At 38.8% G+C, this 72089-nt stretch overlaps 2 protein-coding genes across 2 annotated transcripts; one reads left to right on the top strand and one right to left on the bottom strand.

Moving 5' to 3' along the window:
• Positions 1–13901: 13901 nt before the first annotated feature.
• LOC130471949 (uncharacterized) lies at positions 13902–14303 on the bottom strand. The gene has a single exon (XM_056842310.1). The coding sequence runs from the start codon at positions 14301–14303 to the stop codon at positions 13902–13904; it is 402 nt and encodes a 133-aa protein (XP_056698288.1).
• Positions 14304–31610: 17307 nt separating this feature from the next.
• LOC110793389 (uncharacterized) lies at positions 31611–58737 on the top strand. The gene is made up of 4 exons (XM_021998261.2): positions 31611–32065; positions 43678–43842; positions 57635–58119; positions 58235–58737. Exons 1-4 carry the CDS (start codon positions 31798–31800, stop codon positions 58604–58606), a joined length of 1290 nt encoding a protein of 429 aa, XP_021853953.1. The 5' UTR covers positions 31611–31797; the 3' UTR covers positions 58607–58737.
• Positions 58738–72089: the final 13352 nt, after the last annotated feature.

Genomic DNA, 72089 nt, shown 5'->3' on the forward strand with positions numbered 1-72089 from the left:
TTCCTAAGCCTATAAATATAGGTGCTCACTCTTAAAAGCGCTCCCTATTATTCATTAAACCTAAAAGTAAAACCCTAACCCTAAATTCTTCTTTCTTTCGTCGAACTTATGTTTGGCCGTTTTTCTCCTACTTCCGTTCGTTTTCAGAAAAAGGTATCTTCTTCAAAGTTGTAGATCTCGAAAAGATATTGAACTTTGCCTCAAGAATCGATCGATTCCGAGTTATATATTAGACGTTATGAGCGTTCTAAAATCCTGCTGCAGTATTTCAATTTTCACTTTTCTCTCCTCTCTCTTTTGCTCGTGCACACACAGCCTCTTGCTGCTTGTGCCTCGTACTTTCGTGCACGCAACCCTCACCCCTCTCCTTGTTGCTTGCTGCCCTCGTGCCTTCGTGCACGCAGCCACTCGCCTCACACACTCTTGCTCCCTCTCGCAGCCTGTGCACTCGTCGTGCCCTGCTGCTGCTATGATATTGTTGTTGTTGTGTGCGCTGCTCTCGCCCAGCCACACGCCCAGCCCTCGCCCCTCTTGGGCGCGGCTCGCGCCCCAGCCGCGCCCCTCGTCCCTCTCGTGCCGCACTGCTGCCTTGCTCTTGTTCCTTCGTCCGCGCGCGCGCACACACGAAGTGTGTGTGTGTGTGTGTGTTCTTGCCTGTGCATTCAATTCTTTCGCCCAATCACAATTAATTCGTGGTTGTTCCGTGCTGTAGGCCGGATTGGTATAATTCTCTTCTTCCTTTCCTATTCTATTTCGATTTCGTATTTAACTTATATTATTATTATTGGTTTTGACTAATTAAAATGCTGGGATCGGTTATGAACACCGAATTTTGAGGATTTGTATGTTTGAATTATTGAATAATGTTTTGAATTGAAATATTATAATTTTCAGATTTGAAGTATATATTAAAGCTTCAATTTTTATTAGTTTTAATGGTATTAATTACAAACTATGATTGGAGTTTTAATCTAAGCCTTCTGGGCGATTGATTAGCATAATTAGATGATGAATTTAATTATGATAATCAATTATATTTTTCAGAATATTGTAAAGACTTAAAACGTCGACTTTTAATGGTTTTATACATGAAAATAAATTAATTTCATGCTAGGGTTTTAAACGATGGATTGAGACTATTATTTTATTAATGAACGATTAAGTTCTAATTAATTCAAGTGTTTTAAAACTAAACAAAGTTGCTGGAAATTTAGTAAACATGGATAATAATTAAGTTTCTCCATTGTGTTTATAGGAGTTGATTTCTAGTAAGTTGTGATTCACACAGTGGTCCCCGTACTTAGGTATTCCAGGTACGTACAAGTCTAGGGCGACCACATTATTTGTCAAGGGACATTACATGATTGTTATTGATGTGAATTATATTATGTGAACTTGGTGGATTCATATTTGTTTTGGTGAACGATCATGTGGATTATTATATTGGAATTATTGATTTATTGGTTGAACAAGCATGTTGGGACTATTGTGAGTATGGATTTCATTGTTAATCATGTTGTTCAATATTTATGCATGTATGGTTTGTTTCACATGCAAGGGATGGATTATTTATTTGTATGCTATTGTACGGGATGTCTAGCATACTTTGAACCAATTATTCGTACTTCGTTGTACTATTTATTTTACCACATGTGAAGGGTTAGCTCACGTAAGCCACCGCACATGTAGGGTTCAGTTGGGAATATTTTGTATCAAATGACTTAGGATTTGTCGTGCAAGGACACAACCCTCATGTTAATGGGCATGATGTGGAATCTCACTTTCGTAAGGAGGAACATGGTAGTAATTTCACAAGTGTCTTGCTTTGTTGATCACACGTCCTAAGGCATTAAAATAAGATTATTTTGGTTGTCATTTATTAATTGTATGTGCATACGTTGTTGAGTCTTGAGTTCACCTTTAATAAAATATTAATAAACGTAAAGTGCAACCAGAACAAGCATCAAAACTCTTGGAACGTATATACCTTGAGTATGAACAATGGGGGGAGTCTTGCCGGAAAGCTCGTACTCCTACTAATGATACAAGAAGTTTTTTCATTCATATTATGCGCAGGAATTCCGTCGGTATGGCCCGACACTCGGTATGGCCCGATTTTATTATTTATTATTTGGTGTATGGTTGGCTCCCATCACCTTTACTTTATGGAATATTCTTTTGGCCCGTTCGAAGCTTATTCTAATTAAATTGTGAGTCAAGAGTCGAGTCTTGTATTCATGATTGGTTGTTAATTATTATATGGCTTTTGTACGATGATTAGTACTTAGTGAGTGATGCATGTTTTAGTTTCCTTTCACTCTATTCTTGTAAGTACTCAGCTTTTGCTGACTACGTGTTTTGTGTGTTTTGGTCATGGCCTTTGCCTTAATGACCCTATGATGATCTATCATTTGCACTTGCGTTTGATGGGGAGTAGAATAATATAGCAGGTTGGTTGATCGGAATCATGTGGCTTGGGATGATCGAGAGAGTTGCATGTTTTCGTATTTTGAACTATTTAATTATACTTTAATTATGTTTGAAATGTTTGAACTATTAACACTTTGGTTTTTTGGGCCGTTATGGTTCCAAATTGTAGGAGGCCTCAATATTTCATTTATTATGTTTTTAAAAGTTAGTTGACATTAATTTCCGCAGCGTAATTCTGGTAATAGCCTTAACCGTTATCACGGTGGCAGTAATACTTTAGTAATTCCTTTATTTTAAGTTGGAAAATGGATTAATAAAAGTAAGGAATTATTAGGGTGTTACAAAGTGGTATACTAAAGCTTAGTTTCATTCCTTCTTTGTAGTAAGCAATACTACAAATTGGTAAATGGAGACTAATGCTTCTTTGTAGTAATTCATACTACAAAGTGGTATTTGCGGAACTTTAGGATTTTTAAATATTATTTTCCTAAAGTCAAAACGTATTATTTTGAGTACTCAATAATTTAAAGGTCAAATACCAATTATTTTGTGTCGTTGAAATGAGTTGAAAAGTTTGGATTATTATTTAATTTAATTAATTTTTCCGAATTCTTTTTTTTATTCGAAATTTTCGAATTAAATTCGAATTATTTTTATTATCTTCGGATTTTCTCTTATTTAAATATCCGAATTTATTTTATTTATTTATTTATTTATTCGAATCTTTTTCGAATTTATATATTTTTTTTATTTAATTTTCGGATTCTTTTTTTAAAACTTTTCCGAAATTAATTTATTTAATTAATTAATAATTCTTATTAATTTTCGATTTTAATTTTAATAATTTCAACTAAGTTAGGAGTTATTTCTTAATTAATTTCGAAAATTAATATTATTTCCAAGTGAGGAATGGGTAGATTAAGAAGGGCTTATTAGTTTAAGTATGCATTTTATATGATAATGTGATTTATTAATTGCCATGTTGTGAGGGGGTCGGAAAAGCACGAGGCTAATGCGTGACCTCGTCCCTCGTGGGTGTGACGTTTCTTTTTGTCAAATCAAGTATAATTGGATTTCCTGTGAGTTTACACCCAATTGACTAATATAGGAGTCGCCATTCAGTTTTTAACGACAATGAGAAAAACTGACAAAACCCGGTTATCGTGACATAAAGGGAGTGCAATTATGTTTGACCACGACGGCCATAGGTTCCCTTGTGATCCCTGGTGTGGGGATCTCTCAACATACACCCGCAAGGTAGAGATTGAGGGTTCGGGGGACTGTAACTACCGAGAGGAGTACTCGCTCGTCGATAACTCCAGAGGCAGGATATCCTTACTAGCTCAGCATAAATAATTAAGGGGACATGTGTTAACTATTAAACTAATCTGAGTTGATTTTAACAATATGCAACACATAATTCTAGATCGATCGCGATTATCTGATTTAGATTGTTTTAAGGGACCTAGCATGATAATCCAATTTCCCAAAATATTATCTTTATTAGGCGTGATAGAACAATCAGATTTAATTAGTTTAACAGTTTATAAAAGGGCGAGGAAAGCAATTAAATCATGCGAAGGGACACATTACGACGCACCCTTGAGAGGTGCGTCACGGTTCTCAGAAAACTAACCACTTTGACTTTGCTATTTCTCCTTTTATTTAACGAATCTCAAGTTACGCGACAGGATACGTTATGTTCGATTTTTGGATCGATTGCGACAGAACGCGTGATCAATTTCGCAGCGTGAGGCTTAGGCTTAGGGGTTGGAGTCAATACTCAGAATATGAATTGTGTGTTGTGTTCACGTCGAATTTGGGGCTGTATTTATAGGGAAGAGTTCGTGGAAAGATAGAATTGTAGAGCTCTAATCCAAGAATAATTAGGAAAGAACACGTCCCAGGTATTTTCAGCGCCCAGGGCTGGGCGTTAAAGATTTCGGCGCCCAGCTCTGGGCGTTGAAAATGGGATCCAGGAAATTTCAGCGCCCAGGGCTGGGCGTTGAAAATGATTTTTGGACCGAGTTCTTTGTCAGATTTGGACTCTTAGAATCCGGAGTGTTTGAGACTTATCCGAGTCTTTTAGTGCGTATTAACTTTATGACGGAATGCGTCTGGGCCCGTTACGAATCTAGGTTCGTTAGGATTTTAATTAATACGTAACTCTTATTTTCGAATTATACTAGGAATAGGATTCCTCTTGCAAATTCTATCTCTTTTAGGATTTATGTTGGAGTGCAACACCTAATTCTGACAGGTTTCTATCTTTTATGACTTGCCACTTTTAACAACTACCTATTATGGCAGTTACTATTTTTAGCAGGTTTCTATAAATAGCAGGTTCGGGTGAAAAGGGTAATCGAGATTCGTTATTTTATAGGAGATGCGTTGCCAAGTGGAGATTTATGTTCTCATCATCGAACCTTCCCTTTCGGGAATGGGGACAAAGTAGGTGTCTATAGTTAGTCCCCACTTTGACTGAGTCTCGGGATGAGACGATGGTCAAAGTACTGGACGGAGTGCGTCACACAAGCCATAGTGTATGTGACTTGTTTTGCGAGGGCCTCACGAGCCCCCGAGTGATAACATTTGACTTAAGGGTCATCACTTGAAGTGTCGACATATCCCTCACGTGTCATTGGGATTTGTCAACGGATAGTATAGAAACTCCCTCACTTTGTCATTGGAAGTATCTAAAGATGCGTAGAAACTCCCTCACTTTGTCATTGGAAGTAGCTACAGATGTTTTCGAAATCAAAGCTATAAAGTGTAATCGGGCCTGGCCAAGCCCAATCACGAGGTAAAATGTTTTTAAAGATTCTCATTTTCAGGGTTAGCTAAACGAGAAAACCCCCTTGTTTTTATAGGACGTAAAACGAAGGAAAATCCAGCACATCGTTCTTTTTTGGAAAAACGGAAAACCAATCCTTTAATTTTTGGAAAAAGGAAAACTACTCACATCGCTCTTTTTTGGAAAAACGGAAAACCAATCCTTTAATTTTTGGAAAAAAGGAAAACTACTCACATCATTGTTTTTTGGAAAAACGGAAAACCAATCCTTTAATTTTTGGAAAAAATGAAAACTACTCACATCGTTCTTTTTTGGAAAAACGGAAAACCAATCCTTTAATTTTTGGAAAAAGGGAAAACCAGAAAAAGTTATCGCTGCAGCGACTAAGGACCTGCGCGGTTAGTGGCGCAGACCCCGCCGGCTAAAGATGGCGAGCCTGTCCGCTAAGGGTGGACGCCTCGTCCGAAAGAAGTGGACGAATCTATTTTGAAGTTTGTTTGCTTTTTTTTTGAAAATAAGGATCTACGCGGTTTGTGACGTAGACCCCGCCGGCTAAAGACGGCGAGCCTATTTTGAATTTGAAGATTTTATTTTTCGAAAACTGAGGACCTGCGCGGTTAGTGACGCAGACCCCGCCCGCTGAAGGTGGGCGAGCCTGTTTTTGTTTTTTTTGAAGAATTTATTTTCTTTCGAGGGATGCTCGGATTTAGTTGCAACCTGAATGTGGGTTGACAACATGCTTAGACGGACCATTGTCTCGTGGTCATCATCTTTCATGGTTTTGAGCTAGTCTTTACGGCTCAATTTTGCCACTACCTGGGTCCTTGATTAGGGGACTATGTATAAGTATCAACGGCGACCTTTGTCTTGAGGTCGTAAACCGGTTTTATTTTTTGAGACATCCAAACACGGGACTTCGTACAGCGTAGTCTGGGAATATTGTTTTAAGTTTGCATAATATATATTTTCTTTCGAGCCCCCAAGCACTCGGGGTTGACGGTCATTTCTTTCCAAGAGAGGTACGTATTTTATAACGTCCTTTAATCATGTTTGGGGTCGTGCTCGTATGTGAGAGCGACCTTTATAGTGGTATGCTATTTTGACGAAGTCGTGGAGTGCAACTTCATTTTCCGGGCGACAAAGTTTATTTTCCAATAATATCCGGTTTAGCTTGGCCCGGATTAATCTTTTGACAAACAGACATTTTTTGGGAAACCAACGACTTAACAATATTTTTTGGTGTTTCGAAGAATGACCTTGATATTTATTTTGCTCATATTTGTTTTTAAAAGTGTACACATATATTCCTTGAGACGAGTCTAAGTTTCGACCAAGTTTCAACATTCATTTTCACTATTTGGGGGCTAACGGTGCTTTTGGGCTTGATCTTGATTGCAATAGGGCCTTGTGTCTACCAACACGGTTTTAAGTCCTTTCCTGTTCCGCGTTTTGTGAGATCCGGGCCTTGGGCTGCGTTTTCAGCGCCCAAGGCTAGGCGTTAATCATTTCGGCGCCCAGTCATGGGCGCTGAAAGTCTTTTCCTGGCGATTTTTGGTTTTCGGATTTCTTAACGCGTTTCCGAATGGGATCAGGATGTCACTTGATGTCTTCAGCTATATATAGGGGCTAGATACGTCCCTCTTTTCCATCACTCTCAATCTTCTTCTCTCTCGTAGTTGCTTAGTTTTAATTCCTCCTTGCTTTTGTCATGTCGATTCCTCCCTTCTCACTCCAACGAGCTGTTAGGCGTTGGCTAAGAGCCCTTACTCCTACAGAAAAGGCTTTGTTGAAAGAATACCACTTAGAGACACTTTTAGGCTTACAACAAATTAATATTGATTATAACTTTCTATATGCAGCCCTAGGCTTTTGGGATTCCGATCATCATGTTTTTGTCTTTCGGGGCAACGAAATATGTCCTTTGCCAGATGAATTTGCTGCGATCCTTGGTTATCCTACTAATGCTACTCCTGCCACCCCTGGCACCATTGAAGAGGGTAAAATAACCATAGGGGCTTTCCTAGGACTAGATGCTAACATGCTTGCTGAGATTGTTGTAGGTGATGAGGTTAATTTGGCAAAGCTTGTAAAACATCACTTTAGGCCTAGTAAAAATATGACCGAACAGAAATTGAACATTCGAGCCCTTGTATTTTGCTTGTTGAATCATTATTTGCTGTTGAATAACAATGGTGAGTTCGGTGACATAAGGTTGATCCCCTTGATTAGCCAGACGGAAAGTTGCTATACTATTATGCCGTTGGTTGTCGCCGAGACTTTGCTGAGTGCGGATGAGTTGAAGAAGAATGCCAAATCTGAATATTTTAAGGGAAGCCCCCTATTGCTGCAGGTAATCGACCTTTTCTTTGCGCACATATATGTTTTTTTTTGCGTATTTTGTACTCGTCCTGCCTGGAGCTGAGTTTCAGCGCCCTTGGCTGGGCGTTAGAATTTTCGGCGCCTGGTCCTGGGCGTTGAAACTGCGTCCCAGGTTCCGTTTTTTTTTTTTTTTTTTTTATTTGATCGTACCCGTTTTTTGCAGATTTGGCTCATGGAACGACTTAGGCTTTTAGAAACTCCTGCCGATCCTAAACATTATCGCCCTATAGCCTTGGGTAACCGAAAGTATTTGCACCTAGGCCAGGACGAGGCCGAGTGGGCTTCCTTTTTTACTCATGGTATCTGTTCTATTAAGTGGGTGGTACCGTGGTGGGGTTTGACTACTATGACGGGGGGTTCTGATGTGTCGGTTTATGTTTCTTTGTTAGGGCTATCTCGGCCCATTTATATCTTTCCTTACCGAGTCATGCGTCAATACGGCTTAAGGCAGACTATCCCCTTTTCTGATATGGTGCCACCTAAAGTAGCGGCCTTTTCACAAGCACGGGTTCAAGCATGGGCTAAGTATTATGATGGTCTCCCGCGTTGGGCCGTGGCTACAAATGGCCTTGTAGGTCTTTCTGAAAACTACAAGTTGTGGATGAGTTCCGATGATAAAGTTGTGAGGACCGAGGCTCGAAATGGGGAGCCGGATGAGCTTTTAATACCTCGTATTCGGGTTAGATATGAGGGCCGTGATTCTGCCAATCCTCGCACCCATGGTATTAAGACTGTGAAAGCTCGTCCTGATCGAAAGCGAAAGGAAGTTCCTCCCCATTCCAGTTCTAGGCCTAAGAAGATGCCTAACATGAAGGGGCCTGCCGTTGCTAAAAGAAATGCAAGCTCTCGCGGAGATCGTCGCCGGAACAATGTATGGGTTAGGAAGGCTCAGCCGCTAGTAGAAACAGTGACTAATCCAGTTGATGTCGATAATCCTTCCCCCACCATTGTCTGTGCCCTTGAGGCTGAGCGGGCTATAGCTGTTCAAACTGAGAATGTTTCTGAAGCCTTGGCGTCTTTGGAAGTTAGTGTCCAGGAGCCGGTTCTTATGGAGATTGATATAGGGGCAGCGCAGAAAACTGTGGGGGTGGACCCTGCGAACATTGCCCTCTACAAGACTTTATTTGATGATCCGGAAGAACTAGAGTAGTGTAGTTTTTGTTAGGGTGTAGGTGCCCTTTATTTATTTCAGTTGTGTTTGTTTTGTCCTTCTTAGCACTTTTGTTTTCCTTCTTATCATTTTTTAATAAAGGCGTATTTTATTTTTACTTTCTTTTTTGCTTCTCCCTTTTTTTTTTTTTTTTTTTATATATGTCTAACACTTTTGCACAATGTATATATGTTTTTTTACTTGATTGGACCGAATCCATAAATAGGATTGCCTACGTATCTTTGTTAAATATTTTTTAACTTAGAATCAGGTCGCGCGTAGTTCTGGCTAGAATAAATTCTAGGATGCCGAATTTTAATAGATATGCCCTGAGGTGGAAACATATTATTTAATTGGTAAAATGAGTGAAGTACTATCATTATTTTAGTCTGCTGTTTTTTTTTTTGCCGTAAGCCGCGTATCTGTACATAAAAATTGAATTCCATGTGTTTTTTTGTACGGCTATTTTTTCGGTACGCATGTTTGAATATGTGTTGTACCCCCCAAGTGTTCGTTATTTTTCCGTTATGTGCGGATAAAATGACGAGCACTTATGAAAAGTTTAGGCAGGCAGAGAGTTTCAACGCCCAGGATGGGGCGTCAAAGATTTCGGCGCCCAGCCCTGGGCGCTGAAAAATGATTTATGGGCGGTCGTTTTTGACGCTTTGCTTCACATGTTCTTGCATTTATTTCTTTTCTCTTTGTTTTGTGCTTTGCTTTTTACTCGTATTAAAATCAATTTTGAGGCTGTTTCGGAGGCTTTTTTGACTGTTAGCGTGAGACGCATTTTTGTCCGGATTAATTTTTTCTATTCGTGACTCGAAACGGTTTTGAGAATGGGGTTAGTGTGTGGAAGATGTGAAGATCTTTGTATAGGCTTTTGAGTGGTCTGAGGCGTGGGCTGGGAATGACGGTGTTCTATTTTATGGATGTATTTTTTTTTTGAGCAACATTTTGAATTTGATTTCCTTTTTTGATTTCTTTGGGTTGCATGGGTTAGACCCTTATGTTGTGGCAATATGATAGTATGGCTTTCTTTGGGATTTTTTTTAATGAGTTTCGATGTCACGATTTCAAGACCGAGTGCGCCTTGTTATTTGGGCCTAGAGTGGGCCGCCCCTTTGTTTTTGTATTTGCAAGTACGTTTGGTGCTCATTTAGTGTTAGAATAAAAGTTTTTTAGGAGAAATCTTACACCTTTATTAATTTGGAAAGTAAGGAAAACACACTGAAATAAAATTAACCTATATTCTAAGGGGTCTTAGGACCATCTAAAGCCTTTATTTTTTTCTATCAATCTAAAGAACTACTAGGCGCTTTTTACTAAGGTGCTCTATATGGCTCAAGCCTGGGGTTTAGTCTCGTAAAACTTTGGTCCTTCGCCGGTACTCATCTTGAATTCTATTCCTTTTGTGTTGACCCACTGACATGTCTTCACCCATCCGTTCTTGGCCTCTTCTAGTGTTGACACAGGAGAGATTAACCGGGTTGGATCGAAACCTTCATCTTGTAAAGCTAGGGTAGTCATCACAGTCTCGTCCTCCATAGGCCTCGATTCGTTGAACAATGTCCATAGAGCCTGGTTGTCCAATATTTCAGTTGTTTTGGTCTTGGTGAGGTGGGGTGCCTCATCCAAGGTGTGGCAGTCATGGAGAATTTCAAATCCGGGTTTTAGCAAGCCATCCTGAACGAAGGGTTCAGGGAAATCACAGCATGTGTGTTCTTCTCCTTCCCGAACGAACATTCCGTTAAGGGTTCTTTGATACGGGGGAAGGAGGGTGGTTTGTTTGGCCTTGTTAAGGCGTAGCCCAGACAAGCGGTCAGCAATATCTTCCTCCGTTGGTTCATAGCCTAGGCCAAAGGGAGTAGATTTGTTGGGTAAAGGATGGAACGTGCATTCCTTCTTCCTTATGCCCAATGGGGTTCCTGGAAAATAACCTTGTGCTAACAGCATTCTAGGGATGACTCGGGATGCGTGCGGGTCTAGGAATGCTGGATCATAGTCTTCGATGAACTGGATTGCTTCATCCATTTGAAACCCATAAAGGTCGTCTGCAGTTTCGACCGTTCCAACCATAGTATAACTGATGTCGAGAGGAGGGGCGCGGATTTCCAGAATCACTCCGTTATGGTTAAGTTTAACCATTTGGTGCAGGGTAGAAGCCACACCTCCTAAGTCATGGAGCCAAGGTCGCCCCAAGAGGAGGTTGAAAGTGGGCTTGATGTCGATTATTTGAAACTCTGTGGTGCATGCCACAGGCCCGGTTTGTATTGTAAGGTTGATTTTTCCCAATACAGGCCTTCGAGAGTTATCATAAGCTCGTACCCCTTGCGTGGAGGTTTGGAAGTCATCGTTTCCTAGCCCCAAGAAATGGGCGGTTCGCAATGGGCAAACGTTAACTGCCGAACCATTATCTACGAGCGCTAGGGGGATGTTTTGTCCCTTGCATCCAACCACTAGATAGAGGGCTTTATTGTGGGCACCCCCCTCTTTGGGCAGGTCTTTGTCAGTAAAAACTATGGCCTTTTCTCCAGCATCTCTCGTGACGTGGTTAACCAATGAGTCAGGCATGATATCCGTAGGCACTGAGATGAGGTCAAGTGAGCGAATAAGTTTTTCGCGATGCTCCTTCGAAGTACACATGAGATCCCAGATGGTAATCTCGGCCTTAGTTCTTTTTAGTTGCTTCAAGAGAGGATTTTCAATGAATTCTGCGACGGTGGTGTGCCGTCCAGTCTCAGGAGTTTGTCTGACTGGGATATCGTCCATGGGAGGTGGGCGAATATCCGGTTGGTATATCCTTCCGGATCGGGTGAGATTGTCGACTTCGGGTTCCTGAGGGGTGGTGTCAATGAGAGCATACCCGGGCCAAGTTTCAGTAAAGAGGTCCTGGCCCGATACTTGAGATAGGTAGATATCTTCAGCATCATCATCCCACACACTGCACACTTCTCTCTCAATTCGATCCATAGGGACCACAGCGAGTGGTGCTCCTTGGGGTGTAATGTACACCATAGGGTCGAAGTTCTCATTTTTTGGTTGGTCGAGAGAGATGTGACAAGAGCCGAGTGGGCTCTTGTTGTTGTTGGGTTTGCCAACGTTAGGGAGAGGTATCACTTCATCCTCTATCATGTCCTGGATCGTGTTTTTTAGATTCCAGCAGTTTTCAGTGTCATGCCCATTTCCTTGATGGAATTTGCAGTAAGTACCTTCGACCCAATATTTGCTCTTTACAGGAGGGCCATGGGTGGGGCCTATAGGCCTCAACTTTCCTTGATTGGTTAGTCTTTCAAGGGCTTGTACCAAAGTTGACCCGAGTGTGGCAAACTTTCGATCTCGGACCCATCTTCCATGGCTTCTTCGGGCGGGAGTCTCTTCTACGGCATGGACTTCTTGGGCTTGGGATGTGTTGCCCCTGTTGTAGGCGTTGCTTTTGTATGCGGGCTTACTTTGTATTGTTTTTGCGAGGTCATCCTCGATCTTTATTCCCACATCATAAACTCTTTTGAAAGTGTCAAGTCCCAGGTACCTAAGGTGTTGTCTGTAAGCCGGGTCCAGGTTGTCAATGAATTTTTGGACCAATTCTGTTTCGAGAGGCCTATTGATTAGTTGGGCCGCCTGGTCCCTCCACCTAGCAAAGTAGGTTGTGAAACCTTCATTTTTCTTTTGGAAGAGAACTTCCAGCTCGCGCATGGTGACTTGAAAATCCATGTTCGACGAGTATTGCTTGATGAAGACATTGACAAAGTCTTCCCAAGTGGGGAAGAGCTTAGGGTCCTGGTGGTAGTACCATTTGAGCGGCACAGGTTCCAAGGACAAAGGAAAGGCAGGTAAATACATGGATTTGTCCACGCCTTTCAAGTTCATGGCATTCACAAAGCTCAATAGATGATCACGGGGATTGTCCGTGGCTTTAAACTTTGGTAAGTCAGATGAACTAAAATTTTCTGGTAGTTTGCAGGAAAAGGTTCAGGATCGAGGAAGAAGTACTTGCTCCCCATGGTTTGCTGTAGGACCATTTTTTCAATCCTCTTCTCGTTATCGAGGTCATTTTTGGCTTGCGCAGCCGCTAAGGCTTCGTTTTCCATTTTCAGTTGGCTCATAAGTTGGGTCATTTGGACCATCTAGTCTCGCAATTCTTCGATGGACATGTTTGAGGGTGCGAATCGAGGTTGGGGAAACGGAGATCCTTGAAATGAGGGATGACGGACGGAGCTTGGAGTCACTAAACCTAGTGTTGGTGATGTATGTTCGAGACGCACTAACCTTTGATTTCCAGATCGGCACCAAGTGGCAGGACCAGTCCTATGCATGAGATAAGCTAAAGTTTAGGCCCCAAAGTTTCAAGCATTACTTAGTCTAGACTTTTGACTCCCTCTATTGTTTTTTTCGCTCTTTCTTTTGTTGGTACACTTTTTGGTTTTTTTATTCTTTTGGTCATTCTTTGGATTTTCGAAACACTTGCCCGTGTGACATTCATAGTTATTAGCATGTTCGGTTTTGATGCCGAGCATTGTCGTCATAGGAGGCCTAACAACGACACAAAGAGTTATTTTATTTTTTATAAGTCGCTTTTAGAATCGAGTGCTTTTTCATACGCCCTCGTAGCAATTTTTTTCACGAAAAGTTTTTTTTTGCTACGTATTTTCTTCATGCGTGGGCACCGAGGCTGCTGTGCCTGACCAAGAGGCTAGGCAGCAACTTCAGCGCCCAGCGTAGGGCGTGAGAAATTTTGGCGCCCAGCCAGGGGCGTTGAAAATGCGTCCCTGGCTGGTTCTCATTTTCTGTTTGTGTCTACTTTTTGTTTATGCGACTTCGATTTTGCGTGCTTGCCTAATAACGTCCTTTACGCGTTGTGCAGCGTTTGTGGGATTCGTTACAGGCCATCCCGAGCGTCGCTTATTTTTGTGGCGATCGTTCGGGTTTGCAGAACACGTATTTTGGTATAACTCTTTGGCCAATTGGTTTATGAATGTTTGGGCAATTTTTAAGGTCGTTGGTTTTCTAACGTTTTTTTTTTTTTTTTGCTAAGAAAGTAAGGATAATATTAATTTCCACAAAACAGAATACAACCTAGGCTAACTCAAGGGGAACAAACCAACTAGGTTGGACCATTCCTCACAAGAGCAAGCACAAAACAACTAAGTTTCATAGATTCTGAAACCACAAACTATCCTTCCTACTTACATTCTTTGGCATTAAAGCCATCACTCTACTCTTAACAATCTGCTTTAAGAGAGTCATTACATCCAATACAGTAGGGAAAGCTTTATCCCAGAAACTACTATTTCTACTCCTCCAAATCAGATAGATCAAAGCAACCATGCTAGCATACATAACACTTTTCCTAAATTTGGAACTGTTGCAGTTAGACAGTTGTCTAACCCCTCTCTGTAAGGTATTAAGGGAGCTTTGGATCCCCAACCAACTCTTCAAATCAGTGACACGTCTGCTACTGTAAGGACACTTGAAAAACAAGTGTTCATGGTCTTCAGGAGCTTGACCACAGAGGAGACAATCTGAAGTTGAGCTGACTCCAATTCTTGCCATTTTTGCTGTTGTTTGCAGTCTGTGCTGAATTGCCAACCAAGAAATGAATCTATGTTTTGGCACAGTAAGCCTATTCCAGACCATCTTATCCTAGTGAACCATAGGCTTGGAATCAATGAGCTTATTATACACCATTTTCACAGAATATTTAGGCATATTGCAGAACTCAGTAGCAGTAAACACTTGCTTAATCTGTTCCTTAGTATCACAGATTTTCTTCCAGTACCAACTAGAAGAACTAGTGGGGACAAAATCCCACCAATCCCCATCCTTAACATAAACTGAGTTGATCCATTTTATCCAGATATTATCTTGTTTATTGGCTACAGCCCAAACATACTTCCCCAGGTTAGCCACATTCCACACCTCCACATTCCTAAAACCAAGACCACCTTGATTCTTATCATAGCAAGTCTGCTCCCAAGCTATGTAACTTGGCTTAGAGCTATAGGCCTGTCCACTCCATAAGAAGGATCTACAAATTTTGGTAATCTCTTTTAGAACACTCTTGGGCAGAATATAAATCTGGGACCAGTACATATGGATACTAAGCAAAACAGCATTGATCAACTGCATCCTAGCTGTATAAGAGAGATTCCTAGAACTCCACACTTTGATTCTAGCAGTCATTTTATCCACCAACATCTCACATTGAGCTGCTGTAATTTTCTTTGAACAAATTGGAACTCCCAAATACCTAAAAGGTAAAGTACTTCTAGTGAAACCAGAAGCAGCAATCACTCTAGCTACATCAGATTCAGTCATACCATGACAGTAAACAGAGGATTTTTGAATGTTAGCAGACAAACCAGAGGTTGTGGAGAATAATTTGAAAGCTTGCAACAGAAGATAAATGGAAGGAAAGTCACCTTTGCTACACAGGATCAGATCATCAGCAAAACACAAGTGAGTGAGCTTTATATCTCTGCACCTTGGGTGAAACTGAAACTGAGGGAGAGTACTCATTTTCTGAAGAATTCTTGATAAATATTCCATGCAGATGACAAATAACAAGGGTGACATGGGATCACCTTGTCTCAATCCTCTTTTGGATTTGAAAAAACCTTGCATTGAGCCATTCACCATCAATGAAAACATGGGAGTATTGACACACTCCATAACAATCTGCACAAAAGAATTGGGGAACCCCAACTGCTCAAGCAAAGATTTCATAAACCCCCGCTCCACTGTATCATATGCCTTCTGTAAATCTATTTTCATCAAACAGCTAGGCTTCACTGATTTCCTACCATACTGCTTAACCAAATCCTGAATCACCATTGTGGACAATGTACCTCCCATGTACAAAACCACCCTGATTCTCCTGGATAAGATCAGGCAAAATCTGTCTCATTCTCCCACATAATACCTTGGTAACACATTTATATAAAGTATTACAACAAGATATAGGTCTGTATTCACTCACATTTTTTGGGCATTTAGTTTTGGGAATAAGAGTAATAATAGTATGATTCAGCTCCTTCAACAATTTACCACTCTGCAGCACATCTAAAACAGCAGCAATCACATCATCCCCCACTATGTGCCAAGCATCTCTGTAAAAGAATGATCCAAAGCCATCTGGCCCTGGTGCTTTAACACCTGGTATAGACCATAAAGCATTCTTCACCTCTTCTCTAGTATAAGGAGCATTTAGAATAGTTCTGTGAGCATCTGTAACCAGTGGACCTGTTTGAACTATATGAGAAAGAACCTCAGCTCTCTGAGTACCATTTCCTCCCAATAAACATTCATAATACTCCAAGAAAGCATTAGTAACCTCAGCAGGATTATCTCTCCAAACTCCATTCTTATCATGAATATTGTACACTTGATTCTGCAAATTCCTTCTTTTTATACTTTGGTGAAACAATGCAGTATTCTCATCCCCATTCTTAATCCACTCAACTTTAGCTTTTTGCCTTAGAAAATCCAAATAAACCTGATGTTTATCTTTGTATGTCTTAATAGCATCTAGCTCTTCATTAGCAAGTGAATGATCAGCAGGATGGAGATGCATAGCTTCTTGAGCAGCTAATAAGTCATGATAAGCCTTCAAGTCTAAAGCATGCACATCAGAAAAACCAGTCTTATTAAGCTCTTTCAAAGCCAACTTCACTCTCTTCAACTTAGACACCACTACAAACATTTTACTTCCAGAGATGGGTCTATCCCATTGAGTTTTAACAATCTCACTAAACTTTGGAGCACTTTTCCACATAGTGAAGTACTTAAAAGGTTTCTTCCCTCCATTATTCTTAGGATAAACAGTGAGCAACCCAGGTGAGTGATCAAAGGAACCTTCACTCAGGAAGCACACCTCAGCAGCAGAATAAGAATCAAACCATTTAGGGTTAGCAAGAACCCTATCCAATTTAGAAAAGACCCTATTAGCTCCTTCCTTCTTATTGTTCCAAGTAAAGAAATGACCACTACTTTTGATATCTTCCATGCCACAGCAGTGCATACAAGCATTAATGTCAACAATTTCAGATTGTCTAACAGCAGAACCAAATCTCTCCTTTGTGTTCATCACACAGTTAAAATCTCCACAAAGAATCCAAGCTTCCTGAGTATTCAGGATTCTCAAATCACTCCATAAACTCTCTCTCTGCTTACTATCATTGAAAGCATACACAAATGTGCAAAAGAAAACTGGCATACCACTCATAGGAGTGACATGACAGTGAATATGTTGAGCTGTAACAGACAAAATACTGACAGTGAAACTACCAGGATTCCAAGCCACAATTATTCTACCTCCAGTATGGAAGCTTGAGTTGCTAGTGAAACACCAACTAGAGAAAATCTTCTGATAAAGTTTGCCCAGATTTGGCAACTTTACCTTGTGCTCTAGGAGACCAACCAATCCAATTCCATGTTGCTGAATGAATCTACACACTTCACTCTGCTTCTGGGTTGAATTGAGCCCCCTAACATTCCAACTTAATATCCTATCCATGAGGAGGAGAAGAAGAGTTCCCTCTTCCAATTAAACTCCCCACTTGTTCACTGACACATCTGTGATCACCAGAACTGTCTTGCAGCTGTGGAGAGGCTTGCTCTTACTGCTCATCATTAAGTAAATGGAAAGGATTTGCAGTTTGAGTGGGTTCCACAGAAGAAACTCTCACCCTTATTGGTCTAAGTGCCCTCTGAAACCCCTCTTGATCCACTTCCACCACTTGAGATCTTACTTGATGCACAGGTTGTACCTGTTTCTGCACCCACACTTTCTTAGCTTTGTTCTGTCTACATTCTGATTCAGTATGCCCTATCAACTGACATTTCTCACAGAGTGTTGGCCTCCATTCATATCTCAATTCCACCTGAGTTATCATGCCATGCTCATTCACAAAAGAAACAGACTCAGGTAATTTCTGATTCATTGGCACTTCCACCATAACTCTAGCAAAATGTAGCTTATCCCTATTAATAGTGGCTGAATCTCTCTTAACTGGTTTGCCAATTTGCCCCACTATTTTAAACAGAGTTTTTTCACCCCAATATTTGAAATTCAATCTCAATTGAATCCAAATAGGGATAACCTGTACTTCTTCCTTTGCCATGTCCATATCCACAGACCAAGGTCTAACAATTAGGGGTTTCTTATCAAAGAAGTAATGACCAGTTAACACTGTATCCCTTGCCTCCATTGTCATAAATCGAACCAGAAATACTCCTTTCTTCACCATAACCACTTTATCTACTTTAAAATTCCTCCATATTCTCCTAAAATATCCCTCCATCACATGAACAGGAGGGTTTGCACCCACTACATAACAAACAACAGCAGAATTCCAGAAATCAATCTCATCCTGTATATCATCTATTTCAATATGAACTGAATTCACTATGGGTGGAATCGCATCATTATGATCAGCAGTTGATTCACTATGATTATCACTATGCTCAGATTTAGCAGCATCATTAAATTGTTGTAAAATGGGTATTGAAACCATACCAATGTCCAGATTAGATCGAGTAGTACCTGCATTCACCTGGCTTGCTGAACCATGGATGACTTCCATGAATTCATTGAATGAATGCCGAACTTCTGATCGAACTTGGAGATGTCGCAACCCAGATTCTGGAGTGAAAACTTCATTCTCAACTCCAAAATCCAATACCTCTACGCCCAAAACTTCGTCCATCGAACGAGTTTTCAGCGCTTGGGAATCCGAAGATGGTCCTCGTGGTCTTCCATTGCCATTTCCATGCCTGTTTCCTTGAGATTTCGACCCAGTTTTTCTTGCCATGGCTACGGCTCACGTTAAGCTAACTTGCACCGAGAGAGGAAACTTGGGAGAAAAGGAAACTGGTTTTCTAACGTTGTTTGTCACACACAATCACATATTTCGCTACACATAACTAACATTACATCATGAGGCAATAATAATAGGTCATGTAGTTTATGATAGGCTTCTATGGGTAGTATTTGCGCCTGGCTTGGTACAGCTTCTATCGCAGATCCAACACATGCCCCGGTCGAGGTAGTGCCTTCAACAGACGAATTTCGCCCAAGAGGCCAATCACGATGTAAGCCAAGGGGGCATGCACCAATGAGAGGGACCTAATGGGCGAGCGGTTGGGTTTGGGACGGGTATACTACTAGCGAAAGTGCCGAGTGGACAACATTCGAAGCGTATGCACCCCCCGGTTGGCGATGGGTATCCTTAGTCCAAACTCCCTGAGGGAGCCAAGATTCGTTATGCGGTTCTGCCCGTTCACATTAATATGCTGATTTTCAGGTCGTCCCAACTTGATGGGGAAATAAACGCGGGGTAGGATCGTTTCACCCTTCGGCTATTTTGATTACCTACAAGCACGAGTATTTCCTTCACTATCCCCAGTGGAGTCGCCACTGTGAGGGGGTCGAAAAAGCACGAGGCTAATGCGTGACCTCGTCCCTCGTGGGTGTGACGTTTCTTTTTGTCAAATCAAGTGTAATTGGATTTCCTGTGAGTTTACACCCAATTGACTAGTAATATAGGAGTCGCCATTCAGTTTTTAACGACAATGAGAAAAACTGACAAAACTCGGTTATCATGACATAAAGGGAGTGCAATTATGTTTGACCACGACGGCCATAGGTTCCCTTGTGATCCCTGGTGTGGGGATCTCTCAACATACACCTGCAAGGTAGAGATTGAGGGTTCGGGGGACTGTAACTACCGAGAGGAGTACTCGTTCGTCGATAACTCCAGAGGCAGGATATCCTTACTAGCTCAGCATAAATAATTGAAGGGACATGCGTTAACTATTAAACTAATCTGAGTTGATTTTAACAATATGCAACACATAATACTAGATCGATCGCGATTATCTGATTTAGATTATTTTAAGGGACCTAGCATGATAATCCAATTTCCCAAAATATTATCTTTATTAGGCGTGATAGAACAATCAGATTTAATTAGTTTAACAGTTTATAAAAGGGCGAGGAAAGCAATTAAATCATGCGAAGGGACACATTACGACGCACCCTTGAGAGGTGCGTCACGGTTCTCAGAAAACTAACCACTTTGACTTTGCTATTTCTCCTTTTATTTAACGAATCTCAAGTTACGGGACAGGATACGTTCTGTTCGATTTTTGGATCGATTGCGACAGAACGCGTGATCAATTTCGCAGCGTGAGGCTTAGGCTTAGGGGTTGGAGTCAATACTCAGAATATGAATTGTGTGTTGTGTTCACGTCGAATTTGGGGATGTATTTATAGGGAAGAGTTTGTGGAAAGATAGAATTGTAGAGCTCTAATCCAAGAAGAATTAGGAGAGAACACGTCCCAGGTATTTTCAGCACCCAGGGCTGGGCGTTAAAGATTTCGGCACCCAGCTCTGGGCGTTGAAAATGGGATCCAAGAAATTTCAGCGCCCAGGGCTGGGCGTTGAAAATGATGTTTGGGCCGAGTTCTTTGTCAGATTTGGACTCTTAGAATCCGGAGTGTTTGAGACTTATCCGAGTCTTTTAGTGCGTATTAACTTTATGACGGAATGCGTCTGGGCCCGTTACGAACTCTAGGTTCGTTAGGATTTTAATTAATACGTAACTCTTATTTTCGAATTATACTAGGAATAGGATTCCTCTTGCAAATTCTATCTCTTTTAGGATTTATGTTGGAGTGCAACACCTAATTCTGACAGGTTTCTATCTTTTATGACTTGCCACTTTTAACAACTACCTATTATGGCAGTTACTATTTTTAGCAGGTTTCTATAAATAGCAGGTTCGGGTGAAAAGGGTAATCGAGATTCGTTATTTTATAGGAGATGCGTTGCCAAGTGGAGATTTATGTTCTCATCATCGAACCTTCCCTTTCGGGAATGGGGACAAAAGTAGGTGTCTACACATGTATATGTTCTGACAATGTTTTATCTTGCTTTATGTGATTATTTGCATCATATTTCTTGTTGGGCATATACTTGTGCATTGAAATTATCTGGCTCCACGAACTATTTATTGTATCCTTGGGGGTTGAATTTTGTTGGGAACACGATTAGTGAGACTCTTAAGTGTGTGTATTTAGGACTTAAGAATGTTGCCTTCAAAGTTTTCCAATTTAGGACAGTTAGAGAACCTTGATAGTGAGACTCCATATGTGTATGTGAAGAAGATTGAGCTTGCATACAACTATTTTGGGACGCTTAAGGATTGCCACATTTGAGGAAAATTGATGTTATGCCTGAGATGATTGTATATTGTTTACCGCATAGTACACCTTACATAGAGCTTAAGCATAAGTTCAGTGATATGCATTTTGAGAATGATACACCTAGTTGGAGGAAGTATTGTATTGTAGATGGTAGATGAAGGTATGATACTGAAGTTATGACTACTATCGTTGAATTAGCAGAAAGGTGCTATGAAGATGGTATAATTGCTATTGGATTAGGTCTAGGTGACAAAGATGATGATGAGTATGAGATAGTGATGACGATGATGATGAGTATGAAATGGAAGAAAATGAGCAATTGAATGATGATGGTGAAGTTTTTGAGGTTGAAAATCCGAATCCAGTGGTTCATGAAACTACTATTGAGTTGTCTAGTGGCTTTGAAATAGAACCGAAAGCTAATAATGAGGTTAATAGAGTGTCACAACAGGATGATGAGGTTATAGATAAATATTCTGATCGCGAAGACAACATGGAGGATCCTAATGATCAAGAATTTACTCCAGAGAAATACAAAGAAAGAGATGATCGTCGTGATGACATTAGTCTTTAAAGAACTGTAATCCTTAGTTATTTATTTTGTTGATTAATAAAGTAGCAAAGCTACTATTTATGGTTATTAGCTTAATTATGGTTTGGAGAAATAAAAGCAATGTTATTGATGGATGTAAGGCCTTTTCATTGAAGTATTAATAAAAGCATCGAATTCCTTTTGTTATCTCTTGAGTTCAAATCTCGATTAAAAGTTTTGTGGGTATCGCAAAGGGATTATGTGTTTTATTTCTCGAATTGATTATTAACTAAGTGCATCATGGTTAGTTTCCACTTAGCTATGTGGTTCGAACAAGTCAGGGGGGTGGCTAGTAAGAGGCTCCACTTTCCCCATCATGTTCGAAATTTTATGCATTGTTGCAAAGTAATTTGATTGGTTTGTTGGTCTGTAACCTTAGCGTTGTCCATGTCAAACCCAGTCATTAAAGTGAGTCTTGCATGGGCAAGGAATAGCCAATGTTGTTAGGCAACTAGCCGCAATACTTCAGAACCTAGCAAGAGACTAGGCAAAATTCAATTAATGACCCTGCTAGGGGAACGGCGAATGTTCAAGATGGTAGTCCAGAATAATCTTCCACTGTACCAAGGGGAGTCTGACCCAAATGTACTGGAGAACTGGCTTAGAAAGTTTGATAAATTGATGGTTCTTGTAAACTGTCCAGGGAATCTTAGGGTTAATAATGTTGTGTATTATCTTATGGGAGAAACTGATTTGTGGTGGCAAAGGTGTGAGAACGCTTTGAGAGCTACACCTAACTTTGGGTGGGAAGAATTCAAAACTGCACTAAGGAACAAGTTTTACCCACCTTATCTGAAGAAGCAAAAGGCGCAGGAGTTCATTGAACTTAAAATGGAGGGTCTGTCTGTGACGGAATACTATTTTAAGTTTATAGAGCTGTCTAGGTTTGCACCTGAAGTGGTGACAACGGAAGAGCTTAGGGCTCAAAGGTTTGAAAATGAATTGTCAAATGGACTCGTAGTTGTTACTATCTGGAGAGATCCTTACTTCTCTAGATACCCTATATATATATAGAAAGGCCGCTCATCTGTATGGACTACAGGTGAGGAAGAACAAGATTGAAAGTGAAACTGGCAAAAAGAGATAGGATGTTAGGAACCAGAGTTATTGAGGTACCCATAATTATACCAACTGGTAGTGTAGTAAGTACCAAGATTCATAATAATGTGCCTTGACCATAGCCAAAACCATTTTCCTGTCTAACCTGATTGAGATTAAATTAGGAGAATTGGAGGTGATTTTAGTGATGGTTGGCCATATTCAAAGACAAAAGTGACTGCGAAAAGAAGAAGGTTGATTTGAGATCTAGCTTAAGTACAGTAGTACCTATCGTCGTTTTGGGTAAGCCTAGAAACATATGAATTATCACGGAAGTTGAACTCGTGAAGCTAGTCAGTAAAGGGAACCCACTATTCTTATGCAATGTGAGAGACCTTAATATTAAAGTTAAGAATATACTTGAGGACATTGAAGTTGTGAATGAGTTTCTGGATGTGTTTCCGGAAGAGACCGCGGAAATGCCTCCCAATCGACCTATATATTGACTTTACTATAAACTTAGAACTTGAAAATGCACCTATTTAGAAAGCTTCATATAGAATAACTCCAAAAGAAGTGAGTGAGTTGAAGGGTAAATTGAAAGATTTGTTGGAGAAAAGTTATATTAGACCAAGTGCATCACAACGGGGAGCACCAATTGTGTTTGTGAAAGAGAAGGATAAGAGTATGAGACATTGTATAGACTACAAGGAAACCAATGAGGTCATAATTAAGAGCAAAGTACCCTTTTGCCTAGGAAAGACACCTATTTTGACCAATTTAAAGAAGAAGGAATTTTCTTGAAGTTCGAATTGTGATCAGGTTATCACCAATTGAGAATTGCGGATAATGATATACCAAAGACTGCATTTAGGACAAGATATAGTCATTTCGAGTTCACTGCTATGCCATTTGGGTTGGCCAGTGCACCTACAATATTCATGGACTTGAAGAATCGTGTGTTTCATGCATTTATGGATAAGTTTTTAGTCTTTTTATAGATGATATCTTGGTGTATTCGAAGAGCAATAAAGAGCATGTTGAACATTTTGGGTCTATGTTAAGCACACTTAGGGATAACCCATTTCTATGCCAAATTATCAATGTTGTGAATTCTGGATGGAGAATGTCACATTTTGGGGTATCTAGTGTCTAAAGAATAAGTTGTAGTGAACCTTGCAAGATTAAAGTTGTTAGGGAATGGCCTACACCAAAGAGTGTCACTGAAATTTGAAGTTTTCTTAGTTAGCTGGATATTATAGACTCTTTGTGCAAGACTTGTTTAGGATAGCCAAACCAATGACTACCTTGATGAAGAAGGAAGCAAAGTCTGAGTGGAATGACTAGTGTGAGGAAGCATTCCAAGCTCTAAAGATGAGTTTGACAACCGCGCCAGTGTTAACTCTACCAGATGGAAATGATACCTATAATAAGTATAGTGATGCATCAATGAATGGTTTAGGGTGTGTATTGATGCAGAACGGGAAGGTTATTGTGTATGCATCAAGGAAATTAAAACCGTATAAACCTAAGTACCCTACCCATGACATAGAGCTAGCAGCCATGTTGTTTGCATGGATGAGATCAAGGAGAATCAAATTGGGGAGGTTAACTTGGAGCTAATCAAGGAAAAGATTTCGCAAGGGAAGAAAATAAATTTTAAGATCCATGTTGATGGAAGTTTTAGGCACAAAGGAAGGTGGTGTGTGCCTCAAATGTGCGAAGAGTTGAAGGAAAATCTCATGAGAGAATGTCATAATACACCATATTTTGTTCACCTAGGCGGTGACAAGTTGTATAAGGATCTGAAAAATGTCTATTAATGGCCAAGAACGAGGAATGAAGTAGCTGAGTTGTAACTAGATGTTAGACTTGTTAGAAGGTAGAGCATAGAGACCTCAATGAAAGGTTCAACCATTAGAATTTCCAAGTTGGAAATGAGGCTATATTACAATGGACTTTGTCACTTGTTTGCCCAAGTCAAAGTTAGGAAATGACACCAATTGGATTGTGGTAGATAGACTGACCAAGCCAGCAGTGTTTATACCAGTGAAGAAGCTAGAAATATGGAGCAACTTGCTAAGGCTTGCATTAAGTATGTTGTGAGACTACATGGAGTTCCTAAGGATATCGTGCCAAATAGGGATTTAAGGTTTCTTTCAATCTTCTGGGAAAGTGTACAGAAGAACTTTGGCACGATATTGAAAATGAGTATAACGTTCTATCCATCCACATATGGACAAACTGAGAGGACTATTTAGACACTTGAGGATATGCTTCGTGCATGTGAAATTGATTTTCAAGGAAGTCGGGAAGATAGTTTAGATTTGATTGATTTTCCTATAACAATAGCTATCATGCCAGTATAGGAATGACACTATTTGACCCTTGTATGGAAGGAAATGTAGAAATCCACTATGTTGGAGCGACGTCAGTAAGACAGTTGTGTTAGGACCTCAAATGATAGAGGACACAATGAACCAAATGAGAACTATTCAATCAAAGATTCAAGAAGCGCAAGATCGCCAAAAGAGCTATGCATACTTGACAAAAGTTTCTAGTGGGTGACAAATTGTTACTCAAAGTTTCACCAATGAAAGATGTGATAAGATTTGGCAAGAAAGAAAAGCTTAGCCCAAGTATATAGGCCCATATGAAATCCTAGAACGGATAGGAAAGGTAGCTTATAAACTAGCCTTACCAATGGACCTGCATAGAGTGCATAATGTGTTCATATATCTCAATTGAGAAAGTATGTTCCGGATAAGCCGCATATGTTGCAACCGAAAACCATAGAATTAGACCAAATTTTATCTTTCAAGGAAAGACCAGTCAAAGTCCTGGATTATCAAGTCGTAGTACACGAACTAAGGGTGTTAATATTGTGAAAGTTTTGTGGTCTAATGAAGTTTTATGGTCCCGGGAAGCTGAGGACGATACGAGAAAGAAGTATCCCTAGCTATTTCCCAAGGGTAGTTGAGTTACGGGGCCGTAACTCGTTTCTTTTAAGGGGGGTAGAGTGCGGTAGAATTTCGCGCTTTTACCTTATTTTCCCTTATTTTGTGCTTAATTTAGTGCCTTCTATGGAAATTACACTTCATATTGCCATGTTGAATTACTTAAAGAGTACAGCAACTAAAATTTTTGCAAAGAAAACGCAATAAAGTCTCAAGTTTTGATTCCAAATTATGATTTTCGTGCCCAAGTTTCGGGACGAAACTTCTTTTAAGGAGGGTAGACTGTAATACCTCGTATTTTTCTGTATTTTATAAATATATTTTATTATATTTATAAAGTATTTTTATGATTTTTAGAATTTAAAACGCATTTAAATGTATTTTATTTAATTATAATATTAAACGAATTTAATATTTCATGTTGGGAATTTAATTGGGTTTCAAAAGTTAAACGATTTTTAAATGAATCTAGCCCAATTCAATTCCAAGTTCAAGTCCAAACAAATTAAACAAGCCCATCCTATGTTTAATGAAGCCCGAAAGGGAATCCTAAAGCCTAGCCCGTCTTTGAGTTTCCTAAGCCTATAAATATAGGTGCTCACCCTCAAAATCGCTCCCTATTATTCATTAAACCTAAAAGTAAAAACCCTAACCCTAAATTCTTCTTTCTTTCGTCGAACTTATGTTTGGCCGTTTTTCTCCTTTTTCCGTTCGTTTTCAGAAAAATGTTTCTTCTTCAAAGTTGTAGATCTCGAAAGGATTTTGAACTTTCCTTCAAGAATCAATCGATTCCGAGTTATATATTAGACGTTATGAGCGTTCTAAAATCCTGCTACAGTATTTCAATTTTCACTTTTCTCTCCTCTCTCTTTTGCTCGTGCACACACAGCCCCTTGCTGCTTGTGCCTCGTACTTTCCTGCACGCAACCCTCACCCCTCTCCTTGTTGCTTGCTGCCCTCGTGCCTTCGTGCACGCAGCCACTCGCCTCACACACTCTTGCTCCCTCTCGCAGCCTGTGCACTCGTCGTGCCCTGCTGCTGCTATGCTATTGTTGTTGCTGTGTGCGCTGCTCTCGCCCAGCCACATGCCCAGCCCTCGCCCCTCTTGGGCACGGCTCGCGCCCCAGCCGCGCCCCTCATCCCTCTCGTGCCGCACTGCTGCTTTGCTCTTGTTCCTTCGTCCGCGCGCGCGCACACACGAAGTGTGTGTGTGTGTGTGTTCTTGCCCGTGCATTCAATTCTTTCGCCCAATCACAATTAATTCGTGGTTGTTCCGTGCTATAGGCCGGATTGGTATAATTCTCTTCTTCTTTTCCTATTCTATTTCAATTTCGTATTTAAATTATATTATTATTATTGGTTTTGACTAATTAAAATGCTGGGATCGGTTATGAACACCGAATTTTGAGGATTTGTATGTTTGAATTATTGAAGAATGTTTTGAATTGAAATATTATAATTTTCAGATTTGAAGTATATATTAAAGCTTCAATTTTTATTAGTTTTAATGGTATTAATTACAAACTATGATTGGAGTTTTAATCTAAGCCTTATGGGCGATTGATTAGCATAATTAGATGATGAATTTAATTATGATAATCAATTATATTTTTCAGAATATTGTAAAGACTTAAAACGTCGACTTTTAATGGTTTTATACATGAAAATAAATTAATTTCATGCTAGGGTTTTAAACGATGGATTGAGACTATTATTTTATTAATGAACGATTAAGTTCTAATTAATCAAGTGTTTTAAAACTAAACAAAGTTGCTGGAAATTTAGTAAACATGGATAATAATTAAGTTTCTCCATTGTGTTTATAGGAGTTGATTTCTAGTAAGTTGTGATTCACACAGTGGCCCCCGTACTTAGGCATTCCAGGTACGTACAAGTCTAGGGCGACCACATTATTTGTCAAGGGACATTACATGATTGTTATTGATGTGAATTATATTATGTGAACTTGGTGGATTCATATTTGTTTTGGTGAACGATCATGTGGATTATTATATTGGAACTATTGATTTATTGGTTGAACAAGCATGTTGGGACTATTGTGAGTATGGATTTCATTGTTAATCATGTTGTTCAATATTTATGCATGTATGGTTTGTTTCACATGCAAGGGATGGATTATTTATTTGTATGCTATTGTACGGGATGTCTAGCATACTTTGAACCAATTATTCGTACTTCGTTGTACTATTTATTTTACCACATGTGAAGGGTTAGCTCACGTAAGCCACCGCACATGTAGGGTTCAGTTGGGAATATTTTGTATCAAATGACTTAGGATTTGTCGTGCAAGGGCACAACCCTCATGTTAATGGGCATGATGTGGAATCTCACTTTCGTAAGGAGGAACATGGTAGTAATTTCACAAGTGTCTTGCTTTGTTGATCATACGTCCTAAGGCATTAAAATAAGATTGTTTTGGTTGTCATTTATTAATTGTATGTGCATACGTTGTTGAGTCTTGAGTTCACCTTTAATAAAATATTAATAAACGTAAAGTGCAACCAGAACAAGCTTCAAAACTCTTGGAACGTATATACCTTGAGTATGAACAATGGGGGGAGTCTTGCCGGAAAGCTCGTACTCCTACTAATGATACAAGAAGTTTTTTCATTCATATTATGCGCAGGAATTCCGTCGGTATGGCCCGACACTCGGTATGGCCCGATTTTATTATTTATTATTTGGTGTATGGTTGGCTCCCATCACCTTTCCTTTATGGAATATTCTTTTGGCCCGTTCGAAGCTTATTCTAATTAAATTGTGAGTCAAGAGTCGAGTCTTGTATTCATGATTGGTTGTTAATTATTATATGGCTTTTGCACGATAATTAGTACTTAGTGAGTGATGCATGTTTTAGTTTCCTTTCACTCTATTCTTGTAAGTACTCAGCTTTTGCTGACTACGTGCTTTGTGTATTTTGGTCATGGCCTTTGCCTTAATGACCCTATGATGATCTATCATTTGCACTTGCATTTGATGGGGAGTAGAATAATATAGCAGGTTGGTTGATCGGAATCATGTGGCTTGGGATGATCGAGAAAGTTGCATGTTTTCGTATTTTGAACTATTTAATTATACTTTAATTATGTTTGAAATGTTTGAACTATTAATACTTTGGTTTTTGGGCCGTTATGGTTCCAAATTGTAGGAGGCCTCAATATTTCATTTATTATGTTTTTAAAAGTTAGTTGACATTAATTTCCGCTGCGTAATTCTGGTAATAGCCTTAACCGTTATCACGGTGGCGGTAATACTTTAGTAATTCCTTTATTTTAAGTTGAAAAATGGATTAATAAAAGCAAGGAATTATTAGGGTGTTACAAAAACCCTCTTTCACATCGATGTTTGATACAACCTTCAAGGAGGAGGTCTTTCGATCTGTTAACAACGTTGTAGTTTTGAGATTGAATTAAATCTGATTCAATTGATTGTAACCGTAGAACTGACATCTGGTGTAATATAGCATAAATCTTCATCAACAAATCAATTTTTTCCCACGAAATTTTAAACCATATCCCCATACTCTCACAAGGAGAGAGATAAAACTCAATAAATGGGTACATAAAAGTCATTCTATTACTATATCTATTACTGTATACACCAGAAATGACACGTGTCACGTCCTGGTGAGTCTTTAGTTTTTTTTAATTTTTTTTTTTAATTTAAGAATCTTTTAAAATATGATTTCCTGATTTTTTATTTTCTTATTCTTTCCTTTTATTTAATGTAATAGAAGTAAATATATATATATATATATATATATATATATATATATATATATGTATATATATGATTTCATGTATTACGACAAGGATAAAAAGAATATATATTATTACTCATTTGAAGAACATATATGTTCCCGTCCAAAAAAAAAAAGATCATACATGTTAGGAATGGAAAAAAATTACAGTTTTTTTTTTGATATTATTGTTTCTATAATATATAGTAAGCTATTACGGAAACTCCTTTAAAGCAAAATAGCAAAATATTTTTTTGTTTTCATATAAAATATTCAAAAAAACATGCATTATATACTCTTAGCCTACAATAGTTAATAAATAAATTACTCTGAAATGTGTTATTATAAGACCATACCCAAACAAAAAAAATATATTTATTTTTTATTTTATGTAAAACAAGTGTTAATAAGTGAGTCCAACAGAATTACTTATAAACCTGAAAGTCTGTTATATACCCACTCTAGAAAATAGGGTATTATAATTGATATGGTTATCAAATCAATGCCATATCCAAAAAATTAGATAGATCGGGGTACGGGTATGGTTACGGTTACAGATATTATTCAATTCCAAAAGAAAACGATATCTAATAATTGTCTGATAAGTTTATTTCTTATATTTTCCAACTTAAGTATTTTTGTCGAAACGCTAAACTCCTAAAATCGCATTAATCACTTTACAATCTAAGAAATAATAATTTTTTTCAACAACCGTTGATAAAAATTGATTTTATTTTATTAAAGACTTCTTTAAATAAATTATTCAGAACAGAAAAAAAATATTCTCATCCGTGCGTTGCACGGGACCTAACCTAGTAAATGGATAAAGAAACTCTCCAATAGAGATAACTAGATGGATGCCCGTGCGATTCACGTATTATTTTATCTTTTGTGTTCTATTTGGCATTATTATTATTTTTTGTTGTCGATTTTTTTTTTAATCAGTCACAAGGATATATACGACGGGTGCTTTAGAATGTAGGTGATTGTTGACATCAATTCTATCATTATTATTAATTATCTAGACTATATATTTTTTTAAAAAGTTACCCTTAACATACACTATCTTTTTACCATAACAACAATTTATGAGAATCCAATAAATCGTAATGCTTATAATGAAATTGCTATTCACCGGGCTTTTGTAGGTGGGTACACTTCATGAGATTTGTATCCAACTTAATAATAGTTTTAATAGTACGTAGCGCTACGTCCAAGAACAGAAAATATTATTGGTCATGACTTAGGTAGGTAATAGACTAAATTGTCTATTTCGAAAAATACATAATCCACACCATGTAAAATTCTTCAATGAGGACGATGTCAAACAATTCTTTAAATTTAAAGTTTTGCGGAATGAAACCTTAATTATATGGAGATTATAACTGCAATGGCTGCAAATCATTTATTAATTAGGAAATTTTGTGAAACACTACCTTTAAGTTTGGTGGTTTTGTGAATTGCTACCTTATAAAAACTTTTTTTAATTTAACTACCTTATAAGTTTGGTTTGTTTGACTAACACTACCATTTGACGTTTTTCGTTAATGTTTTCCGTCGTGTATTTCTTTTATTCTTTTAAATATCTCTGTTCATTTGTCATTTTGTGCATTTGCCATATTAAATAACCGTTGTAGTGGAGTCCAAAGACGTAAAACATTAACAAAAAACGGCAAATGGTAGTGTTAGTCAAACAAACCAAACTTATAAGGTAGTAAAATATAATTTCCTTTTTAAAAGGTAGCAATTCACAAAACCACCAAACTTAAAGGTAGTGTTTCACTGAATTTCCTATTAATTAAGAAGCAATAACAAACAATTAGGGCTACTTTTTTTTGTACTTGTTAAAAAAATTATGAAACCATACCTGGATCATTCTTAAAATATATTTTGTATACCTACACAATCCACGGAAATATTAATACAATTTATTACTCGGTGCTATGCATTAACGTATCAAGCAAAACTAAATAACAACATATCTCATAAGAACAAATAAACCAAAAAAAATTCCAGATTTTTTTATGAAAAAGTTCAATAATTATCTTAAAATTTTGTATTTTTATTTTATTATTATTTTTTCCAGATTTTTTACGGAAAAGTTCAATGGTTATCTTAAAGTTTTGTATTTTTATTTTATTATTTAAAAATGACATTACCATCTAATTTTATGGCATGAAAATTCTATGTGGACGCTCCCATTACTCTCCAAAAAAAACTCCTACAAAAATGTTAGGATTGTATTTGTGAAGAAGGAAGAGAGAGAAGAGAGAGAAATTGGACCTTCGTGTATTAAGTGTTGGAATTGGACCTTCGTGTATGAAGTGTTGAAATTGGACTATCTCATGAAAAATGGAAAACAAATTCCCCCGGTATCGGTATGTATTAAGTGTTGAAATTGGACCCTCTTTCACTGCACCATCTTCTACAACAAACCCCCCTACTCCAAAATTTCTCTATCCAAAAACGGGTTTTGTTCCGAATTCCGTACTATGGATCTCCTCTGCAAAACCTACTCAAATAGTTCCGACGACGACGACGGAAAACAGCATAAACCTCCCAAAACCGCTCCTCCTCCATCGAAGCGGCCCAAACCCTATTTTCCATCAGCTCATAAACCCGTCTCTCAGGCTCCGGATCCCCAAATCGGATCTCCAATTCCTCAAAATGGAAGGTACGTTTCGAAGAGAGAGAAAGCTCTCATGGCTTCCGCTTCAATCACTCAGCCCGACTTTCCTCCTACTTTGCCTCCTTCTCATGGTATGCCTTTCTCCTTTTTCTTTTTAGTAATTTTTTAAATTATTTGCTTGTTTTTGTTTTTGTGTTATTCATTGAATGCTGTACAAAGCCTTTGAATTGAAGAACAAATTATGAATTGAGGAACAAAGTGCATCTTTGTTATACATTTGGTGAACTGTAATGGTGAAAGAAGTGTTTGATGAGCAGCGGTTGTGGACATTTTTCTTGTGTAGTTCCGACCTATTATGAGATATTGTGGACGATTATTTTTAATGGGAACGAGGCTGATACTGTGAGGTTTAGGGTTTACAATGAGATACATACTGATAATGGATTTTAGGAGCGGGTTTTATGTGCATTGGTGAATGTAAGGATGGAAAAGAAGATTCTAGTTGATGAATGAAAAGAGGTACTAATGTTGACATGCTTGAACCTATTAGCTCTTGGGTTAATTATGAGACTTCAACCAATGATAGAATGATATGCTTGGTGTGTGTGATTGGCACAGTGAATTTCAGATGAATAAATTCCGAATTTTTAAGTTAAGGCGCAATGAATAACATAAGAGGATATTCTTCGAGATTCATTTCTTGCAAGTCTTCCATCTTTTTGTCTGATTTTACCCCGTAAATGCTTTATTTTTCCAATAGAAAAACTTTGTTTCGAAGGTGAAGGCTCCTCTTAAGAGGAGAGCTCTTTTGTGGTGTGATCGTTAGGATTCGGGAGCATTAATATTTATATGAGCGCTAGACTCCAAAAGAGAATGCTGGGATGGGCTATTTCACTTGTCATTTGTGTGCTTTGCTGAGTTAATGGTGAGTCATGTTCACATGTTTTCCCTTCATTGTGATATGAGTTGTCACCTTTGGAAAAGACTTTTTGCAGTTTTTAATGAATGAGGCTTGGGTAAGTCCTTCGAATATTTGCGAGTTGTCTAGAGTAGAATCGACAAGTCTTTAAGGACTATAGTCACCCTGTGATTTTCTTATGGACTAAGGTCGCTAGTGCTTTCCTAATTATTCTATTCGGAAAATACAAAGGAATTAGACGAGTTTGTAGTTGTGTTTTTACCTTGTGTGGAGTCCGAGAACATCTTGTCCTCTTGATGTACTAGTTTGTGCAACTTCCATAACATACTTTTTTTATTAAATATGCTGTTGTTTATCATGCAATTTAATTTATAAATTTTGGAATGTTTGAAAGTTTTCTCTTCTTTTTCTCTCTTGATTGCGCCGTTGTATTATTTCATCTTTGGCCTCAATTCTAATGATTAAGTCAATCCATTTTATCTCCCGTGATTTCTTTTTTCTCTCCTTGTCGTGATGAGAATCCAATGCACTGCACAAGTCCAAAGCTAAGGCCATTTGTTTCACTAAGGGGGGAATCGAAGGAATTGAAATAATAAAATTGATAGGAAAATATTGAGGGTGACAATTTGAATAAGATATCTGGTTATATGGTGGAATGGGTTGTTTAGTTCAAATATTGGGAATTAGGGATAAAAGAGGAATTGAATCAAGAAAGGAATGAAGAGGAAGGAAAATAGAAAGAGGACATGACAAAATATACTTTGTATTTGGTTCACGTGGGAGAATACAGTCATTTTTTCTTGAACTTGTTTGGTTTAAATCATTGTCTTAGGAAAAATAATGCCCACCATCTGACCTTTGAAACTAACTTCTTAAAAATGCTCTGAAATCTTTATTGAAAGTTCTTTTTATCTTCATATATTTGAGTGTGGTAAGTTTCAATCAACAGGCAGTCATCTACATACACGCTAAATACAAGAAGTTATGCATTGTAAATCTTTTGTAGACAGTGAGTAGTCTAGTTTGGATTAAGTAAACTTGCTGAGCTCTCTTTTGGATAGTGTAGAGGCATATTTGGGCAGATATAATGGTCTTTTGAGTGCATATACTTGCCTTGGTTCACTTTATCCTATCCAAAAAGGAGTTGTCGATTAAACCCTCTAATTGTTGATGTCAACTTCTTAAGCAGCTAATGCAATAACAACTGTTGGACTAGCTGGCTTTGTCACAAATCACAAGAGAAAATGTGTGTGAAATCTTTCCCCTTCACTCGCTGTTACCCAATACCCACTAGTTTTGGTTCCAATCTTTCAGAGTCTTAGCATTTTCAGGGTTATTCTTGGTTTTAGAAACCCACGTTGAGCCAATAGCCTTTTCCGAGGAGGTAAATAGTGCATCAGTTTTCTTCAATGCTAGCTCTTTCTTCACTGCCTCCGCCCGAAGAACTCTTGTTTGCTTTTATGAACTTGGTGTCCTATCAGACCTAACAAAAGAAGTAAACCTGAAGTGTTGCGAAAGACTGGGATGGGAACAAACTCGTAACATTTGATAGTAAAATGTAATACATCGGGTATATGAGAGGGACATAGTAGAAATCATCATTATAATTTAGTTAAGACTTAAGAGTTAGAGGTAGCTTGAGCAACAAGAAGAGGGAAGTTAGTCTGTAAATAGAGAAAAAAAAGTCAAAAAAGAAGGCATGTTGAAAATGATGAGAGTTTTATTTTGTTAGCTTTTTTAGTGAGAGAGTCCAGCCACTTTTGACACTCGCATTGTGTGCTCTATAACTCTATTTGATGATAAAGTGACATCGAATACAATCTACGATCAATCTTTTCCCCAACTCACTTCTACTTCCTTATTTTCATTCTATTACATAGTGCTGAATGAGGTCAAGAAGCTGATTGTGGGTGAAGTTCTGTAAATAATTATAGAGGTATGTCCAACTTGCTGTATGGTTGTTTCAGTTTCAATTTTTGGAGTAACTCAAGGGTATAAAGGATATGTCATGTGTGTGAAGAGAAGAAGCAAAAGAAAGGTAGAAGCTAGATTTAGATCAAATGTAAAGTTTTAATAGTTCAGAATTGTTTTTGAGGCTAGTATGGTGTAATAATCTCTAGTTGAAAGACTAACAAGAGGCATATACAGAGGTTCTTCCACATGCATATAGGAATATGTGATGAACCGACTATTTTTGAGCAAAAAATTAATGGCATAAATTATACTCCCTCCGTCCCAGATTAGTTGTTACACTTTCCTTTTTCGTCCGTCCCAGATAAGTTGTTACACTTCTAAATTAGGAATGACCCCACAATTATTATATTGTCTCTCTCTTCCCACTAAATTTTTTTTGTCCCCACACCCTCTCTCATTCAATTAAAAAAAATACCCCACTAACTCCTATCACATCTACTTTTTCAATAAAATAACAATTGATAACCACACTACTATTTATCGCATTAAACTGTGTGCCCACGAGAGTGTAACAACTATTATGGGACGGAGGGAGTATTAATTTGCTTGATGAATGAAGAACACAAAAAGGGGACACAAAGTTAGTGACTTGAGGCCACCAATCTCCAGTTTAGTGACTTGAGGTCACCACTCTCCAAAGCCTAAGTTTTACCAAATTCTCAACATACCTTCTAAACCTAGTGTTCCCTTATTTATAGCCTCTCTACTCTAACCAACTAATTTGTCTTCTAGCATTATTACTACTTGCACTACCCATTATAACCTTTACTATTAGTTCATTACAATACCGGTCCCCTAAACTTCCACCTTGTCGTCAAGGTGGATAAAAGTTTGCATTGATTTCCCGACACTTGCAACAATGATCCATGTCCACCTTGCGGCCCGAACTGAGAATAAGTTGTTGATTGAAATGTCGCTTCCCATTGGTTATAGTTGATTCATACTCAAGGTGCTTAATCATAGAATGAAGTTGCAACTTGTCATCCTTAAAATTCTACGGCCAGTGGTGTTGTGGTACTTGATTCATAATTTTCAGGGTAAAGGCCATTAGCTTGGATATGGATTTGAAATTCAGTAACTGGTCATGAGATAGTATGGAATTTTGGGTACAATGGGTGGTGTGATTGAGATGGTAAGTGTACAACCACTACGGGTCAGAGGGGGAATGGTGTTTGGATTTGGGTTGTACCAAAAAGAGTTGGAAAAGTAACTTGGGTTGGGTTGGATCGTGTAGTCATGGGTGGAATGGGCGTGGTTGTTATTTTCTATGGAAATGGGTGCAAAGTTCATAAACGCTCATAAACCCAGACAAATCCAACTGTAAGCTTGTCCTCCTTAAAAGTAAATTTGGGCTTAAAACAGGCTAGCACATTTCCTTGAACTACTTTAGCTCTATGAGCTGAACATGGCCTAAGAACTTTAAATCCAATTGTACTGCCATCTATTAGGCCTTTGACCATACTACCCTTACTAGCATCTTCCATATTTGGCTTCTTCTTCAAACCACGACAACTTCAACTATGCTTCTCCCATACACCTCCTCTTATGGGTTCTTCTAGAAGGTTGCTTTAACACTCCATCCTCTACCACCAGTCATACTGCCGGCAACACCAGCTCCGAGGCAGCCACCCGCGGAGTAACCCGAGCCCCCACCATAACCACTAGCTCCTGATCCACCCCTCACGAATCAGTCTCCCTCCCTCTCCAGGCCACAGCAAGTGGTGGTTTCACCACCCAAATTACACTTTCCATATAAAAAAACCAGGACCACCACGTTCAAATACTTCTATAGTTGGTTTACCTAACAAAACACCAACACCACCACTCACTCTACCTTGTCTAGCAAGGCCTGGTCCTCCGCTGGATCCGCTTCCTCCCGCACCACCTCTTTCGAAAACACCTCCCCATGGTTATTTCCAGCGAGGTTTTGACAACCACCATTGTGCCCTCTTATGTGACCACCACCTACTTCTCCGGCGAGACCACCTCGTCCTCCACCGCTAAAACCTCCCGCAAAATCACCATGTCTTTCCCCCACCCTTGGCCACAAAGATTCGTTTCGGCCCCCATCATCCTTGTGACCCTTGCTGGACCCACCCGCAAAAATGTTTTCAGCACCACCTAGGCCACCATATGCAACCCTTTCCAGATCCTCCACTTGGTGCCACCGTTTTCGTTGGTAATGAAAAATGGATATTCTCTAGATCCACTTTTCTACAGATCTACATTTTCCACCACTTTCGCTTTCACCACCTCCGAATCTGCTTGGTTCTCTAGAGCAACCGCTTCTTTCTCTTCCTCTTCAAGTATCTCTTCTCTAATTTCAGTAAACTTCTCTCTGATTTCTTTCAATTCTTGCCGGATCGAAGAAAAGATCGGAGAAAGACCTTCCATAATATTCTTCACGAAATCTTCCTTACATTTTTGGAAAATCTCCTCCCACTTCTCCTGGGATTTCTGATCAAATCCTGGAAACACCATCTTTTTTTTTTTTTTGTTTCCTCCAGAAAATCAGATCAGTTGCCACTCACAAAAGGGGACACAAAGGTAGTGACCACCAATCTCCAAGTTTAGTGACTTGAGGTCACCACTCTGCAAAGCCTAAGCTTTACCAAATTCTCAACATACCTTCTAAACCTAGTGTTCCCTTATAACCACCTAATTTGTCTTCTAGCATTATTACTACTTGCACTACCCATTATAACCTTTACGGTTCATTACAGAATAAGATACATGACAATAAAATCTGTAAAGACTAAGATAGTGTATTTTCATTGAAATGTACATACTTTGACCCTTAGTTTTAGAAAGCACATCGAAGCGCACAAGGGCCTTGGAGCTAAATCGCAAAGCACAAAGCGAAAGCGCACGCTTTTCGTAGGTGAAGCGCACACTTTAAGTGCCAAAAACCTTTAAAATCATTTATAGAACACATTTTGTACTTAAAACAATATGATACTTATATTATAAATGCATAAATTAACAAAATGAAGCATAATTCATTACTAGACACCAAACCGGAATACGTCTAAGAGGCTAAAGTACTAACCAAAGACTTAGAGTAAGCCACAAGCTCACAAAGTCACAACCAACATAAAACAAGTAAGTAGAAAGACTAAAAAAAGGAAAATAGAAAAGCAAACTCGGTTCTTCAAGCTTATTGTCGCCCCTATGCTCCGAGAACTCATCATCATCATCAAAAGCATCATACTCATCCTCATCCTCATCCTCATCATCTAGATAATCTCCATCTTCACCAATATCCTCTTCCTCGTCATCTTCATCATCATCCACAATTACAACTCAACGATAACATTTAGAAGTGGAGGTAGTAGTCGGACCTTTTCCTTTATCAACTCTAGATGAGGATGGCATGGACTCCCTAGCAACCCTTGTTGCTGCTCTAGTGCCATAGATTGGATCATTGGCTTCGGCGGCCCTACTAACACTAGCCCATGTCAAGTCATCGCCCTCAAACACAAGATCACCTTCATCACCCGAAGAATTCTGTTCCATTCTCCCAAGTAACCACTCATTACTCTCATCAATCTCTCTCAAAAGTCCCGGCATCAATGGTGTCTTTTCTCTTATATCAGCGCTCTAAAGCTCGATTAGCTTTCACATACACCATGTCATTTAAACAACTTTGTGCCAATAGATTCCTCTTTTTGGAGTGAAGTTGTTGAAAAATACCCCAATTTCTCTCACAACCAGTAGCACTACAAGTGAGGCTAAGAACCTTTATGGCAAAAATTTTGAGGTCGGGAGTTGAAGATCCATAACTAGACCACCAATCCGCTATAAAAATAATAAAAATAAGTTAGTGATCAGTTAATTTTCAACATAAAACAATTGATATATACTTAAAGTTGTTTGTTATTAGGTTGTTTGTTATTACTTGGCGATTTGGTCTTTCTTTGCCTCTTAGCCATATAATGACGAAAGAGACCGGTGGCATTCTTAAATGAATCCAATTCCAAAAGAATCTTCTGTTGAGTTTAAATATCTGGAACTAACCTTCCAACGCAATCATACAAACCCATCACCACTTCTTCACATTCGACATTTTCAACATTATCATAATGGATCTCGGGGTTTAGATAATAACTGGTCGCATGCAAATGTCGATGATGTTGACAATTCCATCTTTTATCAATTAACTCAAAAGCTTCTTTGTATTGCTCCTCTTTCATTCCAAAACTCATAGAGATAGCCTCGTTAGCCCTATCCATGGCTTCATAAATATATCCCATAAGAGGGTTTTTCTCTCCATCAACAATTCTAAGCACCTTAAACTATTGGACCGGTCAACTTAAGAGCATGTAAGACATTTCTCCAAAACGTGTTGCAAAAAATATGGTGCTATTTTCTTTCCTCCCACATCCTTTGACCATTTAGAGGTATTCCATTCTTGAGAAGTAATCATCTTCATCTAGCTACTCTTTTGCTTATGAAATTGAGCAAGAGTAATGAAAGATGTAGCAAATGTTGAAAGATGTAGCAAATGTTGTAACCGTCGGCCTATGCAAATTCCTTTGATTTGTGAATTTCCTCACCAAGTTCACAAGAGATATATGGTTATATATATAACCATTCATGAAGATGCATTTGTTCAAAGCATTCTTGACCTTAGGAATTTTCCCAATATCTTCCAACATCAAGTCCAAACAATGTGCGGTATGTTGTCTTTTAGCCTCCAACAATCTTCCTACAAATTTGTAACAAAAGAAAAGGCATTTAGTTAATTAGTTTCAAATAAAATGAAACAAAATGTAACATATAAAGTACGAAGATCTATATCTCTTAGCGGCCTTAACATAATTGGATGCGTTATCCGTCACCACTTGGATTACATTTTGTTCTCCAACTTCCTCTACCATGTCATCAAGCATATGAAACAACAAATCCGCATCTTAACAACATCGGAAACATCCATGGATTTTGTGAAGAAAGAGCCTTTTGGAGAGTTGACAAACATAATTGAACAACCTTTTGTTGCCCATTCTTTCTTGTGCTCTTCCTTTAGTTTATCAATCTCATCTACTTCACTCTTGAGGAGAGGAACTCTTAGCCCGTGCATGCTTGGTGGCTTGAATCCCATGTCATATTGTGCAACGACATCGAGCATGCCTTTGAAACTATCATAAGTAGCCGCATGAAAGGCAATCCCTGCATCAAGAAACCACTTTGCAACCGCTTTACAAGTTTGGTCTCTCAATTGTTTATCACAAGCACCAAAGATACCTTTTCTATCTTTTCTACCTTTCAAGACATTTGGGAAGGAAAGGTGACAAAGAAATCCATGGGCCCTTCGAAGTGGTTTGCTACCTTTTGAGTTCATGATTTTACAATCTTGTTCTTCCTCATTATCATCATCATCATCATCAAATTGGTTAGGCATCGGCATCATTTGACTATCAATTTTAGCTTGTGCTTTCTTGATCATAAAAAATTTCATTTCCTCCCTGACATGCTCGAGACATGAAGGACATTCAGTCACATTTCTAAAACCTCCTGCCAAATGTTGTTTCATTCGTAGAGCCCCTCCTTTTGTTACTTTACCACAAAAGCTACGATGCCAATTGGTCTTATTAGTAGGTTCCGGTTACCATACTTTCTTGCCGGATCAACCGTATCTAAGGAAGGTGTGCTTGAATTCCCCCGTTGGTAGCCATCCTAATATAAAAAAAAAGCTACTGCCTTTTCATAAAATGAGTCAAAAAACAGAATTTTTTTGAAAAAAAAGAACAAAAAAACGTTTGATCATGATGTTTGGGGGCAGAATTAAAAACAAAACAACAGAATAAAAATAACATGTGTGGGGGTAGGTTTAAAAAACAACAGAATAAAAAAACTAGAGTTAAACAAAAAACTAAACAACAACAAAAAAAATTTAGTCCCAAAAGGTTTTGGAGTCGGTTAACATGAATCGTCGTAGGAGATCGTCATTGTCACCGATCAAAAGATAACCCTAACCCCTCAAAGAAAACCAAAAACTCACAGCCCATAAACCACAAACGACAAAATCGAAAGAAAAAGAAATAGAAGAACTGAGGAGAAGATAGAAAATCGAAAGAGGGGAAAACGAAATGAGATATTGAAAGAACAATTAAACATACCTGGAGTTCCAGAACTGAGCGGCGAGACGGTAGGTGGGTTGCTCCGAATTCGCAGCTAGGGTTTGGGAGAAAACCCCTAAATGTCGAATGTGAAGAATTGGGTTTCTCTCTCCTAATTTCTGCCCGTTATCCCAGCTTGCACCATGGTTCGAAAATGCGGTATCTGTCGCGGTATTGGTTGTACGGTGTGGTGTTGCGGGTATCGGAATTGATGTGTTCGTCGCGAATCGGGTCACGGTTGTGGCTACAAAAAAATTGTTTGCTTTTTTAACCAAGTATTATTCTAATCGATTTTGTAGTTAATTAATTTAGGATAAATAAATTTCCATACGAATAAAAACCCAAGGCCATTCATGTTGACTCATTATATACGAAGTAGTTTACTAGCCCAACCTATAAAATATTTAACTAATAAAATAAATAAAAGCCCACTACCCCAATCCCCACCTACCCCAATCCCCACCTGCCCCAATTCTCACCTACCCCAGTTCCATTTTCTACTATTGTGTTTAATAAAAAAAAGGAAAATAAACTTAGCCCCACCTACCTACCGTCCTACCCCAACCCCAAACACGTGTAAATTCAGTGGAACATTTATGATCTCTCTCTTCTTCTTTTTCAGCTGTTAACCTCTGTAAAAATGAGCTCCTTGATTTCTTCCCTTGTTTCCTTTTTTTTGTCAAAAGCAAGAGAAATTGGGCTGACATTTAGGCTAAAAACGTTTAATGCGGACGAAACCGGTTCGGATCGGCTGAACCGGGCCAAATCTCGCTGTTTTTCAAAACGGCGTTACAACTCGTGCAAACACGTATCACCAGCTTGAAATTCCGAGTTAGCTCTGGCGATCCGAGTTGACTCGGCCGAGATTTTATTCCCTGAAATGGGTCACGTGATTCTCACGTGATCATTTATTTCAGTTAGCACAACAAGTTTTATTTTCCTGCGCTAAGTATACAAGAAGTGTACGCTTCTTCAAAAGCGCGCTCTAGGAAAAGCGCCAAAGATGCGAGCTACCTGTACATCGCTACGCTATTCTTACGTAGCTTTGCCCCTGGGCGCCCTGCGCTTTATATGCGCTGAAGCGCGCTTTTTAAAACTAAGCTTTGACCCAAACCACTTCCTTATTTCCCTACCATAAGCCTTATAGCCCTTTTGACGGTTAAGTTAGGCAATAAACAAGAATTTCTTTGCTCTAGGACTAAACTTATCCATGTTCTTTTATTTATTTCTTTCTTTCTCTCCTTTTTATTTTATTTTGTGCTAGGTAGTGCCACTGTAATCTGAGTTATTCTTTTTAATAGGTTTTAATTTTGGTAGTTATTTATCCGGATATTTTGATCCAAGTATCAATCAGCCCTTTCTACCATCAAAACTAAAACTAAACTGGACACCTATGTTGAAGATACACTAACAATGTTCCCTCACAGCGAGGCAAAATGACACAATTATGAGGGGACGAGTTGTTTGGATCACATTTGAGGAAGTCGAGAGTGGTTGAATAGATGAGTGTTACAAGCTTAGTTTAAAAAAGCGCGCCTTGGACGCGCTAGGCTCAAGGCGCAGGTCCTGACGCCTAGCCATGTCAAGCTTAGGCACCCTCAGTGGCGCGCCTTGAGGCGCAAGGCGTTTGGAGCCAACGCCTTTGATTGTCTAGGCGAGGCGTTTTCAATGAGGCGCACCTAAGGCACAAAAAGGTGCATTAAGGCGCACCTCCCGATGCACTCACCATTTTTTCACTTTTTTTTTTTTACTTTTCATTAGGGTGGCTCACTTCAATGAGGCACACCGAGGCGGCCCTAAGGCGCTGGGAACTTCAAATCGTCTTGTTGCGCCTTGAGCCTTTTTATTCATTGGCCACCCTCCAAAAGGCGTGCGCCTTTGCGCCTTTTCCCAGTAACTTGTTGTCACAAAGGGGTAAAAAGGTAATTACAGTAAAAATAAAAGCCTTTTTGAGAAAAAAAAATCCCAAACTTAAAGGGGTTAAGGAAGGTTTAAGTAACTTTTTAGTCACTGGGTATTTATTTAGATTCTCAAAAGAAGTGCGCACACTTACATAAACACAATTACTAACATAGAAAAGGAGGAGTTTACATGACTTGTCGCGGGAACAAGGAAAAAATGGAAAAATTTGGTAAATTCTAACTAATTCAGTAAATTCTAACTATTATGGAGCCAAAGTCACGTGGTTTTGGCCTTTTTTTAAAAAGAAAATATTACTTGTAAATAATTCGAGTCTTATACCATAGGCGCATAAGGCGTTGCGCCTTGAGCCTGGGAAAAGGCGCAAAGGCGCGTGTCTTTTGGAGGGTGCCTGAGCTTGTCATGGCTAGGCGTTAGGGCCTTCACCTTGAGCCTAGATGCGCTTTTTAAAACTAAGTTCGTAACAGAAATACCATTGCTTATTTTTTAATTTTTAAATGGTCTTCGAGTACAGAAGAAATTGAAACTATCAATTGGTATGTATGAATGCAATAATGGTAAGTATAACCCTTATCAGCATTAATAATTTTGAAGCCTTTGCAATTACTGCAACGTTTTGTTATTCTCCTGCTCCTGAGGTGCCTAATTTGTTCCTCACCCCACCTCCCCCCCCTCCCCTCCCTCAAGTTTTCTCTGCACAAATGAGAACTGATACCTCCACTTACTTGGCCTTCTCACATTAGAAGAAAGAATGCTCCTAATTCACTGAAAGCTCAGCAAAGGTGTCTTATGTACTGTTGTTATTTGGCAGAAAAAGGGAGTATATCCAGTGCAGATGTGCCGCAGGAGATTTTGTTATCTTTGAGGAAGCGAGCAAATACTTGTGCAGAGAAGAACAAATTACCTTGCAGGTTGTCTATTGATTTACATGGTCACGTGAAACCAGCCAATGCTGTACAGTGGTCAACAAGTCATGGTTAGTTTTTTTTTTCCCTTAGTGGATTGGATTAACCTTTATTCATTTGCTGCCCAACTTTGTAAGAGTCTCATACTTAAATTAAACTTTGATTGTATATTGCGGTATAGGATCGAGTTGGAGAATATTTATGTATCAAGAGTCTTGATATTGTCACATTTGGCCAAGCATCTACCTGATGCTTCTATAAGCGTTTGGTATCATAAAAATATATTGTTCTAAGGGATTCATATTGGTGCGTACCAGTTTCGGCTTAGTGTAAAATTAGTAGGTAAAACATTTTCCGAGCAACATGGTTCCTCTTTTTTTTTTTTTTAGGGGTATTGGGGGTTGATGAAGAAGTAATAGGATCGTCTAGGTTTCAAGTAGCGAAATTACCTTCAAATTTGTCATGGCTACATGCGTGTTTCCATGTCCAGGAACAGTAAGAAAGTCCTAAATGGAAATATTTGAGCTGCAATCTGTCTATCTCTTTTGTTGTTGATTCAATATAATAGAGAAATGAAGAGTTAGGGTTTGGGTCAAATTGACTTCAAAGGGACTGTTGAATTGCGCAAGCTTAGTTTTCCACAAATGGACAAAGTTTACAATTGGGTGAGGGAGATATACAGATTGGAGAGGGAAAGCGATTTTATGCAAAGGAGGAAAGTTGTTGCTAGTAGTATTTATGCATATCTAATATTCCAATGGCTCTCCTTTTCAAATCCTATGATGTATATCAAAGTTGATATTTTGATCAAAATCTAATGATATTTATGTTTTGAGATACTACAAGTCTATAACTGTTTGAATTTATTTTGAAAAAATATTTTATATTTTATAAAATTTCAAAATATTCTACTTCTGTAAATGACAACAATTAGTTTTCTTTCCTTATCATAACTAACAAAGGAGATCAAAAGGTTTATAGCAACTTGGTGGTGATTAGGAGTCTCTTACATCCCATTTTTTCGACATGATAATATAATTCAACTACAAGTTTTATTACATATGGAAGGCAAAAGTACCTCTGAAGGTGTGGGCTTTCGCTGGACGCTAGCTTTGGGGAAGATTAATACGAATTGCAAGTAATGTTTGGAGGAGGATTTTTGTTGTGACGGGGAGGAATAATACGAAAGACAAGTAATGTCTGGAGTACTGGGTTATCCCACGTACTGTTTTGGATCTGCAGCAAGTCCGATTTGTTGGCTTTGGAAGGTCAAGGGGAAGATTGTTTTGTGACTAAATGCTTTTTGGTTATTCTGTGATGTTTGCGGTTTTTAACAGAATGTGTGGATTCCCAAAAAAAGGCCTTAGGCGGCTGGGGAATTTGCAAGTTACTCAGTTGGGGGGGGGGGGGGGGACTTCTAATAAGTAATCTATCTTTTGATGTTATGAGAACAGCTTGTCCTCAGTTCTTCTACTTTCCGCCTTTTGCTGATTTATACATATAAAAAAAAAACGAATGGCATGCCACCAAATAGAAGGCTAGAAGTTGGCAGTCTCGTTTCACAGATGCATGTATGTTATGTCGGGAAAACAATGTGTCTTCTTCGCATGTTCTCCGCTACTGTAAGGTGGCTTCTTATTTTTGAAGCAGGCTCTTTGAGTTGTAAACTATGTTGCTCCGACTCTTCATTTTACCTTAAGTACCCGTGTCGGACCCTCGACACTCCGACATGGGTACGGACACTCCGACACTTCATTTCGACTTAAATCCTGAAATGTTTTCACAATTTAGCCGAGTCGGACATTTGGACACGTACCCGTGTCCGACACTAGTACCCCAGTCCAAGTAACATAGGTTGTAAATGAGACTTGGGTTTGTCCTTCAAATTTTTTACATTGGTTTCAAATTAGATTATGGGGTTTTTGGAAGTGTAAGGAGAAGATGTGGTGAAATGTTGTGATGGTTATCTCGTGGAGTAATTGAATGGAACGGAATGGCTGCTCTTTTGTGAGCTTTTGTCTTGTGTGATTTGATGTGAGACGAAGTAAATTTATTAGCATCTTCTTGGCAATAGGGCTTTTATGGATTATTAAATTGGGGAGATTCAAAGGAATTGGATTAATTTGTAATTAGTCTTTTGGTTATTCTCTGAGGATACCTTGCCAGCTTGTCCTCTTGCTGTAAACTTTTCTTGGTTGATTAATATAATATTTTTTCTTATAAAAAATGTCAATGATATCAGTTATCAACTTATCATTATTGGACCTTCTAATCGTGCCAACTGCCAAGGAATTTTTGATTTTAGCTTTTAATATCCTTCGGCCGACATTAAGCTACCTTTAGAGTGATATGTGATTCAGTGTAGCTCCTCTATTCAGATTCTAAAATAGTGAGGATTTATCCAGCATTTCATTGTGCATACTTTGTTTCATATGATACATGACTGACGAGCTTTACATTCTTCGGAAACATCACGAGTAAATGCATGAATTAGGGATGGATGAAGTGTTCCTAGAATGATGCAATATGAATTATAGTGCTATTTACTTCTGTAATGTCATTCCCGCTAAATTTGGCGTTCATGGTGTTTGTGACTTGTGTATTCGGTTGTTTAAAAGAAGGCAGGGATAGGGATATAGAACAGGGGCCTCCAATTTTGTAATACATACGGAATTTTATATTGGATAAGCATGCAATGAAACTTGGTAGAGTGCTGCAAATATTAAAACATAAATTTGGATGAAGACAAAAGGTGTAAAAATCAAATTAGCCTCTTTTTTCCTATACTTTCCTTGTTTTAGAGTGCCAATAGCTGGGAACTTGCTGCTGGCAATTTTTGGATTGTTTTTTGGAAAAATTGATAAAGGCAGTTCCAACTATGGACGTTCGACTTTAAAAGGGTCCAACTATGAAATATTACTGGCAGGTCCCAACTATTACAGGTGTTGACTTCGTGTGGACCCATCATAAAAATGACCGGCTGAATAAGGTAAAATGATGACGTGTCAAGTGTCTTCCACTTATCACGTGGCACTTAAAAAAATACTACCCATTTAAAACAAACCACCCGTTTTAAATACAAAAGCCCACCCATTTAATAAAAAAGACCTCCCTCCCTTAATTAAAACCCAGATTTCTTCTTCTTCGCTCCTCTTTCATTTTCGCTACTTTTAATTTTATCTCCATGCTCTTCTCTTAATCTCTTTAATTCATCCACTCCCAAGTCCTGTAAAATATAATGTAGAGAGGAGAAAGCTTGAGATTATTATTGATGGTCATGCATATTTATACAACCGATTGACGTTAATAAAATATCCTAATACTACTGGACTTAGAATACCAATGTCAGCAATCAATACCAACTCTAACTGTAAATATAATGTGACAAAGTTCTAATATATATCAAATACTTCCTTCACAAGTCCCAACGGCACTTGCAATTACCTATCTAAAAATTTGAGCCATTAATTTTCTAGATTTTGAAGAATTAAATTGCAAGTTTGGGTGGGTTCTCCTTCTCTTAATTTGAAGTATATCTCCTCCTCCTTCTTCTCTTAATCTCTTTCGTTTATCCCTAAACAACTGATAATCTATTTCATTTATCCCTAAACAATTGAAAATCATGATTAGAAATATCACGGTCCAACCCCAATGTAGAAGCCACATCAACAATCTGAAGATAAGCCCTCAAATTATCAACGACCACCTCATAAAATTAAGATGATGAGTGATGAATTGACCGAATTGAAGTACGTCGAGAGCACGCTCAAGCTCGACGAGGTGGCCGGAGAAGGAGAGAGAAGAGGAGGGGAGTGGCGAAGGGACCAGGTGGAGAAGGCGGTGATAAAGCTAGTGTGGTCGAAGGGGTCTTTGGGGTCAGGTGACGGAGAGAAGGAGGTCGGCGGTGGTGTCAAGTATTCAGGTGGGGCATGGAGATGGTTGTGGGGTGGGAAGAGATGATAGAGGGAAGGTTGAAAGCGGCGATGATGATGGAAGTTACAGGCTGAGGGGAGGAAGGAAGTATCAATCATTTTTTTTAAGTAATTATTTAGAAAAAAAAAATTTAACTTATTTAGTCGGTTACCACGGTTACCAGTAAAAAGGCCCACGTAAAGTTAATACCTCTCTTAGTTGGAACCTGCCAGTAATAATCCGTAGTTAGACCCTTTTAAAGTCGAATGACCATAGCTCGGACTGCCTTTATCAATTTTTCCTTGTTTTTTTAGAAGTAAGCCTCTGTTTTTGCTTTTACTTCACTCAATTTAGAGTATCAAATATTAACAGATGAGAACTTCAGTGGTTTCAATAGTCGTTGCCATTTTTTGGTTGGTTTGGTGTTTGATGTTTTTCAATGTAATTTTTCTTTTTTTTCTCTAGATACTTCACGTGAAGTGTAATAGATAATTTAACTTATCCATGAATTTAATGGTCATTGTGAATTTGACATGATATTTGTATGTATGTAATTGTGTTTATTTTATGAGGGTTGTCCCCAATATTAAATTCAAGCTGCAAATTTTACAGTTTTACTTGGGCAAAATTGATACAAACAGTCCCAACTATGAACATCATTTTTTAAACAGTCCCACATATCAATTAACCAAGAATGGTCCCAACTTTGTAGTGTAATTTATACGAGTGGTCCTTTGGCATAAACGACCTGCTATCGTGGGGAAAAAGTTGTTCTTTTCTCTTTTGTTTCCGTCTCTCCCTTGCATTTCCCAGTACAATAGAAGGACCTGAACACTTTGTTAGATAAGGCAAAAATAATTTCGGTGTGATTTATATGATGAGTTCTCCAGTTTTTCTCTTTAATTCTCCATTGATTTTTTATATGCTTGTGAAATTGAGATGAAATTTTGCGAAATTGTTAATTACACAGTACTTTGAGAAAAGCTATAGAGATTAAACTACTTTATGAGAGCCTAAGTTCTCCAATGGCCAATTAAAAAGGGGAACCCATGTTGTTTTCTTAAGCTTCCTCCCCGTTTTTTCCATCTTTCACCATTTTCTGTGTTCCTTCACTTTCTTCCAGGTTCTTCATTTTCTAAATTATGGTGTCCATCTTGACTCGTAAATAAACATTAAGGTTTGTGTAATTTTGTCATTTAATCGAATTGGGGAAATAAACCTGTTTCGGGGGAATCCTCCAATAGTTTGTATGTTATGAGAATAAAATTGAATTGGGGTTTAATTAAATTTTACATCATTTATGTATTTCTTTTTATGTATGGTTTGCTTTGTGGGTCTAGTTGTTGAATTTGCCACGAATGGCAATGAAGTTTACTGGCACAATGACATTGCCATTGTTGTAGGAGGAGAGAGATGGAGGGTTTTTGTGTAGTCTATCGTGGTATGAGGAAAGAAAATGTGTGGGCGTAAGTGTAAGGATTTTTCGTCGCCATTGTTGGTGAGGTTTAGAGATGGAGGTGGAAAGCTCAAACGATGGCAATTTGGGGAGGGGCCAAGGAAGAAAGAGAAAAAAGAGGGGAAAAAGTTAAATAACTAAAAGTCACGTGAGTTCTACCTGTATATACTTTTACCTACTATAGCAGGTCACTTGGTCAAAGGACCACTTCTGTAAAATACAATATAAAGTTGGGACCAACCTTAGTTAGTGGATAGGTGGAACTGTTTAAAGAAGTATGTCCATAGTTGAGACTCTCTGTATCACCTTGTAACTTGTTTAAATTTAGCATTGTGCAGATTTCATTTTTAGGAGCCTAAGTTTTATAATTAGCATAGTACCCCAAAATGTTTGCGACGACCCTGGTTCAAGAGTCCATTGATGAGTTGAGCCACTAATGTATAGACATGTGAGACGAATCAGTCATCACTAACCTATAAGCATGGCCTTGGTGGATGTGTAGACGTGAATGAGTACTTTGATGGGAAGCACTAATTAGTACTTTGATGGCCATCTTCATTAAATTTACAAGGAAAAAGTTCATGAACCCTAGAAACTTTGTTTCACTTTCCCTGATTGTAAATTTCTCAAAATCTCATTTAATATTCTGAATACAATGATTTTCGGGTCAATCAGATAAAACAGGTCAGTTAGGTTTCGCCCAAAAATTGCAGGCTGTTCAAGTTCTGTTGTAACAACCAGGTTTTGGGTTACGTCGATCATTAGCAGGTCTAGTCACATGGGATGTCAACTATGGCCATTAGTTCCGAAAAAATACTGCTGTCTTTGAAAAGGAGAGTCGGGGAAGAGAAATACTTACATAGCTTTTTGCAAGTACAACCTAGATATTTTTAGAATTTGCATCAGAGCTTATCTTTGTTAAGACGGATGTAATTGAATCAATGGATTTTAAATAGAAAGAGACAAAAGAGTACTAGTGATGGTGATATCCAAGTGATCCAACTACTCATGTAATCTTCACTCATTTTTGTAAGTGTGATCTTTGGAGTTGTATGCCTAGTTTTTGTAGTTGCAGCGAAGATTTCCTGGAAATTTTCGAGAGCTATTATTGTAGTCCCTTATGATTTTGTTTGGGGAAGTCATTTGGCTGTAATGAATCTTATTTCTGTGTGCGAAATGCGAAGTAATTGGTTTTCTTGAAAATGGTTGAAGACTTGAAGTAAGTTCAATTTGGTGCTTCTTCAATTGGATTTTGAGTATTAGCCATCACTTAAAGTCTTTATCAAAAGTGACGTGAAGAAAGAAAGAGAATTACATTGTCGAAAAGTGCATGAGGGTTGAAAGTTGAAACAAAACATGTTTTCCATCAGTATTTATCGCTTCTTCGTTAATGAAACATTAGTGTTTTGCTAAGTTGAAGAGGATAACTTGGATAAGATTTGCTCTTCTGATTTTCTCCGCAATGTTAGACGGTCGATTTACGAGAGAATGGGCTTATTCAAGTTTGTTATGTTCCAAGTGTGGAGTCTAAAGTTGATTTTTTAGTCTCTGGGTTGGAGTTTGTTCCGTCATTCTATTTGGGTTTAAATTTCCGCTCTTTTCAAGAGTATTTGTTTAGGATCCTATTATTGGGAGATTTATGCAAAGACTTGATGTTCATCTTCACTATCCCAACTAGCGTGGTAAATGGTTGGTTTTGAAGCTATAGAATATTCAACTAGAGTTCCTAAGGGATGACAATGATACTAATAAGGGTATTCCTTAGGTTAAGTCAAAATTGGCTCATGAGTACCATAAGTGAAGCTGTTAAGGCAAAGTGGCATCGGAGATTTGGGAAAGAAATGGAGCATTGTTGAAGAAACCTTATTGAAGAGAGGGTAGGGTGGTTAAGCAAGGTCTTTGTTTCTCCGCGGGCAGGGAGTAGATTTATGAATTTATCTAAATCCAGTCTTGGAGAGTTGGTGAGACGAACTGGCTCGACTCAACCACAAACACACACAATAATGAAGAAGAAGAAGATAGATTGATTAAGGAAAACTCCAGCCAAAAGGTTACAAAAGGTAGTAGCTTTAGGTTATCTCAGGTCAGTAACTTTAGGTTACTACTCTCCAAATCACCAACAAACTTCTCCATGCCTCTCTTTTTTCCTCTCCTATATTTTATACATCTAAGCTCATTACAGTCATTTCATGGTCTGCTGCTTTCTCTGTTTGTCAGTTAGTGCCAAACACTCTTTGTGGTGCTTCCCCTCCCTTTGCAGTGTTGTTGGTGTGGTGCCTGCTCTGTTTGCTGCACCTTGGTCCTGCTTAGGCTGGTCCATTACAGTTGGAGGGCTGCATGTTTCGTAGTCATTGGTTAGTTTCAAAGTAAATAGTGATTTTATGGTTGTCTTAGCACAACATTTAGCGTGGGAGTTCAACCTATAGAAGTATATATCTCAATTTCCAGATGTGTTCTTAATTTCATTGCATAAGAAGGCAGGTGTTTGTGTGAAACAGTTTTAAAAAGTGATTAAATGTAATATAGGGTTGACGAATGACAGGGACGAAAATTCAGTGCCTAATGGTTTAAAAATGACATTCTCTTCAGGAGAGCATGTGTAGGGAAATGACGAAATTGCCTGGTGACATGGTGGGAGTTCCTTCTTTGGTGTAAAGGGGTTGAAGTAGAAGTCTTGATAGGAAGTTATCTTTGGTCTTCCGACGACAGCCCCCCTAAAGCTTGCTTTGTCACATGGGCAGACCCCGTTCTTGTAGAATAGAAATCAAGATAAAATAGAGGCTGGCTTGTTCAAGTAGGGAAGATGGTTCATTTGTCAATTTGATGAAACACTTGAAAAGAATAAACCAACACATGTTTGAGGGTAAATCTTCCCCGACCCCATGTCAAGGCTATAAGCTCCTTTTTATAGCTGGAATCAAGTGTTAGGTTGGAAGTGGCACTTGAGGTGTTAAGGTTTTCCGAGTTCCAAATCCCGTTTGAAGATGTCACCTGTACCACTTTTGAATATGCTCATTGAGATTTAATGTCTGATTTTCCTAGTTCCAAATCCTGTTTAAAGATGTCTTCCAAATCCAATTTGAGAGATATGCTCACTAAATCCTCTGTTGACAAAAAGTGTGGCAAAATAGAGAAAATCAAGACTTTTGAGAGATATGCTCATTATAGTCTGTTGTTTGACCTATAGTTTAGCAAAATAGAGAAATTAAGACTTTTAGAGATATGCTCGTTGAAGTCTATTGTTTGACAAAAAGTGTGGCAAAATAGAGAAATGTAGACCACGATCTGATTCTGGAAGCATATCAGTTTACTATTTGATAAATTTACCAACCTGCTAGAGTGAAGATGCTAGTAACTCAACTCAGATGTATGCTGAAATAGGAAGCTTCTTGCAGAGCCCCCTCCCTAAAGCTTAGAGCATCTCTAATGTTTGACTTTGGGAGTTTGGGGACCTGCTTGCAAATAATTGAAAATATCAAGCACGTAGCTCATCATTGGAGTATACAAAACAATACCTGCTTATAGGAGTAGCTGAAACAAGCAGGTAGTTAGGCAATCTTTTTATTTTTTAATTAATTTCTTTTGGAGATTGTGTAGGCTTTGTACCCTTAGAATCTGATTTGGCAAGTCGAAGATGCTCTAAGAGCACATAAGCTCAGTTTCGTAAAATTTTTATGGGGCCACCTACAGTCTGATGGGTTTCCAATAAAATTTTGAGCTGTGTTAAATTTGAATATCTTGATGGTAAGTTTTTGCTTATGGATTGGAGTAGCTTGCTTAGAGAGCTTAGCATAACCGCAAAGGCCGACCCGAAAAATAAAAAAGGATTATGCTGTGAGCCTGTGAGTGTGGGCTTGAGCAAATGTTAAGATAGGGGCAAAAGAAGAACCCTCAAAATTGACACTTGGTTCTACGCTGGAGCATAGTTATTCAAAGGTGGTGGGTCTTTCTGATTTTAGTGACAGGTCGTGGGTCTTTCTGTACTTTTGGATGCTAAATACAATAAGGTTTTAATTTTCTTCCTATTGTTATTACTTATATAGTTATATTTGTAGGACCTCTGAGAGAAACCTGCTTGCCCTTCCCAAAATGTGGATAAAACCCGTCTGGGCTCAAACTTTGGGACAGTCTTAGATGAGAGTTTATGTACCAATGAAAAAACGCTGATACCGTGGTCGGTATCTGCTATTCACAGTGCTAGCAACTTGGCCTTCTCTTTTTAAGGAACTCCAACTTAATTTATCTGTTGTACACTTGTACTTCCTTTGTCTCCCTCTCTGACTTCCACTCAGTTTGCCAAGCATAGGGACCCCACTAATTGACTAGACCTTTTGTGCTGAAATAAATGTTAATTTATACTTGTGGTTTAGGCCAAAAGGAAAAACCTGATATCTGAAAATTAAACCATTGATTTTACGGATGAGGCAAAAAAGTAGGGTCCCAGATCGCTAAAATGAAAGTGTTCCATTTGAAATCAGTAGTTCCTACCCGTTGTTTGGGTGCATTTTTATGTGAAAAAAATTAACATAGGTCGTCAATTCTGTTTCTTCATGGCCTGAGTGCCCTCTTAAAGAAGCAAAATTATACTTGCCGTGTGTGTATAATACCCGATTTGTGGTAGGTATTGTTTCATGTATCCATTTATGTAATGAAAAATCAATCATATGGTGTAATATGTAACATTAATCATAATGGAGCGGTGTGTGTGATAATATCAAGACTGTATAGTTTAGTGGAAGGAGCATGTGTTGAAAATTAATGTATATGCTGCAGTTCTGGTGTTGGTTTTTTTTGGTAGCCTTTGCTCCTTAGGATACGAGGATAAAGGGAGTCTTAGTAACAGGCAGTATCGATTTGGTCTTAGTAGCAGTTCACATTTGGTAGTATTACAAGTATAGCGTACATCAGACCAGTTGATGCTTATGCTAGTGTAGATTTGGAGTTCATACAGACTTGAATATCTCTCATCTGTTATACAAATAGATTGTTGTTATCCAACTGCCAAGTGCCAACTAAGATAAGTCTTTCAATATGTAATTGAACGTTTGAATATCACAAGAACTTGACTTTGATGACACTGAAATATTTGTGTTATAGTTCTGACTCAACAATGATTTAGGGTATTGAAGGCAATGGGCACTTCATTTATCCTAAAATATTTGGAAAATATGACTTTTACGGCCTCCACAGACAAAATTGAATAATAATGTGTGTTTGTAAAATAAAAGTAAGTTTAGACATGATTTTATGAACTTTTTTAGAGGTAAACCTAACTAGATTTTTTACACTATCACATTAAATTATTAGACCATCCTCAGTAGTCTCAATTAATCTACTGACATGCTTGTAATGAAGAGGATGAATTATAAATAGGAAGATGGGTGGAGGTAGTAGTGATTGTAGGAGAAGGGGGTGGTTAAATTGTTAACCTAAACTAGGCTAATTGTTCCCACCTTTTTCCATAGGGAAATTTCCCTTTTCGATCACCACCATCTCATTCTATCTTGTTCTATTTACTAGTATCTTATTCATCCGTTGTTTTAATAGCTTTGCATGTAGCATCAACCTCAAAAATCTAGCTCAACCCTTTAGAAAGAGACTGCCTATCTTAATGTTGTTCGTTCTGCCCACTTTTCGTACTGTAATGTAATTTTTGTTCCCTTACGGCTTGTGTTTATTCACTCAGCTTTTAAATTAAAAAGATTTCACATCCTTTGCATACATGCCCTTCTGAGATGGTATCTATTAACTGTTGGAATGGCTCACATGCACGGTTCCACGACAGATGTTAAGAGGGGGGGGGGGGGGGGTTCTAGTCGTTGCATTAAGAGCCTTTAGGGTATACTGAGGATGATAAGGATTCACAAGGTTTACTTGTTGGTCTTCATATTTTGTGCTTGACAAGGTAAACAATTCAAATTACAAGTGTCATCAGAGATTTGGATGATGATTAAGTAGCGTTATGCTTTTATGGCGATTTTGTGGTGTTTGTGGTTAGAATGGAATGCACGAATGTTCTTTGCGGGTTAAGGCAGCTGTGGCTTTTGCTATCTGATTTTTTCTGTTTTATGGACAACTTGTCCTTTCTTCTAACCTTTCTGATTGGCGTGATTCTATAAAGGCTGGGATTAATGGACATTTTTAAACGGTGGGAGGAAATGAAGAGGAGTGATTTGTAGGGGAGATTGTTGAAATGATTGGACTAGATTAATTGTTATTGATCATGAAGCTCGCTTATAGAGTATGTCATCATTCATACTCCGTATGTTGCTCTCTTGCTAGTATGTTTGACAAGAACCTTAATATATAAGTGTGTACCTTGCAAAAAAAAAAGTGGGCTTCTATATCATCATATTTTGAAAGATTTTTTGTGCATGCCCCACTATAACCTCTTTCTGCCACATTTTGATGTTTGTGTGTTTGTATGCCATCCTGCAGTGAGGGGTGTAACTTTTTATTTGGTTTTCTGTTGATGAACAGTATTTTGCACAAAATATATTTTCTGTTAATTCAAATTTTTATATACGACAACTTATAGTTTTGTACTTTTTTTTCATAAAATGGTGTCTTCTGGGAAAAATGTACAATAGTCTGTGTTCTCTAATAGTTGCTCCATATACCATTTTGGGGTGATTGGAAATAGTTGTTCCATTTTCTAAGTTCTTTTGTTTTCCTTTTTGTTCCAAAAGACATCCTATTTCTTATACAATGACATAAACACCCTCTTAAACTCTATATCACCGACACTTAGTCGCATGTAGGATTGTTTTTCAGCCATATAGCTGAAAGATCATCTTCTAATTTATGGAGTATCCCGTCTTTGATAAAAACGGCTATTCTCCTTTACGCTAGGACCCACCCCCTGTTTCAGTCAGAATGAGTCCCCGAGACCCCGGGACATTGGCTTCCGCTAACAGTGAACTATTAAGGATCGCATCCCGCGCATATTCTACATTATAGCCTGCAACTAATTCAGCTTCCGCTTCTGGGAGATCAAACGGAGCTCGATTAGTTTCTGCTAAACAAGAAACAAAGAACATAACCAATACGGGGAACAAGGGAATACCAGAACATATCTGCTTTTGCGCCATGACAACCTCACTCGAATTACAAGGACCTACACATATTAGTACAGTATACCGGATTCCTTATCAATGAGTTTATTTCCTCATTAATATTACTTTAACTTTATTCTTACGTTTGTGCAAAAAGAAAATAGAATTGGAGAACAGAGGGACTATACTTTGTCAATAATGTGTTGTCTTAGAATGGTTGCATACTGTGGACATCCAACATTGTGGGGGAGACCGCCAATAACACAAAACCTGTTACTAGAGAAAGACCGCCAAAACTTGGGATTTGGTTTATTATTCTTTTTATTTTTAACTTTTATCGAAGTTTGTAGCTTACCGTTGTCAAATCTTGGGCTTATATATCGTTCCTTGTCTCGCATACAACTGGTACTTATTCTGTATAGATGTATCAGTTATATTTTATGTGTACCAGATATTTGGGAATGAACTATAGTTGGGTTTTTTTTTTAATTTTTGAGTTGAAGCTAACAGAGAAAGGGATAAAGCAAAGAAGAGAAGAATGTGGTAATATTTGTTTTAATGGCCAGCTCTAAGCTTTGTGAAGGAGTCGTTTGAAATTCAAGCTCTTGATGTCCACAGTATGGAGGCGTTTGAAATTCAATTACTGCCTTTCATATGGAGGCGTATGCTTTTTAGTCCTTGAACAGAGATATTTGTTACATCTGTGTGGGTGTATACACTCTTGCATACATGCATCTTTATGTGTCCATGTGCAAGTAAAAGCACATGTTCAATCTAGCATTGCCTTCTGTTTTCTCTTATGAATGCTGTATCATGAGCGTCTGTTTGCATGGTTCTGTTTTCTATGTATGGTTTCCTCATCAGTTGATGACTCTGGAGATATTAAGTGTGTGTTTGTATCTAGTATTTACGATCAGTCTTCACTTGTTACCGATTCTTCTTATGTGATAATTATCTATATGTATATTATTATGTTGCCATCAATAATTACTGAGTAACACTTAATATCCCATTTTACACAAGGTTGTATATTGGGGTTATGTAATGATATTGTGTAATTTTGTATGTAATATCCAATGTACATGGATGTCCATGCTGATGCATTTTCTCTACCAAGTGTTGTTCCTCTACTAGTAGCCTAAGTGGGAATGAAAATCAATGAGGGGAAAAACTTGTTTGGTAGACGAGTTGTATTACCAGTTGACATCCACATGGGACGTGGCAAATAAACTACTTACAAACTCATTGCCATCATCTCAATCTATGACCTGATATAGTTATTATATGTGAATGTGATCCTATTCTTTAATGGCCTTTAAATGGATGAATATGTTCCCATTACTTTTTTGCTGGTAACTTGTATTTATTGAGAAATTGATGCTTCAAAATTTTGCCTCATGAGGTTTTGTTTTTGATTTGTTCACCAAATCTAGTGTACAGCCCACCTCTTAGCATCTGCTGGAATGGATAATTCTGTCTATATATGGAATGTATGGAGTGAGCAACAGAAAAAGGCACGCATAATTAGTAATCATAATGCGGCTGTTAAAGATGTGAGGTGGTCACCTCAAGGACAGTTGATTCTTTCTTGTGGTTATGATTGCTCGTCAAGGTTAGTTGACATTGAGAAGGGTATAGAAACTCAAAGTTTTACAGAGAAGCAGGCTGTAACAGCAATTAAGTTCCACCCTCACAACTCAAATCTTTTCCTGTCTGGTGGGTCAAAGGGCCTCCTCAAATTGTGGGATATCCGTGCAGGAAAGGTGGTTCATGAGTATGTAAGACGCCTAGGTCCGATACTTGATGTTGAATTTATGAATGATGGCAAGCAATTCATCTCTTCAAGTGATGTATCACAAAGCAATCTCAGTGAAAACTCTCTCATTGTATGGGATGTTTCACGGGAGGTGCCTCTCTCCAATCAGGTGCTCTTGCTCTTCTTAGTTCCTTCATAAGTTTCACATTCTGCGAAATAATATGCTCACAAACTGTGTAGAGATTGATTTTCGTTGGTGTGTTGTAACTTGTCTGTTTCCGCAGGTTTATGTGGAAGCTTATACATGCCCTAGTGTAAGATGTCATCCCTTTGAACCTTCATTCGTGGCTCAGTCAAATGGAAATTACATAGCTATCTTCTCCACTAAGCATCCATTCAGACTGGACAAGTACAAGAGGTATGAATCACATGGTGTTTTTGGTTTTCCTATCAAGTGTTGTTTCAACTTGGATGGAGAAATTCTTGCTTCTGGCTCGTCGGACGGTCAAGTTTATTTTTACAGTGTCAGATCATCCAAACTCATAAAGAAAATAAAAGCTTATAATCAGCCATGCGTAGATGTTGCTTTTCATCCTGTCATCCCTAATGTTATCGCTTGCTGTAGTTGGGCTGGGGATGTTTCAGTTATTGATTGATGTTATCAAATTTGTACTTCATCCTGATTGTCTTTGACTGTGGAGAGGCGAGGTTGCAAGTCTAATTAATACCAAGTATTCTTCATATGGAAAAGAAATAACATGTCTGATGCTCTGTTTTAATGCCCCTATCCACATCCATATCCCTGCCCATTTGAATTTATGTTAAAACAGGCGAAATAACTAGCAGCCCTTTTGGTATCCGATAATAAACGGTGGGAATGAGAATAAATTTAACTGGTATTTTACAACAATAATAACATCATTTGAATTCCTACACAATATCATTCCCCAGATGGACTGATGGGTTATGACGTGTTCATACTAGCTAGTAGTTGTCTAAGCTGAATTTTCTGCTGTGCCCTCCATTGAGACCCAACAAATAATGACCTCTGTAGAAGATTCCAATTCAACCGAGATGATGTACACATCTCCAAATTCCTCAGCGAAACTCAATTCGACGTTAACGTCATCGGTCCAACTCTGGCACAGCGGACTACGGACTGTCATTTTCAACTTAACTTTTGAGGGATAATTTTCAAATCAGGGGGAGATTTAGATTATCTAACAAGATGATGAAGAGATTGTGAGAATTGTTATATTTCTATACTGAAAATTGAGGAGATGCATTGGAGGTGGTTTAGCTTTTTTTTTATATTATGAAAGTAACTCCCAAATAATAGGAAAGTAACTCAAATTTTAATGATAATACTCATTTTAAAATAAATAAATAGATTACTGACCCTTAAGATTAATATAGTAACGCTACATTTAATTTAAGTAACTCCTAAATAACATAAAGTAACACAAATTCATACGATAACAACCATGCTTGTTAAAAAATTAAGTAATCGGTAGTATTATGTTAAGTAACTCCCTAATAATATAAAAGTAACCACAATTATACTGTAAGATTAATTCTTGGTGATAATTAACCTTTTTTTCTCTTTATAAAAAAAAGTCACCCTTAAGATTAAGATTAGTAACCTCAAATTTTATGTTAAGTGACTCTTATATCCCGTCAAAAAATAGTCATTCAAATTTTTATGATAATAACCCTTATAAAATAAATAAATTAGTGACCTTAAAATTAAGATTAGTAATGCTAAACATTATGTTCAGTAACTCTCGAATGCTGAATAAATAAATTAGTGACCTTAAAATTAAGATTTGTAACACTAAATATTATGTTAAGTAACTCCATAATACTATGAAAGTAACTCAAAATACATATACTCCCTCCGTCCCAGAATAGTCGTTACACTTATCTTTGCACAAAGTTTAGGTGATAAGTGGTTGTTTGGTTATCAATTGTTATTTTATTGAAAAAGTAAATGTGATAGAAGTTAGTGAGGTATTTTTTTAAATGAATGAGAGATGGTTTGGGGACAAAAAGAAGTTAGTTGGGAGAGAGACAATATAATAATTGTGGGGTCATTCCTAATTTAGAAGTGTAACAACTAATCTGGGACGGAAGAAAAAGGAAAGTGTAACAACTAATCTGGGATAGAAGGAGTACATTGTTAATAACCCTTTTTAAAAAAAGAATTAGTAACGCTGAACATTAGGTTAAGTTACTCCCGCATAAGATGAAAGTAACTCAAATACATATACTCCGGAGTATATGGATAATAACCCTTTAAAAAAAATGTGTAGAATCTTCTGGTCTAGGGTCGATCGAAGCCGCAACCAAGACTCCCAACCGAGAAAGATGAAACCATTGCTCCAGCACTAATTAACCATTGACATTTTGCGAGATATATACTAATCCAACATCGCTATTTTGCCTTAAATCTCAAATTATTGTCACTCGTTACACCATCAGTATGGAGCGACTTGCCACACATGAGAAGGACCGACTTAAAACACATTACTATAGGAATTGATGTTGATTTTTCTTATAAATATACATATAAATTTATTCTTATTGATACTCCGTATCATTTATAATCATCCATCAAATGGGGAGTAAGAGTTCCTTCTCTCCCTTTTTTTAGTGCACTTTATTAAGGCCTGAGGAAAACAAATATCCTTTGACTCCTCGTTCCAGGTTTCTTATAAGAGCAATTTCAATGGTTGTTTATGTGGACTCATTTGCAAATATTATAAATGTTAAGCCGGTAACTAAACTATTGTTGCACGTGTCCTAAACTAGTTTTATTTGGAAAATTAACTTATAGAACTAATTAGCTTAAAAAATATGACAGAAACAAAAATTTACTTAAAACGTAAAAAATAATAACTGACAAGTAACCGACCTTTGGAGCAACAAATAGCTGAGAATTGTGTGCTTAAAAGGTTGATGTGGCGAAAAAAGTCCAGAGAGAACACAAGCAAAGTTGGATTTCGCTACTAGTTTTCATGGCTGAGGGGAGCGATCTCCTCCATAAACCACCAGATGATGAGCAGATGGTTGATATCGCTATCACGATAGATTCAGCAAGTAATAACATCCCAAAACCACTAGTCCAGAAATCCCAATCATTTCGGGAGGCCGTCCAAAAATCATCGCAATGGTTCCAGGAAGCAAGGAAAATTGTTACCACATCTACGGAGTGGGAGGATGGAGAGGATATTCCTCCAGATGGGGATTTATCAGTCCAATTTAACAAGGTCACCTTGGAAAAAATACGATCTCCGTGGAAATTGACTATTATGGGAAAATGTCTAGGACTTACAATTAAGCCGTCTTTTATGGAAACCCGAGTTCGAGCCATGTGGAGAGTTAAGGGTGCCTTGGAGGTGATTGATATTGGTAAAAACGTTTATCTTTTCCGCTTCACACAATCTGATGACTATGAAAAGGCTTTGTTGGGGGGTCCCTGGTTCATATTGGATCACTATTTGATGTTAACACCATGGAAACCAAATTTTAGGCCATCAATTAATTGTTTTGAAAGTATGTCCGTTTGGGTGCGAATTGAGGAGCTACCAGTGGAATACTACGATAAGACGACCCTTTTTGAAATAGCAAAGCTCATCGGAAAACCTATTAGGGTGGATTACGCCACCGGTAAGATCACCAGAGCAAGATATGCCAGGGTTTGCGTAGACATTGCACTAACTAAGCCACTGGTGACACGTGTCTGGGTAGGGGGCCACTGGCAGTCCATTATCTACGAGAACATCTCCACACTTTGTTTTAAGTGTGGAAAAGTTGGGCATGTAAAACAGAATTGCATGGATTCTGGACCTGATCAATTGGACTTATCCCATTCAGGAACAGGGCCCTCACTTCTGGGCTTAGTTGGGGATAAGGCCCAACTCAATAATAATAATAATCCAAAAGAAGATGATACACATACCTCCCTGCAGAGCCAGATGGATAATGGATATGGTCCTTGGACAACAATCCATCATAAAAAGCAGCCTGTTTCTAAACGTTTGGGCCACAGAGATGGAAACGCAACAATCAACGATTACAGAAAGGGGAATTCTAATAGAGGGAAACACATAATTAATCCTTCACCAATACGCGCTGAGAGGAATACTAGTGGCCATTTGCAACACCAATCAAAGGAGAGCTTTAATCCGGCCACTGCGAGTTCCAATGATCATCATCATGAAGGCAATATTAACACTAAGGAAACAAGCAATGCAGCAAGGGGAAGTTTGGGAGTTGCCGTACACTTGTCCAATTATTTTGAACACTTGTCAAAGGATGATGATTCATCTCCAAACCTTTTCACCCCACCCCCTTTTTTAACCACTGGGGTAATCCCAGAAAGCTCACCTTCCCTTTCTCTTTCTTCTTCTTCTCAACTTCATCCGTCTTTTCATCTTCCTCAACAAGCTTCTCATCTTTCCAATTGTAACAATGGACAACAATCAGAAACCGATATCCAATTGCATGTCGAGCCAGCAGAATCAAAAACCGTTTTATCGAAGGGGCAGAAGACAATGGATTCAGAGAGGACCTCGGTTCTTGAGCAATGCAAGGGGGGGAGTTCAGCACGGGAGGAGATACAACAAGTGAATTGTCAATTACCACCACATCGGACGTTGGAATTGTTCCTGGAAATAGCGGAGACACTTGCATGCACGACGATGAGGGGTCCAAGGCTGTTGGAGGTGGACAGGCAAGCAATTGCATTAGCACACTCATTACGGCAAAAGACCAGGGGGGAGGAGAGTTCGAAGCCGGTTATTCTCCCGCCGGAGATGCTTCACTTACCATTGACAGGAGCGTCGTCGGACTTCAACCCGATCAACATGAGGCCACACCTTATTCCCAGGGTCCCAAGCGAAGCAGAGATTCGTCCCTTGCAGTTCGAAACTCAAGGACAAGACATGGGGTTGGCAAATCGCCATACAGTGACGTACGTATCGCAGAGAGAAGTGGTCGGGGTTCAGGTGCAGGGGAGGTATTACCAAAAACTACTCGACCCAAGGAAGGTGTTAACTTATGTAACTCCGATAAGATTGGAGGATGTGGGAATGATGGGAGTATCGGAGCACTGGAGGGATTGGGAGGAATACTTCCGTCCACCGGGAGCGGGAACAAATGACGTGTCTAGTGTTTGGCTAGAAAAACCTTTACCAAGTTTAAATATGAAGATCTGTTTATGGAATGTTCGGGGAGCGTCGCGTGATGATTTCATTCCTCATGTTTGGGGAATTTTGGATGATCAACGTCCTTCGATTTTGATCCTTTTGGAAACTAAAAGTGATGATCATAGAGCTCGGGAAGTCATGTATCAACTCCGTTTTGATGGGTATAAGGTCGTCTCACCTACGGAGAGGAGGGGAGGAATTTGGGTCTTTTGGAAGAACACGGTTGATTTGGTGATGTTTACAGCGGACACAAATCAATTTCATGCTCTGTTTCACTTCAAAAACATAAAACCAGAAGTTCTTATAACTGGGATGCATGCTCCAAGTACACCAGGAGCGAGACATCAATTCTGGAGGGACAATCAGGCGGCCTTACCACCACCAGAAACACCATGGCTGGTGGTTGGGGATATGAATGAAGTTACAACGCAAGCAGAGAAGATGGGTGGTAGACCGTTCAGACCAACTCAGTGCAAGGATTTGAACAACTTCATTGATGCGGCTGGTCTTGTTGATCTGGGCTACAATGGGTGCCCTTACACTTGGACAAATTCAAGGGAGGGTCTTGGTCTAATTCGTGAAAGATTGGATCGTGCTATGGCTACTTCTCCATGGCTACAAACTTTCCCCCACACTCAGGTACATCATGTCCCTCGAACTCATTCTGATCACTGTCCGTTAATTATCTAGTTGAATAACGAATTTGTTAGAGGGCCTTTTCCTTTTCGTTGTAAGGAGGTTTGGCTTGAACATCCACTGTTTCATGATTTCTTTGTGAATAATTGGATTAATAATAGGCATGATTTCCTGTTAGGGCGACTTTCTTTTAATCAAAACATTAGGAGTTGGAATCATAACATTTTTGGAAACTTAATTAATCAGAGAAAGAGGCTATTAGCGAGGATTAATGGGATTCAGCTTGCTTTAGCTCAAAAACATAGCTCTTTCCTGTTTCATTTGGAAAAACAGTTGCTTAAGGATTTGGAGAGTATTTACAAGAAAGAACGACTGATTTGAGCTCAAAAGGCAGGGATAAATTGGAGGAAATTTGGGGATTACAACACTAGATATTTTCATATGCTGGCCAAAATTAGGAAATCTAAAGGCAAGATTTTCGCACTAAAAAATGAGGAGGGGATTTGGGTTACAAAACCAGAGGAGCTAAAAAATTTGGCGGTTTCTTTTTTCGATAACATTTTCAAAACTAGGAAGCAGGCTAGTAGTAGGGAGGTTATGGGTTGTAGTTCTCTTTATTTGACCACTAATGATCTGCACCTGCTTACCCATCCCATCACTATGCAAGAAGTTAAGACCAATTTGTTTTCTATGGACCCAATTAAGTGCCCAGGCCCAGATGGGATTCAGCCAGTATTCTTTCAAAAATATTGGGCTGATTTGGGTCAAAGTATCACTCAATTTTGCACTGAATGTTTCGATACGGGTTGTGTTCCATCTCAAATTAATGATTCCTATATCACTTTAATTCCTAAGGTGGAAGTCCCGGAGACAATGTCGGATTTCAGACCGATTGGCTTATGTAACACTATTTATAAACTTATTACTAAAATTGTTACCAGTAGAATTCGACCTATTCTCTCTAGAATCATTAGCCCCCTTCAGTCCAGTTTCATTAAGGGACGGGGTATCGAGGATAATGTTATTGTCGTTAAAGAAATAGCCCATATGTTTCATAAATATAGAAAAGGGAAAAAGATTATGGCCTTAAAATTGGACTTAACAAAAGCCTATGATAGTTTGGAATGGAGTTTCATACGTGCCACTCTTGTGTTTTTCAAATTCCCAGATATTTTAATTAACCTAATTTTAAGTTGTAGTTGTTCGCCTAATATTACAGTGCTTTGGAATGGGGAGATTACTTCGACGTTCACTCCCACTAGGGGAATACGTCAAGGGGATCCCCTTTCATCGTACATTTTTGTCTTATGCTTGGATCGGTTGTCTACTATTATAGAACAAGAGGTTGGAAATGGAAATTGGAAACCCTTGAAGGTCTCCAGAAATATTAACTTGTCGCACGTTTTTTATGCTGATGACGTGTTTTTATTTGGTACTGCCACATTAGATAATATGCATAGTATCATGTCTGTTCTTAATAAGTTTAGTGAAGTGTCAGGTCTTCAAATTAACATGAAAAAATCTTCGCTGATTTTCCCAGTTCATATGAGTCATGTTGTTCGAAATTCCGTTTCTTCGCTTTATGGTTTTAAGAAGTCTAATACTTTTGGGAAATATTTAGGGGTCGACATTAGGCCACATAAGTTAAAGATTGCGAATTTTATGGGTCTTTTGGATAAAACCTTAGCTAAAATTCGAGGATGGCAGGCTAAATTGCTAAATATGGCGGGAAGATGTACCCTTATTAAGTTGACTTTGAACACTTACCCTCTTTATTCAATGCAAACTAACTTATTGCCTGTTAGGGTCCTTAATATTATTGAAAAAGGTACTAGGAAGTTTTTGTGGAATAGAGTAGATAGGAGTAGATATATTGCTAGAGTTGCATGGTCCACTATCACGAAACCAATGGGTTAAGGGGGTTTGGGAATAAAAAATTTACGGGACTGGAATATGACATTCATGGCTAAATTAGGATGGAGGATGCTCACCTCTCCGAATAAACTTTGGGTGCAAATTTTTAAGGATAAGTATTTAAGGAAATCAAATTTCCTAGATTGTATCCCGGGCTCACATCAATCACCAATGTGGAGGGGCATCCTTAAAGGAAGACCGTTGTTACAAAAAGGAATTATCATAGGCATAGGCAACGGAAAGTCGACCTCCTTGTGGTTTCATCATTGGGTGGGGTCGGCTCCTCTCTATAAGATAATTAATCGGGATATTCCGGATTCCATTAGTCATTGGTTTGTTAAGGACATTATTAAAAACGGGCGTTGGGATTTGGATAGGATTAAACCTTACATTCCTTCCTCTATTTGCGATTTGATTTTAAGCATGCCACTCTCCAAAAACACTGATATGGAAGATTTTATTCGATGGAGTCCCACTAAGGACGGAAAATTCACCATTAAATCAGCGTATGTTTTGCTGGATCTCACTCCTCTTACTAGCTCTCCTACTACTCTTAGTAATAAGTGGAAACAATTATGGAAGATTAAGGCACCCTTTAAATATAAAATGCTACTCTGGAATTGCTTACATGAAATTCTCCCAGTTGCTCAGAAGCTCTCTTACATGCTTGACTTCATCTCACCAATTTGTGTTAGGTGTCAAGTCACTCATGAGAGTCATTTACATTTGTTTAGAGATTGTGGGGAATCATCCATAATTTGGAATTATATTTTCCAACGAGTAGGCTGGTCATCTTTCATTGATCTTCATCTCTTTTTTAATTCAACCTAGACTGATTGGTTACACTATAACATTCAACAAAAACATGAGTGGAGAACATTGTTCTCAGTTGTTTTGTGGCATCTATGGAGGGCCAGGAATGTTGCTGTTTTTGAGTTAAAAATGTTAAAACCTTTTTCAATTTTTAATACTTTGTTTATGGATTATGCTTCTACTGCTCACATTCTTCAGGGAAAAGGGAAGGCACCTGCCAAAACTCCCAAGCTTACTTGGTTCCCTCCAGCTTATGATTACTTAAAACTAAATGTTGATGGTAGCTGGAAGGCCCTAAATGAAGCTGGGGGAGGTGGAGTGTTTAGGGGGGTCACAGGTAATTGGTACATGGGATTTTCCAGCATGTACAACGCTCTTACTCCACTAGCAGCGGAGCTGTATGCAATCAGGGAAGGGTTGACTATGGCAATAGATTATGACATTCAGAATTTGGAATTGGAAACTGATGTTGAGGTTCTCACAAAGTTGTTGGGAGGTCTGGATGACTCTTATCACCATGAACTTTCACCAGTGCTTAATGATGTAGCATGCCTGATGAGCCGTTTCAAATCAATTGAATTCAAGCATATACCAAGGAGTGCAAATAAGGTCTCGCATTGTCTTGCTCAATACGCAATAGGTATGGTTGTGGGTCACAAAATGTTTTTGAACCCACCTCCGTTCACTACTGTGGCATATCAGGGAATCGAGGGCTTGCAGAACCAAAGGAGCTACACACAGGAAGTAGCAGCAGCCACTAATCAGGAAGGAGGACAAACAAGTAATGCAGCAGCATCGGGTTCTTCTAATGCTCCTGGGATAGTCACAACACAGATAATGTTTGGAACGATCGCCACAACAGTCACCACTAGCACTGCAAATCTCAAGAGGAAGGAGCCAACTGTGGACAAGGAGAAGGAGGTGGTGGATCTGGGGTAATTCCCTCATGGATCTTCTTCCCCAACTTTTGGATGTTTACAGGAGTTTGAGGGTCTATGCGCAATCTTGTCATTGGGGGAGAACACTTTTGGAATTTTGGTCTTGTAATATATTAGCTTTGCATAATGTAGGTCTTTGTTGGGCTGCAAGTTTTTGGGTTACGCCCACTTTTGTAAGAACAATTTGCCATAATGTGTAATATATAATCTCCTTTTGTGCGTTAAAAAAAAGGTTGATGTGGCATTCCAACCTATAATACTTCATCCGTCTTTTAATACTCGCAACGTTTGTTAGTTTCACGCATGTCGATGCACAACTTTGATCATTTATATCTCAAATTTTCTTTATGCAAAAATTATAAAAAGTTGATATTTTGAAAATACACGTTGAGACGAATCTAACAAGATCCCACATGACTATGTTTTATCTTATATAAAAAAACACTACGAATAGTCAAAGTAGATTATATGAATAGTGGCAAAAGTCCAAACGTTGCGAGTATTAAAAGACGGAGGAAGTATAATTTAATCAACAATTGAAATTGCTAAAAGATAGTTATGTATATACTTCGTACATGTTTGTGAGAATATGATTTAGAGTTTTTGATCCATAAAGGAAAATAAGAAAGATGATGGAAAAACAAATTTATTTATAGGGAATGTTTTGTTTAGTGTAAAATCAATTCTCCTTTTTATTATTTTTCTTTGTTTATTTTTTTACAAGGTGTTGAATATAACTTTATTAATGGGGAAAATATTTTCCATTTAAATGGACGTTATTTTTCCAACTTTTTTTTTTGGCTTTCTATCAATTCTTTTATCCATGTACTCTCGTTTTCCTTTTCTGTATGACTTTGTATGGTAAGGAATTAATCTATTAAAGAACATAAATTCTTATTTAAAGGTGGTGTAAAAAATATTGTACATCGTAGTAAAAGTTAACCAAAAATCTTTAAAAGTTATTTTTGTATAAAAGTTATCTATTTTTTAGTGATAAAATTTTAATAAAAGTTATTCTTTTAATATTACTAATAATGTATAAAGGTAACCATTAAACCCTTTAAAATGGCTACCCATCATTTTTTCAAAATTTAAAAGTTAATCAAAACATGAGAGTTGCCAAAACTAGGTAAATTAATGTACAATAAATTTTATACACCGGATGCGTATAAAACCCTTTGAGTAAAGAAAGATCAGTTCGGAATTGTTTTCCTTGGAAAATGTGTTTTAAGTCATATCAAATGGAACCTTAATGGAATGAAGTAATTTTAAGAGTTAGAATGTGTTCCGGTGTTGTAAAGATGGAAACAATGGGCTTCGAATGAAGGCCCTTTCGTGTGTGTTGAAGATTTTGCTTGCTTGAATGAGTCGAGTCCGAATTCACCTGCACAAGAGCAAAGTCACTAGCCTCGGGGATGTTTCCGAGGAAAGCCCCTCCGATGCCTAAGTAAGAACGATGCTCGGATTCTAGAGAGAAGTTCTCTAGAAGAGTAGTCTTAAGGCGATAAATTGGACGTACCTTGAGGTGTGAGCCTTGGCGGCCTATTTATAGTGTTTGCATAATAAATGCCCATAGGTCATTTATTGCTATTGGGCCTTGGGCCTTAATGGATGGCTGAATAGCCATAGGTAGGTTTGATGCTGTTGTTTAGAGCCATTGGGCTTTAGACTTAGTGGCCCAATTGAGAATCAATTGGGAGCCCAAACAACATGCCCCCCAGACCCGGTCCATTTAGAATTAAATGGGTGAGTTTCCAGTTGTCAGAAGTCCGAAAGTTCCCTCTCTTTTTTGAAAAGGGATGATTTGCATTGATGACAAGTGTTGGGACTTGTATTGTGTCGTGGAGATCGTGGGTTGAAAAGAAGTTGATGCGCCTCTTTTTTTCTATAAATACTGGGCGCTAAACTTCCTTCAAACTTTACTTTCTCTCTCTTTTAGACAAACTTCCTCTCTTTTTCCGGCGATCGCAGTTTTCGAGTTTCTTCAGATCTACGAAATTCAGCCAGCTTTAGACTTCGGGAACTTGTGTCGTTCGTTTCGTCGGCGAATTCCGCTTCGGAAAAAAGTAATTTGTTTCTGAATTCTCCTCACTTCTTCGTTCTTTCTTCTACTCCTCAATCTAAACCCTAGACCGAGAATTCGCGACCATGGCAAAGAATAAGGGCAAAAGTAAGTTCGTCGTTGGCTCCTCTAGTGAGAGGGAGGATGTGCCTTCGGGAAGGGTACAGAAGACTTCAAGGGGTTGGCAATCGGAGCGGCCGGTGGAGAAACGTTCGACTGGTTGGGACGCTTCCAAAGATGGTGTTGTTGGCAGGTCTGATGTGTCTGAACGCGCTACTTCTGGTAAGAAAGCTGGTTCTTCGGGTGTACGCCGTCCTTACCCTGAGTTTCCAGTTCATTGGACTGAAGCTGATCTGAAGGGCAAGTATGCCCCGATCTTGCATGAGACCACCAAGATCGATGGTCCGTTGGAGAAATCGGTCAGTGGTGACTGGTTAGTGGAGGCGAAGCTGGGGAACTACCATCGGAGGGCCGAGGAGCTATACGGAATCCAGCACGCCTTGGGGTACTGGTGTGAACTTCCCGATCAGGAGCGTCCTCGGGTGACTCATCCGCCGAGGGGGTTCATCTCTGTGTACACTCATCACTTGGAGAACGGTCTCCGCTTTCCCTTGGATCCATTCATTTCCGAGCTCCTGGTGTCGTACAACATTTGTTTGGCCCAACTTACACCCAAGTCTATGAGGCACATCATCGGATTTAGATGGGTGTGCGACTTCGTTAACTTTCCCTGCTCTGTCGCCGTTTTTCGGGATCTCCACGATCTGTCTTTCAACCATGCTTCCAAGGGTGATGGGTATGGTTGGTGGACCATCATCAACAAAAAGTCCCGAAGGAGAGGGGAGCCGAACTATATTACGGCATACCCTTACCTTAGCTCTGACCATAAATGGAAGACGGAGTGGTTGCTTGTTCGCGTGCCGACGGATCCGAAGCACCCCAATTTTTATCGCCCTCCAAAGTGGTTTGTGACTCCTGATCCTGACATGGGGGGCGTGGCTGCTCCGGATCGGAACCATCAACACTACGTGGATCTCCTCCAGTGGTTCTTGGCTCGGGAGGATAATTATAAACTGCCGTCTAGCTGGCTCCCGAACCTTAACTACATCTTGCGGGAGGACATTCTTGCTGTCGCCGGTCTCAGCAGGATTTTTGACAGGGGTAGGTGTCTTTCGGCTGGGACCGTGTTTCAGTGAGTTTGTCCTCCTCTTTTTTCCTTCGTTTTACTGACTCGTTTTGTACTTTGTTTTTGCAGAGTACGGCTTTAGCTGCCTTGATCCTGAGATTTTGGGCATCTCTTTGGATCTGAAAACTATTCACGACTCGGCTCCTGATTACAAGTTCGGGAAAGAGAATCCTCGTAATCCTCGCCTGAAGGATTACGTGTTGTCTCCTTCGGATGTTGCTCGGATATCCGAAGTTCGAGCTGATCCGTGGGATTCTGCCTCCTCTCCCGAAGCTGTTCCAGTGAAGGTCGTGCTTCCAGTTTTGAGGACAACTTCGGATCCGGTGAGTGTTTTTATAGGCTCGGTTTTTGTTTGTCTTTTCTTTCTCTTTGGTTGGCCGTCGTCTAACGTCTTGGTCCTGGACCATCTTTCTAGGGTCCTGGGACTGACGCTGTGCCGCGTGCCGTTCCTTCGGTTTCATCCCCGGCTCGGATAGATATCTCTTTATCTAGGAACCGGGTACTTCACCTTTTTTCTTTATTTCCTCTTTTGTCTTCCTCTGAATTTATTGATCCTTGGTCCCCTTTTCTTAGGATCAAAGGAAAAGGAAGGGTAGCACTCTTCTGAAGTCTTCTGCGCATCCGAAGAAGGCGAAGGTTTCTCAGTCCTCGGAGAAGGTATTTGCTCTGACTTAGGAGCTTTCTTGTAGTCCGTCTTTACCTTTTTCGAAGCTGATCTTTGAACGCTTGTTTTGTAGGAAACGGTTTCGGAAGACATGCCTCCTCCCAAGAACCTTCTTCACTTCATGCCCTTGCCAGGGCAGAAGTTAAAGAGTGTGGTGGTTGCGGAACCGCCGCCCGTGGATCAACCGTTGGCTGAGGAAGATACCATCCCCTCTCTGCTGAAGCCGTCTACTGCTTTAGGGATCAAGATCCAGGATATCACCAAGGTGATGGAGGCGATCGAAGCCGACTTTGTTCCTGGCTCGGATGTCCCAATCGTGGCCGAGGAGAAGAAAGAATCTGCTGACGTTTCTCTCGAAAGAGAGAGAATTCCAGATAAGGAGATGGTGGATCTCACAGGCCCCGATGTTGAGGTTCCCGAGGCTGAGAAGGATGTTCCCTCTGCTGAGGAGGAGCAGCCCGAACAGGGTCTGACGAGGAAGAGGCGCCACTCAAATTTGGGCTCTACTTCGACCTCGGCCCTGGATAGATTGATCCATGCTGACCCTTGCTCGGATGTTCCGCTGAAACGAATCCCCGAGGAAGTAAGGGAGGCGATGGCTCGGTATGCTAGGGCTCCGGTTTTGGGAGAGAATCCCATGGCTCACGTGGGATCTTTGGTGGGTCCCGACGCTGCTCGGGAGAATCTTCTTCGGGCCAATCCGCAGTGGAGGGTTC

The sequence above is a fragment of the Spinacia oleracea genome, chromosome 4 (assembly GCF_020520425.1).
Source record: "Spinacia oleracea cultivar Varoflay chromosome 4, BTI_SOV_V1, whole genome shotgun sequence".
In the NCBI taxonomy this organism is placed as follows: Eukaryota; Viridiplantae; Streptophyta; class Magnoliopsida; order Caryophyllales; family Amaranthaceae; genus Spinacia; species Spinacia oleracea.

What these genes read in the sequence shown, in the direction of transcription:
- LOC110793389 (XM_021998261.2), top strand. Translation starts at nt 31,798, where the DNA reads ATGGATCTCCTCTGCAAAACCTACTCAAATAGTTCCGACGACGACGAC. An exon ending in ACAGTGGTCAACAAGTCATG is followed by an intron (nt 43,843 to 57,634) that starts GTTAGTTTTTTT and finishes TCTAGTGTACAG; the next exon opens with CCCACCTCTTAGCATCTGCT. An exon ending in AGGTGCCTCTCTCCAATCAG is followed by an intron (nt 58,120 to 58,234) that starts GTGCTCTTGCTC and finishes CTGTTTCCGCAG; the next exon opens with GTTTATGTGGAAGCTTATAC.
- LOC130471949 (XM_056842310.1), bottom strand. Translation starts at nt 14,303, where the DNA reads ATGGCAAGAATTGGAGTCAGCTCAACTTCAGATTGTCTCCTCTGTGGT.